This window comes from Dufourea novaeangliae, unplaced genomic scaffold (genome assembly GCF_001272555.1).
Source record: "Dufourea novaeangliae isolate 0120121106 unplaced genomic scaffold, ASM127255v1 scaffold248, whole genome shotgun sequence".
Lineage (NCBI taxonomy): Eukaryota > Metazoa > Arthropoda > Insecta > Hymenoptera > Halictidae > Dufourea > Dufourea novaeangliae.
The window spans coordinates 246,847-307,794 of record NW_015374156.1 but is presented as its reverse complement, the minus strand read 5'-3'; the positions used below and the strand labels follow the sequence as shown (position 1 = coordinate 307,794).

General features: G+C 31.8%; 2 protein-coding genes across 4 annotated transcripts; both read left to right on the top strand.

Moving 5' to 3' along the window:
- Positions 1–413: 413 nt before the first annotated feature.
- LOC107191932 (phospholipase B1, membrane-associated-like) lies at positions 414–13,673 on the top strand. Of its 3 annotated transcripts, none has more exons than XM_015581081.1 (7): positions 414–577; positions 4,523–4,618; positions 8,421–8,632; positions 9,304–9,480; positions 10,718–11,016; positions 11,369–11,547; positions 13,365–13,673. In XM_015581081.1, the coding sequence occupies exons 1-7, from the start codon at positions 448–450 to the stop codon at positions 13,517–13,519; spliced, it is 1,248 nt and encodes a 415-aa protein (XP_015436567.1). In that variant the 5' UTR covers positions 414–447; the 3' UTR covers positions 13,520–13,673. The 3 variants fall into 3 exon arrangements, with proteins under 3 accessions (XP_015436567.1, XP_015436568.1, XP_015436569.1); XM_015581083.1 differs by lacking the exon at positions 414–577 and adding an exon at positions 652–702; XM_015581082.1 differs by lacking the exon at positions 4,523–4,618.
- An 8,991-nt stretch (positions 13,674–22,664) lies between these two features.
- LOC107191943 (phospholipase B1, membrane-associated-like) lies at positions 22,665–41,657 on the top strand. The gene is made up of 8 exons (XM_015581095.1): positions 22,665–22,784; positions 32,765–32,874; positions 35,504–35,708; positions 36,981–37,157; positions 37,547–37,706; positions 38,346–38,505; positions 38,803–38,954; positions 41,479–41,657. The coding sequence occupies exons 1-8, from the start codon at positions 22,680–22,682 to the stop codon at positions 41,655–41,657; spliced, it is 1,248 nt and encodes a 415-aa protein (XP_015436581.1). The 5' UTR covers positions 22,665–22,679.
- Positions 41,658–60,948: the final 19,291 nt, after the last annotated feature.

The following is a 60,948-nucleotide window of genomic DNA, read 5'->3' as shown; positions in this document are numbered from 1 at the left end:
TAAGAGAACCTGTACAGACACCAACAGGCTAACCAGGCTCGTAAGTATACGATGACGAGGGGCGTGGACAAAAAAAAAAGAAAAAAGCAACGAGGTAATTGCTTCGTCATTTCCACGATCCAACTTTGTGAAATATATTAGTAACTCCTGGCTTTTTCCCAATCACGGGCGACGTTTAACGAGTGTCCTTCGTAGCGATCATTGAAACTCAGAACCGGCTATGGATACAATCAAGGTCGCCGATGATACGTGCACGCAGCAGCCGTCCCGACAGTTTCGTATTGTATTTCACGTGTATGTATTCCGATCTCGGATCACAGGCGAATCACCGAAAGGCAGCCACGCACAGAGCCATCTCAGAATTGTACAGTGCCGCGAGCGGGAAAGCTCGCGAATATTGTCTGCCGCTCTGCGCGTAACCAGTCCGCCGCACGCGACGCGCTTGACATGAGGAAGCTAACGCTCCTCTTGATCCTGCAGTTCTGCTCCCTCTTGGCAGCTCAACGAACGGAATTGGACAATCCGTTGAACCTGGAGCTTTATCGGCAATTCCGCAACTTCATTTTCCGTACTGTCGGTATGTGCTTAGAGTGACTTTGGATCATCTTTTTCTTTTTCTCACGATATTTTGTGCACGGTGAACAGGGAGGGTTTGTGTTCGTCGCTATGGCACGTGTATAGTTTCGCTTTGAATGATAGAGGGTAAGCGCACCTAATACCGCCTAACTGAATTCAAATCGTTCTCGAATGAAGAATAAATGATATTTTTATGTCTGATTAGTGTTGGATAAAAAGTTTAAAAATTGTTTGTGTTTTATCCACGGTAGCTTTGAACTGTTAGAATCTATAGATTTTCATTCGCGATTGGAAGGACAGAGGGCAGGGTAGAATTAGGGTTTTGAAAGAGTGAACGTAATATTTGCCTACATGAAACGTGTTCATTAATTTATGAATTTATGAGCTTTTAAAGTTATACTTACAGTGACTGCCGAACGTTGCCGGCCAAATTGTATTTTAAAGGTCTCCTTTTAAAAATATATGATACGAATAAACTCTAGGTGTACTTATAGTCAGGATACGTTGCTTCTTCAGATTTGGCGATATTAAAAATTTCTTTTCATAAAAAAAATCTGTTCTCCTGCTTCTGACAAATACGGGTCTGGCAGAAGTTATGACAAAGATATGGTGAAATTATAGTTTAGACAGACAATTTTGACAGGCACTGTGTATGTGTATTTATTAGTTTTAACCGTCTGAATGTTTTGAAGACTTTTAATCAAACTTTTTTAAACGGGATTGGGTTTAAAATATTTCTTTATTATACAAATAAAGAACTACAATTGCAAAGTGTTTATATTATTACATATTAGTTTTTGAGACGATCACGTTTACATGCTGGACAAAGAAAGTTTAGCACTGCAGCTTTGCAAATTTCGTGTCGCAATCTGGAGGAAATATTACACTGACAGGTAGGCAGTATTGAATACACGCTGACCAAGACACAGGAAAATTGTTTCAGTGAATGCAAATGTTGCAACCGAGTAAATTGCTGAAGCATAGCATTTATTGGATACTCTCAGTGAATATTCATGCTTTCGTAGAAGTTTGAGATTTGCTTTTCCACAATGAAACGTAAAAACATCACGGTTCAATAAATTTATACACTGTCAAGACCTCTCACATAGTGCACGTTGCTCATACAACGTTGCAACCATAGTATGTCTTCTTACACATACTTGGTCACTAGTGTAGTTCATTACCAACAAAAGTACTCGATTTTTTTACAAGGATTACGAGTGATAGTATTAAATGCAGTTACTTTGCAGTCTGGGAAACTTGAATAAGATTGTACTGAAGTGGAAAATTTGAATGCAATTGACTGAATTCATCGACAGATATCTAGCTTCGTGGATGTAGTAGCTACAGAGTGTATTTATATAAAAGCACTCGGGGTATGGTTTCATTTTTAAGTGGGAAAAATGAATGATATTAATTTCGTTCAACTGTATCGTGTAAAAACTGAATGAAAGGTACGTTCTTCTGATAATACTCTGTGTATGTTTTTGATTTCTGTGTTAAAATCATGAAAATTGAATTGAACCATACGAAAAAGTATTACTGAATGACGCGTAGCTGGTTTGTATAAATATAAAGTTTGACTAAAACTTTGGTCAGATAATGTTACCATGTGTATATTTTTATATTGAGTATTAAAAATAGGAAGATTAAGCGATTTTGTAGTAACTATAATAGAAATGGAAGGTTCAATGAAATTAAAACAATTACATAAATGGTAAATGTTAATGACAGATTGTTATCAATTTTATAAAAGCTATTTAATTAGTATAGCTCTTTACTAATTTTTTCTAATTTCATAATTATCCAATGATAATCCGTATACTGATATTGCAATATATTTTTAATTTTCAATAAAATCTTGTTAAAAATGACATACTTTCCTAAACAGTGAGAATATACAGGGTGCAAATAAATTGTTGACACTCATAGGGTAGTTTCTACATGTCAATCTTAAACCAAAATCAGGAACGACGAAACTGTGTTCGAGGCTTCGTTTCCAAGTTATTAATTGTTGCAGGTTCGGGCGAAAGATGCGTAAACATCTGACGCGACGAGTTATTCTACACGAGAGTCACATTCTTTAACCGTTTCATAATTTAGTTTCATTCATTTCGTTTTATTTCATTCATAAATTCAAGTAGATTATAAATCAATCCCATTTATTAGCTGGAAACCGATTGTTTTAAGTAGTATAACCCATCGCGCCAAACATATTTGCCGTATTTTCAACAATTAATAACTTGAAAACGAAGCTTCAAACATAATTCCGTCATTCTTGAGTTTCATGTTAGTTTGGCACGTAGAAGCCACCCTGTGAAAATGTCTAACATTTTTATGAACGCATTGTAGATGTTGTTATACATATTACATATATAAATTAAATACCTAAAATAAGAATGTAAAACGCCATTTTTGTTTCGAATCAATTCATCTAAGCTCCTATTCTACTTCCAGTTTAATTACACTGTCCAATAAATTTTAACCTTAGTTCTGTTTTGTAATATCCACTGGATGGTTCTTGTAGAATTTATCGTCCTAAACACAATCCGCAAACAGAATTGCTCTATCACCCTCAGTTTTGGAAAAACACAAATTGCTGTAATGACGCACGATTTCAGGAAAAACTGACATATTACGTGAAAACTAAAAACGCTACAATGTTCAGAATCTTAAAAGATAGAGGAGAGTTTCTTGATTATATCAGTGTATACAGTTATTATTGTGTCATTTTGAATGGTTGCAAACTGATGTCAAATTTTAACAGATTTTGCAACTTTCCTTAACACCTTCCTCAGCAGAAATGTCTGCTCTATCGCTTGCTATGATTAGATTTTCTCCTAGATCCTTAGTGCTTAAAATAAATGGAGGAATATCATTAAAAATTGGTGCGTTTTCAGTGTCCTTTTCACTTTGAATATTATTTAAACATATTTAGATATCTTTAATATAATAAGAATTTAAACCATTTTATTCGGAAGAGTCCAGCGAATTATTTCATGCCAAAAGAAACTAAATAACTATTACTGTAAAGGCACCACACAGATCTAAAGTTGGAAGTTTGTATTTTTTTTTAAATTAATTTTTCCAAAAGCTGGACGTACTGGAAAGAAACGATTTGCAAATTCGTATTCAGCTCATAAGGATCTATCAGAAATGCCTATTGAAAATTGCAATACTTTTTATGTGTTGAACAGTATAATCATTCTTAATTACTCAATTGCAATTCTAATCGGAAACTGAGTTGTCGCAAAAAGTGACGTCCTTAATTGCAGGTCATACATGAGTTCTGATAGTTATCCTTTAACCTTCAGTCAACACGATATAAGTAACTACATGGACGGTCATCGTAACTACATGAATTTTTAAATATGCACCGATTTAATCTGTAAAGTTAATATAGTATGATTATAGTTCAAACATTGATTTATAAATTATAATTATAGTAAGTCGTTAGAACTTGTCATGTAACACTTTTAAAAGTGACAATATAAATTATTATAATAATTCTTTTGTTACTGTATATTATCAACACAATAAACAATATTATTTTCCACGTAGTAATTTTTATACTGCCTTATATGTAATTATATAGAGTTAATTTAACAATTATGAGTCATTTTATTACGTAGTATTTCCGATATAGCACATGGAAATTAGAACTAAGGGGGTAGTTTTATCCTTTTAATTTGGATTTTTATAAACGCGACATAAATGTGAAAAACAATCGTCGGTATAACTATTAACAATATCTAATAAAATTGGTGTGTGTTAAAGCGTAAATATATACAAGCAGTACAATTAAATTAAAATTAATTTAAATAAATTCTACACTTATTTATACCGTCTATACTTACTCCATATACTTATTAAATTATTGCATAATTTATAAATATCGAAGTGCTAAATAATTGAATAATTAATACAATGTAATTGCACGTGACAGGTAACAGAGATGGAAACAGAAGAATTGATAGTGAACCCCCTTCAAATATCCAAGCTGAAATTCCGCCAAGTGTTCCGTTCCCCTGCAACGTAACAGGTAATTGAAGTTCCAAAATAAGATCACCCCGTTTTATACGCAACGAAGGGGAATGTAAAATCGAATATATTCATTGTATTTTAGACTCTTGTTTATATCATACACTGTTTGAGCTAAAAGGAATTGAAAAAAAAAATTCGCCTTTTTTATTGAAGATATATCAAATATCATGGCAGTACAGACAACAAGTAATGCATTATTTATTTCTCCTTTTAATTTTTAAATATTTAATAAACAAATAATTGCCTTTTTAAAAATGTTTCGTCAGTTCACGTGTAAATTGTTACATGAATGTAAATAATTTAGTCGAAACGCGTTGATTGATACAAAGAAACGATAATAACTGAGAAGACAGACATAAATGACAATAAGAATATTAAATGAATACACGTAATGAACATTATGTAAAGCTCAACATTAAGTCATAAAACGTATATATAAATGTATACCTAATGAGAAAGATGACAAATGACAATACATTCTAACAGACAATAGCAGAAAAGCATTAATATTGAAAGGGTAGAGTTTTCTTAGTTTTCAATATTTTAAGTTTTTGATAGTAAATAAGTATAATTAATTTTAATTGCTTCATTTTCACACTACGTCTTCATTAATTACACATACATATGTATTATGATTTGAATATATTTAGTGTCATGATTATGTCACTTTCGGCGAAGATCAGCTGTACAAAAATGGTATTTGTCAGTTAATATAATGTAATTACTACATACATTACCGTTAATATGTGTTAGGATATCTGCTCTGTATGAAGAAAATATAACGTTTCATAAAAATTCTACAATTTGTACCACTTCTCTTACTTTATATTAACACGATTGCTGTATATCGAGCTTTAAGACCTAAACAATATGTATTTAAAACCTTCAGCAATTTCGTAATAATTTATTACATTTACTTTCTATTCGATATGTGTCCTAACATTTATAAACAAAAGTATATGTGTGAGAATATGTATTTGAAATCTTTTCTTATCTGCACCTTACAGGGTAATTTTAACAACTGGGCCAAACTATGCCTCTGCTCAAAGTGAAGTAAGAAAAAAATCATATAACAAAATTTCGCATTGTTTAACAAGCTGTGGTATCCTATGGCACAAAGTTTCTGGCATATGTATTGGTGCACTTACAATATGCAATTGCACTTTTTTTTTAAATGAAACAACTTGCTTTTCATAAATTGATTCCTCGAGTCATTCAGCGAGTAAATGATGTAAAGCGAGGTCATTGAAAATACAATTTTTTACTAAATTAAAAAACACCATTTAATTAGTATAGTTCTTTACTAGTTGTTTATAATTTCATAATTATGCAATGATGATCTGTATACCGATATTGCAATATATTTGTAATTTTTAACAAAATCTTTCTCGACAGATTAGATTTGTAAAAGTTGAAATTCGAATTAACTAATCGAAAATTAGATCATTCGATGAATTCCGGGTTCCTAATGAAATTTCGTCTGTTTATGAAATAAACACTGGTAATATAAATGTTACTATGGATATTCTATAAATTAAAGCTGCTTAAAATAAGAGCATAAGAAGCTGTTTGTATTTCGAAATAATTCATCTAAGCTCTTATCCTACTTCCATTTTAATTAATTTCTCGTTACTTGATTGATAGGGTACGATCATCATTGCTGACCTGTCAATTGTTATTCTAAATGGAAACTGGTTTATCGCAAGAAGTGATTTGCCGTCATACTTGATGAATATCTTTAAAATTCTATCATATTTGTTTAAATATGTAACAATATTACATACAATATAATACTTTAGCCAGTCGTTGCAACTATGTGGATTTTTAAATTAAGCATTGGTTTGATTTCTGAAGTAAATATAACTATAATATTGTTATAATTGTTTGTCAGGTGTTTAATTTTTTTTGAAAATTCACAGCAGGGTACAAATGTTTCACCATTACATTCTAAACATTGTTTTATAAACATTTCTTCACATTTACCATTACATTATTCAGTTGTTCTGTACTCACATTTAAACAATGACCATGTTAACGTTGAATCATCGCATTGCTATCGTGATGCAGTCACGAAAATACTGTCAGCAAGGTGGAGCACCGACTCATAAAATTCAGATTGTAATAAGACGCTTAACCGAAACATATGGAAAAAACAGGTTTGTCACCCACAGTCTAAAAACCTTGACCACGTTCGCCCGATTTAAACGCTATTGATTTTTTTCGTATGGGATTTTACAAAAAATATTATAAAGTGGCAAATTTTTGCTTCAAGTAATTATGACTGAAACGATAACTAACTGTAATATTTAAAAATTATTAACAATTGCTAAAAATTGTGAACATTGTTGAAACTGGTTGAAAATGGTTGGAAATTTTTGGAAATTATTTTTAAAGTGTTAGAATTATTAAAATGTAATGGAAAATATCAAGAAACGTTTAAAACACCGTTGAGAATATAGTGATGAAAAATTTAAGTGCTTGCTGTAAATTTTCGAGAAAAATTAAGTACCTGGTAAAGTATTGTGCTTTGCATGATTATAACTTACATCATTTATTCGCAGAGTGACTCGAGGAATTAATTTATGCAAAAAATAACCGTTTTAGTTAATATTGGATGAACGTAATTCCCGAATAAGGTACAAAACTTACATTTTCAGAGATTATTCGAAAAAGAGCAGAAACAAGATTATTTTATGTCTAAATAGTAAGAGAGAAATAAAGTGAAGACCTCATTAATATTTATCGTAGTTTTTATGGGATAGTGCTTTGTACGTTCGTATGTGATGTAAATACTAAAATTCATGGTTTTTTGAGTACATTAGAAACGTAACAGAATTCTAATGCAGTACACAACCTTGAATTAAACGTAACTTCGACAGTCGGTATTGTTTTGAATTTCCGGTAAAGATTATTATTTCGAAATGGTCCTTCTACAAACAAATAGAAGCTTAAAACTCTTACAAAAAACCTTTATGTTTTCATAGTAATAATATAATTGTGTTATTATTCAATATAATATTTATTATATCGAGTTGATGGAAAACTAATATCGGTTTTGCAATTTAGACAAATTATTTAAAACTGTATTATAGTCTATTTTAAAGACTTGTATGATATCCCGATACATTTGACATCGTTTCTGGCAATAATTTTGCCCAACAAATTATCAATGGACAATGACATTCGTCACGGAAATCAGGATCAGCACAATGAACCTATCTAAACTAGCACTACAATCATTGCAGACACGTTACTGATATGCTGAATAAAATTATTTGGATTCATTACACTATTTTTTTTTGTCATATCAGTATTCCCATCCACAATCTTCCATCGATTCACGAGAATAATTCCAATTGAATTAATGTCTGTGCTTAACCCTCCGTAAACGACGCCGGAGTCACGTCATGGGCTCGCGGGAGCGATACGCACACAGCGATGGAGCTGTCCGTGTAATTCGGGAACTGGTCGACGTGTGACATTGCATGAATCGTTTTCGGCTCACTTTATTTCCTTTTTTACTCGCTGTCCTTCCTTTCAGTCGACATTACTTCTACAGTGTCGATAAGGGCTTCGAGCTCGAGCCACCGTGACTTTGTATTAGTAACCTATCGATATGAGTAAAAAATGATCCGGCCACGGACGTCCCGCGAATCCAGTACTCGGAGGGTTAAATAAATGTCACGTGTTGTATAGATAACTTTCTGTTCTCATGAATATACTATTCAAAACCGACATCAGTTTTCCACGAGTCCAATAAGAAACCTTGTCATATCCAAGTATAAAGATTGTACAATTAGGTGGTAGATCTTCACGAGTACCAACTTCGGTTCATCGTTTGAGGCCAGGAGATATAGACGTGATCGCAGGGATGGGCGACTCTTTGACAGCGGGCTATGGAATGTTCGCGAATAGTGTCTTTGAGCTGATCCTCGAGAATCGGGGTGCCTCAGCAAGTTCCGGTGGCCAAGGAACTTGGCGAACATATGTGACACTTCCGAATATACTAAAAGTATGTTTCTGACTTTTAGTATTGACTAGAAATACAAGAAACCCGCGTCGAACATAGTAACAGTTAAGATGGTATTCTAGTCTAGAATGGCATATTTTAGGGTTTCTTAGGCACTTTTTAAAAAAAAAACGTAAGACTTTTTGGTATTGACTTTTTTTACACACATATTTATTTATGTTTGAAGAATATGCATGATCTTTATTATGTGAAAATAATCAAAATTCACTGAATTATAAATCATTTAGTACGATCGCTTAAAAAAGGGTCCTACTAGCTAACACGATTCCGGCTATTCTGCTCATTTGATACGAAAAAACCAAAAAGATTAGTACGAGTGTAGCTATGGCATGAATCAGTAAGAAAAAAAATATTGAAAATTCTCTACAAAACACTTTTTAGTGCAGGAGAAGCTTTTTTAATGTTCTTTTCAGAAGTTTTCCTTTTAAGAAAAAAATATAAAAGATTTTCCGATATTCTATCACTGTGCCAAGTTTTACCAAAACAGATTCACTTATGTTTTCCTTTTCTGCGTGAGATTTACTTTATGTTATATATTTATTTAGTACGATTTACTTGGTACAGCTTGATTACCGATTTTGAGACACTGTGTATTATTTAACTGTGTTCAATTATAAAACAAGATTATTTATAACGTACTTTCGTTTATATAGGAATACAATCCGAATTTGATAGGCTACGCACAAGGAACCTCCTATACTAGTCATTCAGCTTCGCAGCTAAATGTTGCTGAAATTGGCGCAATGTCCCGAGATATGCCTTACATGGCTCACTATCTAATCGACAGAATGAAAAAGGATCCAAGAATTGATATGAAAAACCATTGGAAGGTTCGTATGCTAAATAATAGTGGCCTATACAAGATTTGGAATCGATATAAAATTTCTATATTACGGTTACCAAAAGATTCATAGAAATGAAGATGTCTTTGGGATCAAATTTGTGATTCATTGTATTTGTTAGTATATAAAACAAATTAAAATAATTAGCATTTTTTAAATGGTTAGTGTTAATATATATTCTCAAGTAAATAATAATACAAAGAGTTCCTTTAATTCCTTGTAATAACTAACTTTATCTATTAATATAGTCCTATTACTGACAACAAGTAAGTAACCAACAATTGAAATTAACGCACTTCTTAATCATTCTATAATTGTCCTACACAAATGATTGGTATAAACACACACTCATATGTGTACGGAAGAAATCAAAAAGTGTACGATTTCTAATACAAAAGCTTGTGCAATTTTGTTCACAGTAAATAAACGTTCTTTTAATTAATTCTATTTAATACCCACATATTCTGCACAATTATACATTTGTATTTAATAGAACAAATAAAAAATATTACACTTAAAATATTAAACTTTAATAATCTAAATTAGCTTAAAAAAAGTAAAATAACGTATCGGTTGTAAAACTATTTCGGAGAACATATATTAAAAAAAATATATAAATAGAAATGTCATTTACATAGAAAAACAACATGGTTTAGAAAAATCAAATCTCGAACTGATCAGCCAAACCCCAGAGAAATATAATCTTAGCACGCGCTTTTGAGCAATTTTTTAATTGGCCTGGTATTTCGAAAATTGTCGTATTTAGGACTTTGACTCCAGCATGTCTAATTTTTATTTTCGTCATTATAATTTGGTCCTTTCTATCAAGTGATAAGGTCAGTCTTATTTTGAAGACACCATTTCCAATGACTCTGAATTATAGTTCAGAAATGTAAGGTAACTTTTAAATAGTTTGCATTGTATAATTAAATCACAAACACGTTTAGCATTATGTACCTTAATGTGCTATCTCACAAGTCTATCGTTGATATTCTACACAATTTCGTCAAGGTTAAGTCTATTATATCGTTGTCCGATCAGGTGCCATTTTATCTCTTAAAAATTCTTCCTTTTATTGCTTGAATGAAATTTTTAAAGGTTTCCTCTACAATTTAATAAGCTATTATAATATGTCACATGATAATAATGCCTCGATCTGTTCTGCGCATAGTGCGAGTTGCAAAAATAATTTCACTCGAAATAATAAATTCTGTATTCTTTACAGTTGGTTTCCCTGATGATTGGCTGTAACGACATTTGTAGCAATGTATGTTCTGTTCCTTCGCCGTGGTCCATTGTGGAAGAGCACAAAGCTGATATCATTAAAACACTCGAAATCCTAAGGGACAATCTGCCACGAACACTCGTTATCCTCATTTTACCTCCGCACTTAAGTGCCCTCGTTAATGCACAACAAGGAAGGGACTCGCTCAGGTGCTACTTATTCACCACAACTGCATGTCCCTGTCTGATTGCTCTGCAACATCGGCCCCTGAGACAGCTGTATTACGAAATTAATAGAAGGTTTGTAAAATTTATCAAAAATAATTACTGCATGTAGAGTGTTTTTTACTTATATTAACTCCTCCCAATGAGGAGTGTTGTTTTCAAAATTACTTAAAAAAACTATTACAGTAAAGACTGTTTCGAAGATATTCGAAAAGATCGATTTAAATGACTCACCGTATAACATATATACATGTCATAGAATTAGTGGTAGAACCGAAATTGTGGTAATTTTACACGAAAAAGTAACTCGAAAATACACAACAAAATTTTTATGGTTACTTTGTAAATCATTTAGATGCGCCATATATTGCCTCCATTAATAAAGGAACTGTTTATTCACCATGTTACATTAATTTCACGTTTACAGATGGCAGAAACTGGAGGAAGAGGTTGCAGACTACCCAGAATTCCATAGAGATGATTTCACAGTCGTAACTCTGCCTGCCCTTACGCGAGTAACCATACCATTGCTTGAGGACGGATACGCTGACTTGTCGTACCTTTCCTACGATTGTTTTCATGTATCTCAGAAGACAAATGCTCTATGTAAGTTTAATTAACTTAACTAACCTACGCAGTAACCAAAGAAACCGTGATATTAGGTTTTTAGGCATAAAATGACAGATGTACTATCTTATCTATCTGGTGTTGTATAAAATAAGTTTTGATAAACACCATAAGTTTACAATACAAAAAAATACAATTTTTAAAACCGTATTACGAAATTGAACGTGATTTTTCGAAGAGATTTATAATTATTATGCTTTTTGGTGAACGAGTTCTTTACTAAAAAATGTTCCTTGTCGGAAGTTTATTATTAGACGAAGTTTAATTACAAGTATATATAGGATTATATGAAGTTTAATTACAAATTTCGCTAGAAATTTCCATGTTTCAATGTGTGTAAGACAATTAGTTGAATTTTATAATAGATTTATTCTCTGTTTTTAATTCATTACTAATTACTATATAACATTCCATCAATTTCTAAAACAGCAGAGAACAAATTTAACTTGCATATAGCAGTTATAATTTTCAGCAATAATTTTGAGCAAATAATTTTCGTTTGTAAAGATATTGTGGAACACACATTACAGTAAACTCGATCATTTTATGCGCAAGAATTTAGTAACGTGTTACATTTATATTTGAAATGATCATTGAAAATCATTCAAATCATACAAATGGCGTACTTGCATTTTGCAAGTGCACTCTTGCATACACCGTTGTGAAAACGAACATAAAATTGTTGTTAAATAATACTAAATTCTGCACCACAATTGTTTTTTAACTTCACTTGGGACGAAGCCCGATAATTGTTTCTATAATTTTTACAGACCTAATTATTTTTACGTATTATTATTCTAACTGTTAAAATACAAATTTTGTAACGGTTTTAATCTTCTAATATGTAGTACAAATATTTTTGTTTGCTGCACGCGAGTACACAAACTATGAACTAAATTTGACTTATTTGAATTATTTTTACGTATTATTATTCTAACTGTTAAAATACAAATTTTGTAACGGTTTTAATCTTCTAATATGTAGTACAAATATTTTTGTTTGCTGCACGCGAGTACACAAACTATGAACTAAATTTGACTTATTTCTGTGTACCTACTATTATAATTGTACTTTACTATGAGGACCTTCAATCGACTAAAATGAGGTTGCGATATAACAAGTAAACAAATTATGACCATAGTTGTGTTCTTATCTATTTCCGTGATTGGTGCAACACTTCCGTCACTTTCGACGTAAATAATGACACATTTCTAGTTCTAATTCCTTAGAATACACAGGGACGTGTTATGAAGGACTCATTCTTTTTACCTTTTCCTACAGCGTGTCGAGATGAAATGTGCATTCGACAACTTGGCTTCATCAAACTTTCAAAATCTCAAATTCTAAAAAATATAGTAAAAAAAGTAGTAGATATTTTTAATCAACAGATAATTTTTAATACATTTCAATGCATCAAAACGTTTGTACAGACACAATAATAAACATAATGTGGAAATTTGTTTTATCAAAGAACAGCAACATTCACTGCAAATGCACACATAACTCAATTATCATTAACAATGATGCATAAAAACCAATGCTAATTATTTTGACGAAACTGGTAAAATGAATCATAAAAAACATACATACAAGCCAATGTTAATCGTTTTGGTAAAATTGTTAAAGTTGATTGTAAATATTTTTCTCGGTTTGAATTTTTCTCTCAAATGCAGCAGTTTAACCTGGTACATATTATTATGTATAATCGCTATAAACACATTTCACAATATTTGGATACATTCAACGTACTATTTAGTTCATAATATGTTCATTGGTTTGAATTTATTTGTTGCAAGATGGAAATTCTTTATGGAACAACTTGGTAGAACCGTACGGCAATAAGACTGATCATTGGGTATCAATAACGGAAAAATTTCTATGTCCTACTCCAGAAAAACCATTCCTGATGACGCGTGAAAATTCACGAAGGAACAGCGAGGTTTCACCATAAGGCTAGTTTTTGTTTAGATGTAAGATTTGGGTGCCAGAAACATTTGTGCAATATTTAATAGTTACAAAAAATATGTGTACGCACAATGTTTTCAACTGTGTTGTCACGCTGGATAATTTTTGCAGAAATTCGATTACTTCGCCTAAATATTTATACAGGGTGTCTCAGCTAAATTGATCACCTCGAATAATGACTTAACTGTAGACTTTATGAAAATTTCGAGGCGTGGAACTTAAATGACATCGAGGGCCACATCTTATAAGATACGTGCTTATTTTGTGGGAGGATGCATTCAGAGATTTCAAGGTCACCTTGATGTTTTCTTTAACAGAATGAACTATTTTTCGTATCATAGAACGATAGGGTATCAAATTTTGAGTAAAAATGTGTTTACCTTCATACGTCATAAAACTAATAGTTAACGAGATATTTACAATATAATCACTGTATTGGAGTTGAGGGGCATCAGTTCGAACACCTATACCTTTCAGATAGTAAGTACGTATTAAACATCATTTTGTAAATATCTCGTTAACTATTAAGTTTAGGACGTATGAAGGTCAATACATTTTTACTCGGAATTTGATATTCTATCGATCTATGGTACAAAACATAGGTCATTCCGTAAAAAAAAATCAAGATGACCTTGAAATCTCTGAATGCCTGCACCCACAAAAAAAGCACGTATCTTATAAGATGTGCCCCTTGATGCCATTTAAATTCCATGCCTCAAAATTTTCATAAAGTGTACCGTTAAATCATTATTCGAGGTGATCAATTTCGCTGAGACACCCTGTATATTTGAATGCACATCTATTAGACGAAGATACATAATAATACTTTAATTTATACATTATTTACGTGTGAGGAATTGGTATTACAACTTTCACACAAGCAAAAAACGTTTGGTTCAATTCCGCATGACTGTGTTCTTAATTAAGAAAGTGTCTTCATATTTTAACTTTATTTTCAGTAACAGAATGACCGCCATTGTTACGAAAATTACAAGCTACTGTAGTATAGTAAAATCGGAGTGCCATCTTAGGAAAGAATAATATTTACGCTTAATATTTATTTGTAATTAGTAAGGATTGAGTACTTAGTAATCAGTATTTAATGTAACACTGATTAAGCAAATTTTCCTACATTGTACAGTTGAAAGAAAAAAATAAAGTATAGGTCTTCCAATAAATAATTTATTGTTTGTTTCGATAAACTAATGACATAATATAAATTCAAGATGTCGTGCCACTACTTCTTTTCTTCGAAATCGCATAAGCTGTTGAATAATGATAACGAATATTAGTGAAACAGCACATGCTTTCGATTTCCTTGAAAATAAACATTGAATTGAATAAAACAAATAATATATTAGGTACTCATTGATACATCTAATAGATTAGTAAGAAGTAACTTTAAAATAAGGGTAACTATGATAAGATAAAAACTATGAACAAATTTCGATTTAACATTTTTTCGTACACCATGTTTAAAACAATCAAAGACTACAAATAAAAGTGATTTACAGATAACAATAACCATAACCCATTATCACTATCAAAGAGAGCTCGCAATAAAGTTCAATGTGTCTGAAACTTGTATCAGTGAAACAATTTACCGATATCTAATTAGAGAAAAGACGCAACAATTCTCTGATTACCGCAATATTAAATTATTATAAATACTAAGTACAACATACCATTCGTCGTCAGTATAAATGAAAACATTCCACTTTTCGAAATGCACGTCGATATAGATTGTATTAACAATTTAATACAACATAGTTGTCGTAGTATATAATTTTCTAACTGTATCAAGTTATACAACCTTATGTACATTCCGTTAATTGAATCTTGGGTATTAGTATCAATAAATGTGTTTATTGTTGTATGCACTTCATCGCTATTTTGAAAATGCTTGTTCTACAAAAAGTTTGATATGAATAAAATTATATGGTAGCTGCGGGAAAAAAGGTGCAGATTATATGAGAGATTTGTTATAAAGTTCATATATCATTTCTCTATGAAGTGGGAAAGTACAAATGTTGATATCTTTAGTAAGTATTATTAATTATGCACTGGCAATGCAACATCGAAATATGTATATGAAAATTGAGACCACCGCGTGGAGGCTAGATCGATAGAATACACTTTGTGTCGATATTGGTCTTCTTTGTCGAACGATAAAAAGTTTGCTGTCAATTTACAGTTGAGAAAAAGCTGCACGAACTTTTTTCGGCGCCTAATAATATTCTGATTAATAATCAGTTGATAGCAGTAATATCTCGCTTTTATTTCATTTTTATTGTTACCTTTCAAAAAGAGTTAGTTTAATGATTTTAACTGAGTAATAACAATATAATTATATAATTCAATTATTTACTGTTACTAGATTGAATTTTGTTCAAAAACTTTCATGGCTATTACTGTATTTGTATTTTTATTACTATTTCACCGACTATCATTTGGTACAATCAACTTCGTACGTTGTAAGAATATTTTGTTCAAATGGTCACAAACGTTACGAAGCGTTAATCATAACTCACGTACAAAATTTTTGAAAGAGGTTACTGATCTGATGGTTTTGTCCGCTCAAACAGGTTTGTTACATAATAAAAGAAAACTTCACACTAATTTCAAGTGAAAGATTTCAAAGTCGGTATTAAATATCCCATTTTCTTAATAAAGCTATCGATGTTTCCATTAATCTACCATACAGTATTGTGTATTTGGTATTATTGGTATTCTTAGTCAATTTTTTTATTGCAACTTTATTCAAGACCATTAAATGTTTGTTATAGATTCCAAACTGTTAAACCGTTAGAAATGATTTGTTTCAATTTAAATATAAGTTTTACACCGGTGATTGCATTTCTACTGTAATGTTCAGGTAATCCAAAAGAGATTCAAAAAAGAATAATTTGCGATGTGATATTGACATAGTTCACAAATATGAAGGTAAAGAGGTGCAAAATAATTCATCCGTAATCACCAGTTGTGTGTGATACGTTAAAACATACACGTTTCGAAAGTGAGATAGACATTTGTAAATGCATATGTACCGATTTCACTTTTTATAGTAGCTACGTAATAAACTGGAGAACAAAAAATGACATAATACGAAGGTCCAAGCTTGCCAATTAAAGCCAGTTTCGAGAAGCAACGAATGAACGATTTGAAGCATCAAATATTTATTTCGTAACAAACCAACGTTTATTCGATAATATTATTTAATTTAGCGTTATTTGAGTAGAGAAAACTGAATTTTTATATGGAAACGGTTGAAGGTTCTTCCAAGGGATGAACCGTTTTAGAACTAAGCCATTCAATTTCGTGTGAAAGTGAATTGTATTGTTTTTCTAAAACGTACAAATTTATTTTTAATCCAACATAATATTAAAAACCATTTAAAGAATTTTTTATTTTCAACGAAATTCTTAACAACTTCTTCCGTCATTGGAAAAATCTCTGTAACAAACGATTAAACTGAAAAATCAATTGAAAGATTTTCATTTTTGAGTAAAGAAACTTTGGGGTGTTCCAAATTATATGGGTAGTAATATCAAAAGTTGAATTTCTATTCTAATCTTATTGCCATGAAGAAATCGTTATATTTTACAGATGAATAAATATCCAGCATCTATCAAAGGAATTTGTTTCGTGCAAAATGTAAGTTTTCCATATATTTGTTTTATTTTTATAGTTAGTTCCATTAAAATTTTTTATATTAGTTCAATAAAAAAAATGATCAAAGAATTATTATTCCTTTAGAAATATTTATTGAAACATTTAACGTATCTCAGTATAATTATGAATACTTTATATTTAGTCTGGTTAAGTATATTTAATTTCATGAAATAATTTATTAAAAAATTTACACATCACAACTTACTTTACATTTTGGTTCCTGTTAGATAATTGTAGGATGCGTTATAAATTGTATTATCAAGACCAATATAAAATTGATCTAAGAAATGCTATTTTTCTATAGGAATTTTCACAAATGTACAAATAGTGTTTAGAGTTAAACTTTAACCACTTTATAGAAACGGTAAAGAGTGATGAAAATCTTAATTGGTACCCGATAAATATTCTGATCTAGCTGTTAATGATATTCACTTGAACGTCGTACTTTTCCGTTCAGAAAATTGATACCTGCATTCTCATAATCATAGTACGAGACAAGTCGACAATTATACCCTTGTGTTGACAATGTGAGCGACAAATTGAAATAAGAATCGAAGGTGATCACGTTTCACGAACGATTGACACAGTCTGAATTAAAAGATAATAGACGACAAATATTTAAATGTCTATAACATTTTCCTCGATATTTGGTAATACCCACAAAAATTGCTGAAAAATCATTATTGAAATATACAGGTTGATTCTGGCAACTGGGCCAGGCTTTAGCTCTGTTGCAAGTAAAGTTAGAAAAAAGTACATAGTCAGTGAAAATTTTTGTGAAATTACCAAAATGCAACTGCACTTTTTTTTAAAATGGAACACTAGAATTTTTTTTATAAATTGATTCCTTGTGTCATTCTGCGTATTTTGTTGAGATTATCCGAAGTAATAACTGTTGGTTTTCGTCCCCTTCCTTGTCTATCTTCACATCCACCAGTTTCCTTGTATCGTTTGATAGCGTCGTGCACGATTCTAGGTGGCATTTTGAGCAGTTTCGATATGGCTTTTGCGGTATGTCCCTTTTTGTACAAATTCATAGCCGAGATACGAGCTTCTTTCACCATTTTTGAATTGTATAATGTCACAAAATTTCATAGAGGACAGCACTAGGATATAAATATAACATTCATTATAAACGAAAAATAATAAAAACAGGACAAACACCTGAGCAACAAAAATTGTGGGTATTTTATTGTCACCCTGTATTATAATCTGAAGATAAGTAAATATATATCCTTAATTCAATTTCAACTTAGGCCCAATTTAATTCAAGGAATAGTAATGCAATAATTTGTTGAACAGTGAACATGTGATCATAATACATAAGGACAATGCATTTTAAGAATGTGGGCTAACGACACATTCTAACAATTATTAAGGAAAGGAGTACCCTACGCTTGACTCAAGCCCATGGATCTAGATACAGGAATATACATACCTATGTAGTAAAAAATAAAGGTTGAAGAAGTACATGTTAATAATTACATTTCATTAAATTGTGATCTGTTCTTCCTTTATAAATTGCATTCTGCCAATTGTTGTGCTAATACTTCATCTGATTGCGAAACTAAACACGCTAAAGTGTGATATATTTTCGACCCACTTTCACAATGTTTTCGTATATGCAAAACATCTTTTTGGCTATAAGTTGGCACACTCACTTCACAGGTCAACGTCTTCTGTGCAAAAAAACGATGTATTTCCTAGTACCGTAATATTTCGTGCCTCTCACTGCTCGTATCGAAATTCGGTCGATTTACGAAATTTCGAAAATGTCATAGGGTTACCGTTTCTCAATATCGTTCGTCGTCATTTATGAAAATCGACTTAATGATATTAATCACTAATAGGTACATATCAGTAGACAAAAAACATATCAACGGTTTTTTTTTAAAGTTGCATAAGTTCACTTTCTTTTACTTCAAAATATGTAAGGTTTCGTATTTTGCGCTACTTAAAAATAATGTTAAACGGTAACAAAATTGTTTGAGGCTTTTAAGATTCTTGACATGTTTAATTTTATTATGTGACCATTTTTATAAATATTCTAAGGTAAAACCGTATTTTTATTAACTGCAAACGAAATTATACCACTTTCACAAATAATAAATTGTCAACAACGTGTCTCATAAAAAATGAAATTAATATTTCAATTAAAGTAGGTATACTTGTTTGAAATCTAATTTTAAAATATCAATAATAATAATTATAATAAAAACAATCAATGTGTATCGTTGAATGTAAAAATATATTCATTTAGTATAGATTTTTGAAAATTTTATTACAATATGTTTAATAAGAGGACACTCTGAAAAAATGAATATACACTCGTAAAAATACATAATATCAATAAGTATTATCTATATTTTATTAACTTTGTTTCGTAGAAAGTATTAAATAAATTGAGTCATTGTTACAAATGGATTTATATCAGTTTAAAAGAACCATTTATCCAAGTACATTTAACAGCCACATTTATTTCGACTAATTCGTGAAAATATTGTACTGTATTGTACTTATTACTGTAACTTATTTTCTTCAAAATTATACTTACACCACTTCAAAAAAAAAAAACGGTTTATACATTGGAAACTTGGTGCAAGAACATGGAAAAGATAATTAACTTTAATGATTTTATAAAATAGTTATATCTATAAAACAGTTTATTCAAAACCAGATCATTTGCTTTGTAAAATAACTTCACGTCTGATTATTTGATGATCACCTTCGATCACATAGAACAATTGTTTTCTTTGAACAATAATGACACTAGAATAATTTTATTTAAATTATATCTAGTTGTATTGTAATTGCGAATAATGAGCTATTTTGTAATCAACACTTTGGTTAGCGTTTCATTGTCTATTATTGAAGAGTGATTAAATACGGTGCACGGGTTTTGAGGCCATTGTAACACGTAAGATTATTAGCGCCACTGTAAGAACAATAGTTCGGCTTGGCCACTCTTACTCACGTACGATGTCTTTGTCACCGTAGAAGAATACGAAAGAACGCAGGTGTTCCGTTCAGGAAAGAAAAGTAGAGGGGCTCTCGATGGACAAGCGTAAGTCTTTCCTCAGCTCTCTTCATTCATGTCCTGTGCCATTCTCTGTGAATATCAGAGAATCACCGATCAGAAGTTGAACAAGTGTCTTCTGTGTGATTAGTGCTATTTTACTGACTTATAACAATTAAGTAAGAACGCAGAGTGGTGTGATGGTGTACCGGTTAATGTTTTAATGATGAAAGTGAATAGAAATTGCCAGTGATATGGTTGACATTTCTACTACATTGCCAGCTGCACTTGCAACGAATATGTTAGAAAGTTGTGTCAAAAATAAGAATAATAACTAACAATGAGTTTTAGTAATGCATAAATAATGATAAATAATAACGAACAGAATTATTTTTATTATTGTCGTAGCACACCAAGAGTAACAATATTAATAACAATGGCATTATAGAAGGAAGTGGTAATGATCTTGCAATAATAATTTTTTAATATTCTCTGGAGAAAATAACTATAATAAAGAGAAGGAGAGTAATGAAAATTTAAAAACCAAAATTTTGTCTTAAATCAGGAAGAATAATATAGGGGACGATAAATTATTATTCAGTTATCATCTTCTATATTAACATTCTTAACTTTCATTATTGTATCAAGATAATAACACTAGGAAGGAGAAACAGAAAAAGAAAAACAATTCAAAAAATACTATGAAACAATTAAAGGAATTGTAATAAGAGAAGGAAGAAATTAGTGAACATTTTGCAATAATATTAATAAAGAAGATAATATCTTTAGTAAGTTTCCAGGATAATAAGTAAATGATGGTATAAATTAACATGTAGTGTGATTAACAGTGGCCCCAATTTTTCGATTAAAAAGGTAATATCAGAACGACCAGAAACTGACACAGATTTCTACTTTTTGAAACGTGATGTAAGATTTATAGTGAAATTCGTTTAGGATATTAGTGGTCAAAAATAAAAAAATTACATTAACTGTTAATTGACATTGATACAACTTATAAATATGAGACCGTAAAGGGTTTTATTTATCAAACACTTTTTGCAAAAGTACGAAGCTTATAAAAAATGAACTTACACCAGAATTAAAATTTATTTTTAATTGCTTTTATTCAACCCGTATTTCTTTATTTTAAAGAGAAAAAATACTCCAGTTTCCCCATTATATAAAACGTCATTTACAAGAATTTTTAATCATGCTATGAACTAGTAATAAGTATTGTGAAAGTTTTTATAATGTTATGGGTCATACTGAATCCGATAACTGACCTACCAATACTTGAATTACATGTTATGTAAATCACGTACAAGGTGATCTTTTATTTTCGGCACCAAGGAAACAATTCAAAAATAGTTATGTAACGTTAACAGTTACGTACTAAAAATAACTAAATAGTAAATTATTTTGACCTATGTTTTCAGTACGAATCATGGAACATAAAGTCAAAAGTCATGGCATTTCTATTGAGTTTTACAGCACGTTTAATCTTCACAAAATGTAGGATTAATTATGAAGAAGTAAGATTAAAAACAACAATTTAAAGACAAATCGGATCTCTTTTCTACATGTGTTGGTCTCATATTTTTGGAAGCTAGTAACCTGCTATTGTTTCGAAAGTGCTCATTAATAATTGTACTGTTAACGTTATAATTTTCTTTACGTTTATTCAAACAAGTACGAGAATTGCATTGTTTTTTCTTAAGTAGATAATTTGTAGTAATATTTGATTAACTGATTGTGATTGATTCGTTAAAAAATTTCAATTCCACCAGTTCTGTCACGCTTCTTCCTTCTCAATTGATAACTGAAAATCCATATAGTAGGTATGAAACACTAGTCTAACTAATTTTCAGTATCTGATGGGTTCGTTGATAATTATATCCCGTGACTTGGATTAACTTTGAATCATATCGAGCTGTAATTTATTGGACTCGTTTCCAAAAATTACATCGATAAAAATACATAGTTTCGTAAAAATTAAGTTCGAATTATATGATTTATATCCAAAAACAAATTTAAAAAGTGTAAATTAACATCCATATTTTTATTCAGTTATACACGCCAAAGAAGTATAATCGCCGTTCGAAACTTACTTTTGAACAGTGTAAATTTTTCTGTGAATTTCGTAACTTTTGTTTGACATTTATTTCGCATACACTTGCGTGTACACGAACAGATAAGTTGAGTGATCTGGTGAATCGAAAGGATCCGGGACACTCGTGAAAAAAGCTCACGTTCGAACTTTTCGAAGCGCGAGGACATCGATACGAAAGAAGAGGAGAAAGTTTTCTTCGCTGATGTATGTATATCCCGAGGAATAATAAATCTTTAAGGAGCATGAGAAAAAAGGCTGGTTAACGACCGAAAAAAGTTTTACGGAAGTGAAGTTTTTCGATCGTGAGGCTCTTGAACCCATTTGACGCGGAAGAGGTTTCGGAGAACTATGGGGATGAAAGAGGCGCATTTCTTGCTGATAGCGGTTTTATCATCATCAGCTGTGACAAGTAGTTTCACTGACTTGCTACGGAACGTGTTTCATTCGGGAAGGGTGAGTCTTTTGGGTAAGGATTACTATAATTTTTGAAGAATTTGCATTTGTTAACCCTCAGACACCACACTAGCATAACAGCATAACAGTTTCCTTCCATTACGATAAAAAAGTATTTCTCACTTTTCCAATTATTACCATTGAACATCTGAAGAAATGTTACCCTAAAGAATATGTTATGAATTCAATTTGATTTTAGATTCTTTCAAGTTCTTAGTCATAGAAAATTCAAAATCCGAATTCATTCTAGTGTGATGTTTACGTATGCTGAGGTGGGGTGCAGTCTGAGGGTTAAATCGACTTCGAAGTTCTAACCCTCTGTTAGGTCGCGCAATGCTCGCACTTAATCGCCGAACCGTTACACGATCCTTAGAAGTGAAACCAAAAATAAAGCACACTTTGATTGGTTTTTAATGACTGTATTTACAATATTGTGTGTTTGTGTGCGTGTATGTGTGATGTTCACCGGGTGAATTTTACTTTGAGTCTGCTATTTACAAAAGTTCGGGCGCGCTTCTGACGTCGCACTTCACCCTCGTTGGCGATATGCTTTGTCAACTTTGTCAAGAACGTTTCCGAAAAACACGAATTCCTATTGGTTGAACTCTGAAGGAGTAGGGATATACCTCGGATTTCCCGAGGTTCGTGGTGGAGGAAAAGGTTCCTTCGGGAAAAAACGTACGCCTGCAAATAATTAAAATCACGTGGCCAAGTTTGGCTTGACTGCGCCGAGGTTGCGGGAATCACCCAACGGTAGAAGTTTATGGCGATATTGTTCTTCCCCTCGGTGGTACAACGCGACTGGGATCGGCTGGTGACCAAATGTTGGAACCTTCGTCTATTGTATATGGGTCGAAAAGATTAAAAGAGTACGCTATTGAAATGAAACGGACAAGAAATAAACGCGTACATTATTACGGAAGATTGAATAGCTAAATTGGAGTTTTGTTATAAAATAATAGCTGCTGCTATGAAGCAATTTACCTGTACGACGGAACACCCTCTTTACTACGGCATATTCTTTGTAAGGAGGCTTACAGTTACTCATAGAATTATGCGCCCATTCCATTCGTGTGGTACATTTTACATATTTGTTAAAGTTGAAATTTACCACTATAATTTATAATATGTGTAGACGTTGATTAAAATATATTTAGTTTTGGAAAGCATTCACTTGAGACATTATACACAGTTTATTTAAAGCAGTTTCGGTGTTTGTGGAAAGGACAGAAAAACCACTTAATCTTGTTTATAACAAATATTGACTTGATATTGAATACTTTTGTGTACGTGTTTTTATTACATCCTTAACAATACTTTCTACACAGTATGATAAGGAAAGGGTGTAAGACTTTAAGGACTTGTAGTACTCACCAAGAAGAGTAAAAAATGTCTAATCAACATAAACAAATTAGGAAGACTTTTCAGTTGATCTTCAGTGGAAACAATTTTTCCTACAGAATTAAATTGAATATGTTTGACAACATGTTTTTCATATGGAGCTCTGTTTACGAGAAAATTGAGTATAAAATTTCATCTTGATCAGCATATGAGTGACTAATGTGTCTGCCTTTTACTCGACATTTCTACTTAATGTTAGAATAAACGCAGTCGGTCGTGCAATGTGATATGTGTTCCATCATGTTTGAAACACAATATTTATAAACATAAAGAAGATAACTATTAGAAAATAAATAGACGTATAAATCAAAATAGATTTCCTCGAAAACAAAACACCAGAAAATATAATGTATTCTACATTTTCAATTTGTTTTGGTATGCAGAATTACCTTCTCCTCAGTTGTATAGCTTACTACGGGATATAATTGTAGTACGAAACTTTTGTTAAAGAACAATTACTAAATAATAATAATTTATTTATAATCTGCAATAGTTAATAATATGCTTTTATGGAGGAATATCGCTAAATAGAGAGTATTAGGCTTTCGATTATGAGGTTGAAAGATATTGCCATTGAAATAAACAAACAATTTCATAATTAAAAGAAAGTAAAACAATACATACAGTGGCGAACAAAAGTATTGGCACAGGAGGTATTTCTATACATAATGTTAAATAAATATGAAATGAACGCAATGTCTTGTTTAATCCTTTTTTCAAATATAAGTCTGGAGTCCGAAGTTCAAATATATTACAAGTCATAAAAGTTAAATAGACCTATAACAAAGAAAAAAAATAAAAATCATATCATGGCTCGTTTGCAGCGGAACAGAAGTATTGGCACACATAAAAATTTCATGTCTCTAGGGAATTTTGAAATAAATATTTCGAATGTTTGTACGACTGTCATGCCCGCGAATGTTCCACGATTCAGTTTGATGTTCATTTATCATAAATTGTTGCCAGTATTGTTGTAAAAACAAAAACGCACAAAAATGGGTCGCAAATCGCAGGAGACAACAATTTCTGAAAGGAAAATAATATTGAATTTATCAAAAGAAGGAAAGTCTTACTCAGCTATTGCAAAAATAGTAAATAGAAGTCGTTTTACGATAAGAAGTGTCGTTAAACGATTTTCTAACACGGAAAATTTAAGAAATTCTGATAGAAGTGGCCGGCTACAAACATTGACCGTTAGAGAGAAGAGAAAAATTATTAACACAATAAAGAAGAATCCTACTACTACCTCTTCAGAAGTAGCAGCACAATTAGAAAATGAAAATAATGTAAAAGTTCATCCGATAACTATCCGTAGAACTCTTAGAGCTGCCGGATATAATTCAAGAATCGCAAGAAAGAAACCGCTCATTAGTAAGACGAACAGAATAAAACGATTAGAATATTCAAAAATGTATGTAAATAAAGATTTAAACTTTTGGGACAAAATTTTATTTTCGGATGAAAACAAATTTAATATTTATCAATCGGATGGGCAAGTTAAAGCATGGCGGCAGTGTAACACAGAATTAAATGAAAGGCACACCAGTAAAACGGTCAAACATGGGGGTGGCGGTGTGCTAGTATGTGGATGCATGAGCTCTTCTGGCCTAGGAGAGCTTGTGTTTATTGATACTATAATGGATAAATATGTTTATTTAAACATTTTAAAACAGAATCTTAAGAAAAGCGTGAATAAATTATATCTCGGAAACGACTATTACATCCAACAAAATCATGACTCTAAGCACACCGCCTATATTGTTCGACAATGGATAGTTTTCAGCACACCTCATAAGTTACCCACTCCACCACAGTCACTGGATTTAACTCCTATCGAGCATATTTGGAACGAATTAGCTCGAAGTTTAAAAAAACCCCATATTGTGAATAAACAACAGTTCAAACAAGCAATTTTAGAAGAATGACATAAAATAGGCCCAGAGATAACGAAAAAATTAGTGAATTCAATGCCTAATCGATTAAAAGAAGTTATTAGAAGAAAAGGTTTAAATACCAAATATTAGATCTTACAATATAATAAATTATATTAAAAAAACGTAGGTGTGCCAATACTTTTGTTCCGCTGAAAACGAGCCACGATGTGGTTTTTTATTTTTTTTCTTTGTTACAGGTCTATTTAACTTTTATGACTTGTAATATATTTGAACTTCGGACTCCAGACTTATATTTGAAAAAAGAATTAAACAAGAAACTGCGTTCTTTTCATATTTATTTAACATTATGTATAGAAATACCTCCTGTGCCAATACTTTTGTTCGCCACTGTATGTGCACTGTGCCCAATAAGTCTTGAAAACACAACCTGAATAATACCTTTGATTATAACTTAAAAAATTACTGATCCACAAAGCAATACATTATTTAACAATATAACTTAAAAGTTATAATTTAAGAGATTCATTGATGAATTTTTTAAACCTTTTTTTCTTCGGTATTATTATCAATAAAGCTATTTTTAAAAACTCTATTAAGTATAATACAACTACTTTCAGAACAATTTATGGTGCAGGCAATGTTGAAATTATTGCAACTTTTACAGTACAACTATATTGTATATAGATGTATAAGGAGATTATTAACGCATTTCGTATTATTAACATAAGAAATTTCGAGCAAAGAAACACAGTTTGTTGATTGTATTTAATTCTAAATTTAATTAGATCATTAATCGATCCCGTGTATCAACTGGGTATCGACTGTTGTAAGTAGTATAACCCACCGCACCAGACATATTTCACGTGTATTTTGCTTGTATTTTTAACAATTAATAACTTATAAACGAAGCATCGAACGCAATTTCGTCATTCTTAAGTTTCGTCTTACAAGGGACATCACTCAAGTGTAACACGTCGATTTTAATTCCGTGTGGCACAGAGATAGTATTTTGAAAAATATTGGATACGTATTTTTGTGTAGCTGCTGTCATTTACATCCAGTGGATGAAAACAGCTCTCAGTCGTGGGCGAGAAATACATTTTCCTTAATATAACTATTCGATTTGGAGAAGATTTTTGTTAACAAAAATTCTGAGTTTCTAAATTATAACAGTAACTGCACAAGTAATTTTTCAAAATACCAATTTGTTTAAAGAATAATTTTTTTGTTTTCATGTTTCGAAAAACTACTTTAGCAGTTATTTGTATTATTAAAAGACACACAATTTTTGTAAGCAAATATTTTTTTTAAGTCGAACAGTTTGCGAGATATTAAGAAACATGTATTTTTCAACCACAACTTTAAGGGCTGTTTTCACCTACTAGTTACGATTGTCAGCAACTACAAAAAATTACTTGTCAGATATTTTTCGAAGTACTATCTCTGTACCAAACGGCAATTAAAATTGAGTGTTACGTTTGAGTGTCCTTGTTAGTTTGGCGTGTAGAATCCACCCTGTGAATGTGCCTCACATTTTTATTAACACCCTGTATACAGCAGTCTATACATTACTTATAGGTTAATCTAGAAAGTCAATCAAAAAGTTTCAATCTAGTAAAATATATGGTTCAAGCTTCTTCTGAAATTACTACCGATGAAATTAGTAATTATTTCGAACCATCGGCGATAGGTAATTAAATTCGTTAATACCTAATAATAACATACTAGTAAAGATAACTAAATTTTTTAATTTTTCAAAAAAGTTTCTTTCTGTTATGCAGCTTTCAATTATGATCACTATAGTTTCCGTTTACATTTTTGGTTATGAATGTTCCGACGCAAGTGAAAGTTAATGCACCGACGAATCGAATTCATCATCGTCAGCTAATTTGGTAACCCGGCTGACGAATAGAAAAGTTGCCCGTAGAGATCGTTGGTGAAAAAAAAATGGTTTAGCATGCGAGGAATGAAACTATGCGAAGAACTGAACGTGATTCGACAGTTGATTCCGGTGCCGTTAACCGAATGGTTTATAATTCCTTAACCTTTAAATCTTCCATTGAGAAAACCGTTTCTTTTTCTAATGAATCATTAATGTTTGCCAGGTATTACTGTTGCATTAACAAACAAATTTAATAAATCTGCGGGATAAAGTTAACTTACAATTAGTAAGATAATATCTATTCCGATGATTTGAGTAAATATTAAATTTCTTTTCAAGGACATAATTCATTCAAATCAGCTTCTACTCTTCTTTTGATGATACAAAAATCCTTTCGATAGTAATTAATTCGATAATAGTACAGATGACGATATCTGGGTCCACCTGAACATGGGTTCAGTGGTGTGGACCACTTTCACCTACATAAACATTTCTATATCTAGTTTTGTTACTGGAATCTTATTCTGTAGGGAACGATGGGAGAAATAGGGACGCAGGGTAATCCTGCAAATATTGATATTCACTCACTCCCCCCCCCCCCCTTGCCCATGCCATGTTTTCTCGATTGTTTTGACCATATTTAGTGCCGAAAAAACAGTAATGACGGAAAATCATGTATAGACAATGCGTGGAACAAATCAATATCACTGTGTTCAGAATTACCCCCCTTTTGTATCCCCCCATCATGCCTTAGTGTTGTAAACGCCGTATGAGATACCAATGGATTGGTTGTATCTTAATGATACAATATATATTAGTAGTTTATACTTAAAACACATGTTACAACAATCAATTAACTTGTGCAGAAATTCGTTGGAAATAGCGAGCTGTGGGAATTTGAACTGTTTTACGTGTAAGGGCGGTGCGGGTAAGGTAGCGAACAGGGTAAAACAATGAATGTCATTATGTTGTTTTCGGGTTACATACTGAGTTTGTTTCTTGTGTCATTTGTGCGTATAAATTGATGATGTATTTTAAGACTGTAAAATAGAGATTAGATAAAGCAACAGAGCATTAATCTGTCATTTTCAACAAGTAGCTTATAAAAAGTTGACATCTGAGTTAGCGAATAGAAGTGTAATTAAAGTAAAGTTTAGCTAGTAAGTAAATTTCGACGTTTACAAAAGTACAGATTGGAGTATCACATATCAGTTTAAGATTAATTTGATGTTTAAATTTTATTAGAGTTAACTAGGTTCGTGGTGTTAATTAATATAACATTCTGTGTATGTATATTTTGTCGAATTCGCAACACACATAAACCACACGCTACACTATAAGCTTAAAAGATTGTGAGATCATTCGCAATCAACGAGAGTGTAAGAAATTTTATTAATATTCATTCTTAAGAAACATCTTTCCTTTGTTCACACACAATGTGGAACGTTTAGATACATATGGAAATGCACGTTGGAAGTCTGTTTTTGAAATATCATTCAGGAGGTCATGAAAAAGAATTGCACAAATATTCTCTGTTTTGACAGCATCAATTTTCGCGTAATTCATTAAACAACTGTTGAACGTGATAAGCTTTATAGTACTGTTTCGATCGATCTAATTGATAATAAGACGGAACGTGACACGTTAACGTAACATTACTGTCCGTGTTATGTCAAACCGGAAGGACGACTAGACGGTCGAAAGGAAAAGTGCTTTGCATACCGAACAATTGGAGAAAGGCCAGAACTTTTCTTTTCGTTTGACTGTCGACACGAAAAAATGGCTGACCTCGGTCTGACTTCGATCAAACGGTTGCCCCATTTTGACAGACGCGCATCGATAGTCTGGGTTAACTATGTAATAGCAAAACACCGAAAAAATTTAATCTCGAATTTTTGTATTCTTCCTTGTACATGACTTGAAAAGACCAGATGCATTTGAAGAAAATTTAATGGGACGTAATCCTTTGCTTAAATACTTTAAAAAAAAATTATATGAACGGTCAATTTGGCAGGCTAAACACACAGTTAGGACGAGATATAAATTATCTAACATAAAAAATCAAGGTAACATCACAATTACTGAATTCTTTCAAATGCATTGACATTTATACAACAAAAATAGCCAGGGCACATACCATCATTATAAACTTGCACAAAATAAATGATTTCTTAGTAACATTTCATTTAATTTGACTCCTTCAAATAATGCCATAGAATTCAATAGATAATGAAGTTCAATTTGATCTTATAACACTGAAAATCGTATCAAAAACACCGGAAATACTTCTTTCTACAATGAAACAATTTATATGTATGGAAGTCTGGTAGTCACCGTATAAATAATATTTTCTGGAGTTATTCGAAGAATTAGTTTTAGAAAGTAATAGAATCAATATAATAAGACAAACAATTATTAAAAATAAAAATATTATTTAGAAAAAAAATTCATTTGTTTCACAGAAGGAGTTAATATAAAATTATTTGAAACCTATATGTAATCTAGTAAAATAATTTATCATTAGACTAATCAATTTCAAATATTTACATAAAAATTTCAAAAAATCCAAAATACTTCGAGAAAAACGTATAGAGCCAAGGAAAAGCCTATGCAGTATTTGAATAAAATTTTAATATGAAAAATCGTATTTCTTCTAAAATGAAAACTCTGAAGTAGACAGTAAATATCACCATCATAAGTCCAAACAAATACCGATCCTATTATTTTTAGTTTGTAGTTGTACGCAGTTGAATATTGTAACCTTTTAATCGTCAGCCGTATTGTATAGTTCGGATTTTACAGGAGCAATAGTAGACAGATAATTCGTATACAATTAACCATGGTTATGCATCGTGCAAAGAGAAACAAAAACTTTCATTGAATGCAATTTAAACAATTTTTTTAATGCATGACTCAGTATCATTTCTATGTATCCGCAATGATTCGGTAAATATTAATATATTAAATATAATATTTTACATTAAATTGACAACGATGTTACAAAGAAAATAAAATAAACACTTACAATACCATGGAATGAAGTACGTAAGGTACCTTCGTCAAATACTATATCATCTGTCTTAAAAGTAAACTGTTTTAAAAGGTGTGCGAATCCTTTTTTTACCCACTGTATATAGTTTCAAGAAAACCTTGTACGTGTGATATAAGAAATCGAAACTAACAACAAAATTTATAATTCGATGTAATCTGAAATCCTACTGGTGATGTTAATATTATTTCGAAGCGAATATTTGTTGCATGGTTGCGTGAGTACACTATTTATTTATTTATACCTGATGGCATTTAAGCCAGGGCATCATAGAATGTAAATGAAAGAAAGCAAAAGCGACGACGCGACGTGCGTCGTGTGCTAAAATCGTGTTCATCGGCGTTCGATAAAGGATGAAATCGTGACGAAACACGCTGGTGTACCGGACGTGGTATCGCCGATACCGGAAAAAGACAGGCTTTGAAAGTTTCATGATTTTCAAGAAGAACCTTAAATCTCCGCAATACAAAATAATGTTGTGTAGGAAAATGTTACTTTAACACTAAACCTACCAAACTTTGTTTTTTCTTTACTTTATGATTACTGAAACATAATGGTGCATTCAACGAAATTTATGTGTACCTATATTATAAAAAATCCATATATATTATATTATACAAATCCAAACACATTTGAATATATTTTTAACAAAATAATGAACTACATACACAGAAAAAATAAAAGTAATACTCTTTTTTTGCACAATAATTTATTGTATGTTTGCCCTTACTTAAAAGAATCCTATAGGACTGGGAAATGAATAAGGATGTGTCACCTATACATACTTTGGAAACGAGAGAAGAGCAACGTATTTTTCTAAGCTTTCTGTATTTTGTGCTAAAGTACACGTAAACAAAATTCTTTGATTTCGAATTAAAACTATTCTTAACTCCGTTTAAATGCTGATTTTAATGATATTGAAATCAATTTATTATTAGATAGCTGCTGCAATCATAAATACAAATTATAAAGTCACTTGCTTCTCTATAAATATAAAATAGCAACCAGTTATAAATTTTAAAATGACATAGAACTGCGTCAACCGCAACTGATTATAGATTTTAAAATGACGTAAAACCACGTCCTGGTGGTAAGTGATTACATATTTTAAGGTAATTCTATAAAACTACGTCGACGGCTGCGAAAGTATTATTTTGTTATAGATATATAGATTAAACTAGATTTTTGTGAAACTTAGTAAAGGCGTTTTTTGCTATTTTAAAAAATAATAATACTTTTAATAATAAACTGCACATAATGTCTCAGTTGAATGCATCTTAAAGAATATTAATCAATGTTTATACTAATATAAATTATAATTGTTAATTTTAACTGTAATATTAATTAAATCTTTCAAATATACTGTATGTATGGAGAGGGCAGATGCTTCTATGCATAGCTGTATATGACTGGCTAAAGTAATAATTTCTGAGATGTATGAATAATTGTTTAAGTTGACAGTTAGTACACTAATAATGAAAATAATAGCGCTGTACAAGTTACACGGTTCACCCTGTATAAGAATATTAATTGTTACACCTATAGTAGATACTAGTGTATATACATAGATAGAATAAAAATCCACAGTAGTATATTCTACGCTCGTAGACATATAATAAGCGTTACTAACTGATTATCAAATGTATTAAATAATTATTTATAAAGCATAACACAATTTTCAATTTACTTAAACAAAGATTTATTTATAATCTAGGTCGTTTATAAATGATAAAACGAGGTATTATTATTTTAGGATGAGATTGACACAAAGGGGATCAATTATCCAATAATGTACAGTGGAATAAGGAATCAACCACAAGTTCCAGATCATTTTCCATTCCCTTGCAACGTAACATTCGGAAGGTATGTGAGAATTTAAATAATATATTGCTGCCATTGTAAATTTTCTTGAAATTCTTTGAATTTCTTTGAAAAGTACATGACGTGTACTTTTCAAAGAAATTAGGGACTGAGAAAATGATTACTTAACCCGACCTTAATTTTATTCCAATTACATCATATTTGTATTCCATGAAAGTCCCTAATGTTGTATTAAAACAGTGATCGATTTGGTGTAAAATGGTGCGTTTATAAAAATCAGACCTTAATTTTTTTTAACCTTGACTTTCTACTGGGTTTTCGGACAATTTTCGTAACAATATACGAGGGATATTTAATAAAGATTGGTACTAATGCTGTCAATAATTTATTACGAAATTTTACACATTCAAACTTTTGTTTCCTTCAAAATACTTCCCAACCGGTGCAATGCACTTATCCCATCTCCGTTGTCATTCCTGGACGACGTGCAAAAAACCATCCTTTGACAATCGCTTCCGAATCGCCTCTGAAGCTTTCACGGTCTGAATTTCATTGTCAAATCAGCGTCCTTTAACCCGTGCCCTATGATTTTCTTGATGTCTGCAGTTTCATGAATTACTTTATCGTCGACAGTTTCCCAGAAACAAAAGGAATTCTTGCACTTATCCTTATTCTACATTTACTCTACACGTCAAATATTAATATCATCAAACTAGTATTTCTCTTTAACTCCAAGAAAACGAATAATATTTATGTTTGTTGAATCCATTTTGATATCGCCGCTACGAGTCTGCTTGAATGTTATAAGGCAAGGGGTTAAGGTCCTTTTTGGCCGTCGAGTGAAGAAAGAAATCGCAAGGGGCCAGGTCAGGGCTGTAAAGCGGGTGAGATTCCGTGAAGATGCCATTTTTGGTAAGAAACTCGGTTACTTGTCTTGAGAGACATAAGGCCTGGCGTTGTACTGATGGAGCTTCCACTTTCCAACAAGTTCCCTTCTTTTTTTTCGGTGTGTGGTCCTTCATTAACTGACCCCGAACGTTTTTATAATACTCGGCGGTGACTGTAGTATGTCTGAGTGTACACCATCCCCTTGTAATCGAAGAAGGTGATGACCATGGCCTTAATCACAGTGAAAGCTTTAGAGGTGATTCTAAAGCGATTGTCAAAGGATGTCTTTTTACACGTCTTCCAAGAGTAGCAACGGAGATGGAATTCGGAGAGTAGAGGTTGGATAAAGCAACATTAATCTGTCATTTTCAGTAAATAACTTATAAAAAGTTGACAACTGAGCTAGCGAATAGAAGTGTAATAAAAGTTCAGTTTACCTGGTATGGAAATTTCGGTGTTTACAAAAGTGCAGATTGGAATATCAAATATCAGTTTAAGATCAATTTGATGTTTAAATTTTATTAGAGTTAACTACTTTCGTGGTGTAAATTAATATAATATTCTGTGTACGTATATTTTCTCGAATTCGTAATACACATAAACCACACCCTACACTATAAGCTTAAAAGATTGTGAGATCATTCGCAATGCGTTGCATTCGACAAGTGCATTGCATTGACTGGGGAGTATTTTGAAGGAGACACATGATTGAATGTGTAAACTTTGATAATAAATTATTGACAACATTATGTCATGTTCTTTATTGAACATTCCTCGTACATTACTTTTATTGCATTGACACTTATCCTACCTGTGTTATTGAGTTGACACCCCATATCTAACATGCGTCTACCTTCTACCATTCATGAATTCCTACTCAAGCGTATGTTTATTATGAGGCAAGATCGTACTGCAGCATGTGCTTCAATTACGGAAATAGAAAATGCACATTAATAAGACATTAAGAGTCTGCATTATTGCTTCAGTACAAATTAAAAATGTGAACATCCTGAACTCAGATAGACAAAACAATACATTGTCGAGATGATTAAATTTTTCATTTTTCCTTCTTCTGTAAGAATATGAGAAAAAGTACGTCGTTTCGTTTAAAAAAAAAGCGACGACCTGAAAGTCACATGACAAAATGACCTCGAGAACAAATTTTTTTCCATCATTACATATGCCGATATGCAGTTTTAAATCGTGTAACTTCGACCTATTTTTCATAAGATCATAAATAACGGAGATATCTCGATGATCCCATTTAAATGGTCTACCCTGTATTACTCGACAAAGTTTCTCGTGCTTTTTCAACACAAATATACAGGATGTATATAAAAATATCTTCTCCATGAGAAATATTTTTTACGTAATTTAAATGATTTCATGAGACGAATCGGATGGCGTGCTGTATGTTATAGTAAACATTGTCATGCATTTATCCATCTATAATAGTACGACCTTGAAATGACCTTGAACTCTAAAAATTTTAAACTTATACAAAATGTACTTTAAAAATTTTAAACTCACTTATATAATTTTTCCCCCATCTGGTTCGTCTCTTGAAACCATTGAAATTACGTAAAAAACATTTCTCGTATGATAACAGATAGAGAAGATATTTTGGTGGTTTGTTTTAAGCGGAACACCCTGTGTAGACGAATAAATAATGATGTTATATCTATCTTGTGTTTCATCTCTGATCCAAGTCCGTGCTACAAGTTCAATAGTTCAATGTTATAGTTTCCAAAACAAATTGAACGATACTGATTTTTGTTTTCAGATCTCTGTCTGCCCCTGAGAGCGTGCATCAGTTGAGACCTGGCGACATAGATGTTGTCGGCGGTCTAGGCGATTCGTTGGTCGCCGGAAGCGGAGCTTTAGAAGAATTCGCAATTGGAACATTCATAGAAGCTCGCGGAGTTAGCTGGTGTGTAGGTGGTCAAGGTGATTGGAGACGGTTCTTAACCGTTCCTAATCTACTGAAGGTACTAAGTGTATTAAACGTGTGGCCTTCGTCGAATCAACTTAAGCGAAATAATATGACTTAACGACCGTAACATGCTCGTCTTACCGTTCGACATTAATTATTTCCTTGTTAGACGAACTCGTTTCTAAACTTTAATTCACAGAGTACCATTTTTTTAACTCTAGAACTACGGAAGGGGAACGTATTTCTATGTATATCACGTTGGTAAAAGGGACAGTGTATTGAAAATACGCAAATCGGTAAATTGACTAATTTCTTCGATTATATATTACGGTAAAACTGGAGAAGAATCTCATAAAATACACTGTTATGACATTTTAATTATTTTTATAAGAGTTTACGAACCAGTCATTCTGACTGCTTTGGTAGTTTTAGTGTTAAGAGGATCTCTTTGTGGGATCAAATATAGGTGATATTTGTGACTTTGTTTCTGAAAAGTCAAAATATCCGTTAAGCTGTAACCTTCAATTGACTCATACATTTTTTGGCTTCGGTAATTATGTGTAAAAATTTAATAGTAACCCTCCGTGACCCCCGTTACTTTTATTGCTTCCGTTATGCCACTGGGTCTTTTATGTCCAGACCTATTATTTTTATCTTATAGGCTTCCAAATATCTGCAACCAATCAGGGATACTTTCCTGAGTTCAATAATTTTAAAAATTGAATGTTAAAAGGTTTTTTTAATAACAGTCCTTTCGTTTCGGAGATACTTGAGCGCGCTTGTGCCATAAAAGACCTAAGGGGGTCACGGAGGGTTAAAAAAGATATAAACTGATGAGTAAGTCTTGATTTTTTTCATGACTGTCACAACAATAACACTCCTGAAGGATTGTGCATGTCAAGTTTAGTGTCGCTTATAATCCATAAACTTGTTTTTGTAACCCACGCAATGATCATTCGTAACAAATGGCTTCGTAACAAATTTTAGCTCATTTCTATCTTTAGTTCGTTTTTCCAAAGTAATATTTTATAATTTTGGCATTTAAAAAATGGTACATTTTTGTATATAAAATTTCATGTCAGTAGATCAATTACTTTATGGGATATTGTAGCCATCGCGAAACAATTCGAGGTGCATGTTACAGCTCATAAGTTTTTTTACCATGAAACTTTTTTTTAAAAAAAAAACAAATACCCGTACTAATCTCATTATTAATATCTTTTTTACGATATTTACGTGACTTATAAAATGCTAATTAGGTACTTTTACTTCTATTTCAAGAACCTACAGAATCATTTAAAACTATTATTTTGGATTGTTGCAACAGGTATTCAATCCCAACTTAACCGGGTATTCGACGGGTACAGGAGAATTTATTTCTACGAAGGCGAAACTAAATATCGCCTTTCCAGTCGCAGCTACAGAAGACGCATTGCAGCAGGCTCGAATTCTCGTCCAACGGATCAAAAGCGATCCTAAAGTCGACGTTAAACGACAATGGAAGGTATCCTGAATTAAACATATTTAGATTTTAACAAATGTTAGCTTAATTCTGTACAAGCTGTCGTGTACAAAAGCTTGTAGTAATAAAAATGGATTAAAAACGTGTTGCCACATTCAATTAAAAATCAAGATCAGATTTCATGGATTATTAGTATTTAATGAATTATTATATATTATTTATATGTAAAAACTTATTTTGCAATATTTGAATAGAAATCAGAACAGACTTAATGTTTATTTAATTAATTTAAAATCTGGAACCTATCGTATGTACAAGAAAAAATATAGCTTTTCACTGTATCGTACTTACTTTGGCGACTATTACTAATTTACTAATTCACGTATGTTCGTCGAAGAATAAATTGAGCAAAATATTTTTACATTTTTCAGCTCATCACTATCTTTTTCGGTGCGAACGACATATGCTCTGCGCAGTGCTACAGTCCTGCAAAGTTTTCACCGGTTCGTTACGCTCTTCATATACGAAGGGCATTGGACTTTTTAAAAATCGCTCTACCTCGTACACTAGTTAACCTTGTGCCAGTTATAGGTAATTAATTAAAGAGTGTCACAATTTTTTCACAATTTAACTCCTTGCGATCGACTTAAGCAAATTTTTAATATCGATTAATTCATAACAATAAACGAGCTTCTTTCTAGTTAGAACTTGTAATTTTATTTTATTTACTAACTATGAAATTCGTATACAAGAACTAAAATCAATTAATAAAATATGTTCATTATTGTTCTAATACGGAACCACGGGGGTCGGTTATAAGTTTTCAAATTTCATTACACTTCTTTCGTCGTTTTATACACTTCATATTATGTTGAATTTATTCTTGTGAATTAAAATTTGAAAAATATCAATTTTCAATACGAAATTATACTTTCTTTGTTTGGAAACTACTTCAGTATCAAAAATGTTATATGATTTTATTGTTACGGAATCTATCTTTAACACAAATGAACAATATACTTTATGTGCTTGTAAACATATTTATAATTCATAGTGTAAAATAGTTTTTATAACATTCTTCAGTATACGTGACAGAGTATAAACACAGTATGCAGAACACGAATTATAAAATAAACATTTAAAAAATTGTAAAACATCTGAGTAAATAAGATTATTTATAAAAGTACATATAGTGATGAAACATATGAAGTATCGTTATTTTTTGTTCAGATGTTACAGTCTCCATAAGAGTGCCTCGAAGCGCCATGTGCAACATTTTGCATCCCCTCTACTGTGCTTGCATGCACAAGGGCAGTCAGCCGAGCAATACAGCCTCCAAAATGTCGCATCTTTATCAACAAGCAGTGGAAAGCCTGATACATTCAGGAAGGTATGATACGTGTTAAATGATTCATCCATTTGCCCAAGTGATTAAATCCACAAAAATAGAAAAATAGAAAATATAAAAAGTTAAGCACCAATCAAGTGCTTTGGCATTCAAATTTGAAAAAAATTCAAAAAATGAAGTTAATCACTTCGGCCTGTGACCTGCTGAAATTACAGTAAATGCAAAACTTCTTTTGCGAACCATGAACACAGAAATATGATATACATATAAGAATTTCATTTGAAATAGTTAATAGTCTCATTTTTAATTACGAGAGAAAACATGGTATCAATATTTCAGATACGACAAATCGGCAGATTTTACAGTGGTCCTGCAACCATTTATTAAATTGTTTAATGCTCCAAACGCGGATCCAAATAGAGCATCGCCAATCGACCCCAACTTGGTCACATACGATTGCTTTCACTTTAGCCAAAAGGGCCACGCATTGGGTAAGAAAATAATTAACAATAATAATAATATAAATTATACATCCGAATACTATCTATATTTAACCGTATATGTAGCGTCTTTTTAACCAAATTGCATACATTTATTTTGTATGGAATATTTACAATTGTTTGTAGATTTTACATATTTTTACCGTACACAAATGTACAAAATCAAATAATTTACAAATTTCAGTGAAGACTGATAATATTTATACTTCATTTTTTTTAAATAAATAGACACCTTAAATAATGATATCAACTTTTACCTTCTGTTTAATACGAAACATGAAATCAGCATTTTGCATAAATATCCGCCATCTATTTATCATTAGTAAATTAACGAGAAATACAGATAATTTGCTTGTCGTTTCGTAATAAAACTAGATAAAATTAAAAGGGTCTGTAATAGAGCAATCATTCTACACACGTCACCTGACATTTGTTCGTCAAACAAAATGTGCGATAAAAACTGATGAACAATTTCATTTCGCATGTTGTACGTAGACAGGAAATGTTATGCGGAAAAATAACAATACAAAATTATCAGTCGACATCCAGCATCTTATTAACCTTTGATTAGTCACGTGCCTTACAATCACATGATCAGCCACGTGGGATTTGTCACACTATACATGAAAAACGTCTATAAGCTATATTATTATTATTGTGGACGTCTGTTATAATCGATATATACAGTTATGTTTCCTAAATTAAAAATAAAACGTAATATATTATTTTCATTTTTAAATTCTGAAAACAAGACTTAACATAAAATAGTACTTTCTAATTAACGAAAATTAGAATCATCTCAATGCTTATAACTTAACAACATAAACTCAATTATGCGAAAGCACAAAATTCGCACGATGGAAACAATATTCGGAACGTTTAAAGATGGCTGGGGTCTATTAAACCCCACGTGCAGAGATGAAAGTTTAAAGTAGTATTTGATGAAATATATATGAGGTGACTGTTGAAGAATCTACTGTTAATGGGCGGCAGATTCAACCTGTCTTACATGAAACAATTGATTTATTCACTCAAACATGCAAACATGCTGTCAGTAATGTTTTTATTGCTTATTCCGTTGATCATTGTTTTTTCGAAGACAAAGTTGTGGCAGAAAGATGGCGATTTGGTGGACAGAATCATAGCTTAAAATTAGATTGTATAGATAAAAATAATTGGTTGTGAAGTCCACAAAACGGTAATTATAAATATCAATATTTAAAAATATTTCTTCAAAAAAATGAACATAGGTACTCAGGACTCGGGTATGTCTGAGGTATGATGAGTTCAAGATCAATGATTTTTTGTAGGATATATGTGAGTGATTTGTCGCAAAAATAAAAATGAAAAATAATATCACACTACTTATTCCTATATCAGTTTTATGCACTTCTTATACATCGATGCATCTGAAAAATGCAATTACACTTTTTTTAGTTCCATTTGTAACAATGACTCAATTTATTTGACAGTTTCTGCAAAGCAAAATGAATAAACTATGATTAATAGTTATTAATATTGTTTATCGTTACGATTGTACTTTCATTTCCTTCAGATTGTTCTTCTATTAAAATATGTATAATAAAATTCTCAAAAATGTATATCGAATGAATATATTTGTACATTCAATAACATGTTTTTATTATAATTATTATTTTGTATATTTTAGAATTACATTTCAGACAAGTATACTTGAATTGAACTATAAATTTGATTTCGGTATTGGTCACGTGTCTTGTCACTTTATTATTTTTGAAAGTAATGTAAGTCCATTCACGGTTAACAAAAACACTGTTTTATTAGGAGAGTATTTATAAGAATGGTCATATAATAAAATTAAACGTGTCCAGATATTAAAAGAACGAAACAAGCTTATTAGTGTTTAATATTATTTTTAAAGAGGGTAAATTGCGAAATCTAAAATTGCTCCAAGTAAATAAAAGTGGCCCTATACCACTTTTTAAAAAACGGCTCAATTATCAGGGTAAGAATAACAGACGAGGCCATGCAGCTATCTTTGTATAAGATTTTTATACATACGTGTACAATGGGCTGCATATCGTCAGGCGTTAAAACTGCATTCTATCAGAAACAAGGTCCCACTTCGCGTGAGTGGTCTGTATTTAACATATCCTGAATCTGTGCTGCGAGTTTTATGCATTTACATAAGATATGTATGTGTAAAGCATGAAATAATAATTTTAATACTGAATAATGTTTTGTATTTTATTATTAATTTGTTACACATTAAAGAGGAAAGGCATGTCTATTTAATTTCGTATCTGTGGATCATTATATGTATATGTACTTAGATTTGTATAGAACATGAATTTTCCTGGACATTCGCAATGTATTAATATACAAAAAAAACTGTAATACGAATGTATATGGATTTACTGAACAATGTTAGTTCCTTGAATTATTATATAACTTTTATTTAGTGTTTCTTATAAAATCAATCATTATTAATTGATGAGATGTTATTCTGTGATTTTACTTTTTCAAATTTTTTTAGGGGCGAATCTTTTATGGAACAATATGCTTGAACCAGTTGGAAACAAAACGAACCACGGACTGCCTGAAATATTCGAAACAGTTCTGTGTCCGAACGAGGAAGCGCCATATATATTTACAAACGTCAATTCAAGGTACTTCCACATGACTGGAAGACAAGATGGCATTATGCCTAGATAACGCACAGAAGGTGCACTGATGTCGATACTTTTATTTGTGATAATTATCGATACGATGAAAAGGAAAAATTCCTTAAACCAGTAAAATACTAATAGTTGCATTACCGTCAGGCAGATACGTATATCGAAACAATATTATAGTATAATACTTATTATTATATTGTAAAGAAAACAATATTATATCAGGTTGACACAAAAACAATTTCCATTTGCCTTTTTTAAACTTATTTCGAGTTATGAACCTTCGAACTAAATTTAGTGATTATTATTAATCTTCAAAGTTATACGACTATTACGTATTACTTTAATAATTAACTTTAAGAATTAATTTAATTATTACTTGTAAGTATTAATATAGTAAATTGCCATTGTCTTTGGAAGAAATTATTTATATTTCATTGTTAACGCAATATTATAAATAGGTATAGACTGTTACGTAAAAAATGTTCCAAAAGTATTGCATATTAGGGTGGAACGACAAAATTAGTATTGTGTGTGTGTTTCCTAATAGTGAAACCAACTTGCCTTTAACTTTCCAGATTAAGTCTGCAACAGCTAGTTTCTGTAAACAAAATTTCGAAGTATCTTTAAAGTTTTAATTTTTTATTTTTTTAAACATATTTTTAATGTTTTGTATTTTTAATTTTTAATACTCTTTAGGTCAAAAATGATGTTTCCTTTTGTATTTTTAGTTAAAATTCAGTTAATATAAGGAGACAACTAAAATTTTGTAAAGAATACGTAAGTTATTGATTTTTACAATATACATAAATGAGAAAATAAAGAAATCGTGTGATATGATAATTTTCGTTAGTGTACTCCCAAATCCCTTTCATTTATAATTTTCTATACGTAATAAGAGAAATTATCTGGTTCAAATAAAAAATAAATTACTATAGATTAATCAAAAATCACGATAAACTCATAAAATCAATAAAAATAATAATTGAGTGGCTTGCGGGCAGCTCAAAAAATTTGTTAATCGAGTTCAGATTTTAACAGCTTCAATATCATTATAAATGGCAACCATTTCTCACTATTATGTAGACGTCATGAATAATAACAAAAAACCTTGCCCCTATATTTCGTCCCACCCTATTGTATATGTATAATGAATTGTGTACTTTATTATTATCAGCATTATTGCATTGCGTTCCATGGCAAATAATGAATCATACTTATTCAAACGAAGTATCACAACTTCTATAATTATCGAATTTTTGTAATTATAGAATTGTATTATTAAGAATTAAAAGTAGAATCTATTTGCGCATAAAATATACCGTGTGTTTTAGCCCGTGAAATTTAACGAAGTTGTGACAAATGTCTGAATTTTATGCAGGTATGGAAACTCTCAAAATAATGAAACATTCGGTGAAAGGAAGAAATGTCGAGGATGTATGTACTTTCAAGTACATTTCCTGACGTTTGTAGGATGTGACCTTAAATCTCATGACCAGCAATCAAGGTCTGAGCACCCGTAACCTCCAATCAGTCGTATTCTTTGCTGTAAAAAAAATGTAAAAAATTTGAATAATGAGTGAGAGTTTAACTGAAGGTCTGTGTAAGGTACAGTCGTGGACGTTGAAAGTCACACAGTCCAATTAAATGTATTATACAAAGTATTACAATTATTGCCTCTTGTTAAATGGCAAATAATTTTGTGTTTATATATACGATGTCGTTGAAAATATAATGTTTAGTTCAGTTATTATATATTATATATTAAAGAAGTGTTAGAATATTGATGGAAATACTATTATCATTCAATAATTCAAACAATTTGAAATGATTTTGTTAAGTCTGTATTTATATTACTTTAACGGGAATGTTACAAAAAAAAAACAATTTTAGTGATTTTTCAATGTTTTACTTGAATTTGAATTTTTGAAATAAAAAATCATTTTCTTCTAATTTCATTAATACCTACAATAAATTCTTGTGCTGTGTTGTATAAAGTACAGGACTTTATTTCATTAACAATTTAAAGTTAGTTTGTGTGTACTTAAGACCGATACTCCTTATGTTATTGGAGAATGATTTAACTATTAAAAGACAATACTACTTTTATTAATACTTCACTAAATTGTCATTCCAATTATGAGATATTTAATTACGAATTATTTTATATTAATATAAGTTATTAATTACGAAGATTACTCTTTAAAGGTTACAATATAATATCGAAACTTTTTTGTATTTAAAAAGTAATTTCAATAATCTCAATTCAAATTTTAACTCTTATTAAGGACTTACTATTTAGAAATCGAAGTTACTGAAATTTCGATAAAACAAAAATCGCTCTTTCGTACTTTAAGGAATCTTCGTAATATTTGAAAGTACATGACAGTTTTTTCTACAAGGGTTACTTATTGATCCACTATAGTATGCAACGTACAAAGACGACTCAAGCGACTCTACGCACCAGTTGACCTTCTAGAAGAGCATCGCGTTGATAATGTACAACTTATCGATTATATAACTGCTACCATTACAAAGGAAGTATTACACACTCTCTCAATGATTTCGTGAAACGAAACTGAAATATTCATGTACAAAACACAGTGTCTTTATACTGATACAGAACGACTGTCCTTGATGTCCTTTTTAATAAAAGGTAATAAGATTAATTGTTCAAATAATTTCACTTTATTAATTACGAAAGTTCTAATGTACAGGTGAATCGGTATTCATGACGTGTATAATAACTAGAAATTAATAACACATCTGATTCCTTTATTAAAGGACTCGTTGCTGCCTGAAAATTTGTCTCTAAACGTATGAAATCGACTAAATTGTTCTACAAACATATTTTGCTTATTATACATATTAATTACTGGTATGCGAAGGGATATTCAGTCCACAAGCTGCGTCTGCTTTGGATTTGGTAATACCCTGTTACGTTCGATGACTTTCCCCGTGACCTCTTAACCTTTAACCTCTTAATTTAAAGATAAGTTCGCTGCTGTCGGGGTCGTACAGCATGGCCCGATTTTCCAGGACATCCAGTTCCGAGATTGGAAGCGTTCGTGTCCCCCACTACTTTTGAAGCCTCTTTTTTGGATATAAAAATGGACACACAAGCTTGAATATCGGGTTCATTCTCACATAAAAGTCGTACAAGCAATACTCAGTATTAGTCCTAGTCGAGAATTACCCTAAGCATACAGTAGGTACATCAAATTACTCTTAGCCATTACAAACTATCAGAAACCCCCGTATTTCTCAGTACGTCAAAACCAAGTAACCTGGACTTAGCTTCCACTGTACACTTTACACTAACCATTTGTAAAATCGTCTCTTACGTAATACAGTATACATATGTTATTAAGTTAGAGTTGTTCATTTCGACTCCGTTTAATGTCTATGTAAATTCCCAGCCTGAAGCGAACCCAGAACGGTGCACTTTTACCGCTCGAACTGTATCGAATTATAAAGTTACGAGGCATATTAATATTTCTAGTGGTTCTTTCGAGTTCAGCTGTAGATTCATCCACGAGTTCCAACCACCTAGCAGTTTCTTGCAGTTTAGTTATAGGTTCTTCCGTGACAACCTGCTTCCATGATAACCAGTTGTATACAAGTTTCGACAAAATTGCCAACAATTAATAACAAAAGTTATCTAAAAAACCACAGCCATTTGTTTCCTCATTGGACTTGGGTTTTGCAGGAAACGTCAGTTGACAAAATGGTAAAGCAAATTGGCAGAAAGTCTTGCAACATAACCTATGTCAAATTGAGGGCCAAACCGAAACAAGGTTTGCGCAAACCAATTTGCTGCATATGTTGTTGCCAATGTGCGCGCAAGGTGTTTATACCAAATATTGCATAAAACATGTAGCCATAACTTTGTAACAGGCATTGGACAAAATTTCGCTTTGCAGGTTTGCCTGACTGGGTTCCTTAATGGCTCCCTACACTACGTTAAGTGTAGGTTCATCCACGTGACCCCCTACAGTTGAGTCGTAGGTTCATCCACGTCACCCACCTTCCAGTGGCTCCCTAGAGCTTAGCTGTAGGTTCGTCCGTCACTAATAAATTCTAAAACAAAGGCCACTCGTCGGTTTCACAGCCGCTCAGCCCTGGACTCGTAACTACCCCTACTTTAATCATTTATGCTTCCGGTCGTGTGTGCTACGCTGCTTCTTATCGAGTATGAGCGAGATCAATAATGTTAATTTGCACTCTTTATAATTAACCTTTCTTTTTACTTAAATCTAATCAGGAAACGTCTAAATGTATGCGACTATAATTTGTTCTGGCTTCAACGTTAATTCCATTAGAAGATTAACAGTTAAAATAATTTTATCAATCGTTAATTGAAACTTTTATTATTGTACAGCACTTGTTCAGTTAAATTATACGATGGTATACAGTACTTCCATTAATTTTTGCATTACATGAACTTTCTACACTTGTTTCAAATTTTCAATATTTTATTATGTGGGGTTAAAAGTAGTCTATGTTGTTTTAATGTATGAAGGTGATCTATGGTAAACATTCTTTACCGTTCCTATAACAGTGTTCGTATTATCTTTTAACTTTTATAGTATTTTCCTTTGCTTGATGTTCATTCGCTAGACTTTATTCATATTTGTAAGCATTTAATGAATTCTATCCATGTATACAAAATTTCAGTAAAATCATAATAAAACATATCTATAGCACCTGCGACTCCATAGAACTCGATGATTTAATATTCTCTTCGAATAAGTCATTTACATGTTTATTTTAAAATAATAAAACCCCTAGTAAAGAACACATATTGCCTTTATAAATCACCACATTCACCGTAAAACTGTATATATACACTGCCGCCTCGTAAGTATTTTTCCATTTCACATTAGATTTACTTTACTAAAAAAATGTGCCGTATTTAAAAAAAAAAAAAACTAATTTCCTTTGCAATAAGGACCATAAAGCAAGTAAAAACATGACTGTTTAATGAGCAAATGACATTTCATTAAAATGTGCAATTTTGCAAGGAATTTTCAATGAATTTTCATTGCACGCTAGAAGGACGTATTTCGGCATACTTATCCTTATTAACACGTTCCCATGTCCAGTGGGCCACTGGTGGCCCAGGACAAACTTCTCACAGTTCACCTCCTCATGTGACGTACATTGTACGTTACACACTTTCGTTCGTAAAATTGATATTTATACGCTTGTAAACTGCGTATGACGTGCACTATAAAAGTTTATGCATACTGTATATTCGGATGTGGGCCATCGATGGCACACGTGACATGAGCGGAAAGTCACACAAAAAAGCTTGGGTACGTGTTGAATAAAAATGCATATTGGTGGACTACTTAAAAATTCAATAATAAATATAAGAATTTGACATTTATCCCGAATCGCTAAATATGGTAGTTTATTTCGGGCCCAATTGATAGGAATGTGCATACCTCCGAATATAAAAGCCCATAAAAAGAGCTGCCACAGTTAATTTTTGCATGAATATCCGCATTCTATCTATAGCTTCATTAGGTATTTTTATAGGAACATTCATCACATCAGGTGACTTCAAGTTATTCATAAGCCACGCGTGATAGTTGATATATTGGCGTACGGAGATTTCGGAAATAGAAACGACTGAAAAAACGTGATACACGTGTACAGTTGTTTGAATTGAAAAAAGAACTATGATACATTGATGTGGGAGATGTTGATAATAGAAAATTATGGTAATCAATGCACCCATCTATTTATATATTAATATAATGTATAAACATGTGCCCAAAAATGCTTCATTGAAAAATTATAAGCGTTCACGCTCGATAGAACTGTATTACTATTAAAAATAACTTCAGTTGGAAAAAAACAACATTGACAAATTGAATCATAACTGTACCCTAAGTATTTTAAGAAATTTCCGTTTGAAATCATTAATCACGGTTGACCCAGGAATGTTATGAGTTATGAGATGCTGACCATGAATATTGATTTATGTAACTTTTAAACGCGCAAACGGTTTTGCCGAATATATGTATAAACGTTGATGGCGGCCTCTCGTCCGGCGATACCCTCTTTGAATGATATACCGAATAATTTGCAAAAGGTTGCTTCCAGTTTCTAACCGCATTCTACAGTTTAAAAATAAACAAAAATATAAATCCTAAATTCAGATGTTCTTGTACTATCAATGCTTTCGTTTGGGAATCCTAAAAGCACATACACTTAATTCTGTTTTTGCACGAATGTTCTTTACACGATTATGATTTAACGCGATCTAGAAAAGATGTAATTCCCATTCTGCCCAATTTGTTTGGATCTAACATGGCCCGCTGAATTTAACTGTTTAGCCTTATAACGGCGAGTGTGAAAGTAGAATGTGTATGGAGTTAATCTAAGGATGAATGTGGCGATTTCATAACATGTGTTTTAGAATTTATATATTTATAAATGTGAAGATAAAGGCAAAATTTGAAAATTCAGACGTTATGGGGTTAAAAATCGTCACTTAATTTGAATTCCAAGTAAAAATATTTCTATTTATTTTTCTAGAAAATTACTCTCAGTTAAAAATAAACCTTAATTGATTTATCGTATTATTCTTACTGATTTTTATGACATGAAGCAATGCTCAATGTTTTCATATGCACAGTGTCTTTCCTTAAACAGATTTTTCGGAAAATATCTATCTTGTTAAAACGGAATTAACGGTACACAATTTTGTGAAATGAATTTTAGCACATCATTTGATTGAACGGCATCAAAATTGCAGCAAAATAAACTCGAACTGTCTATTTGGGGATATAAACATCACGAGGAATTTTCATTTGATTCAATTGGAAATTTGTACATATATTCAAATAATAGTTTCTCTTAAAAGCACATTGAAATCAACTAATAAATTGGTAAGTATGTAGAACAATTTTGTATTAATAAATCAAATGACGCGGTCACATTTTTGAGTAGTCAAGGGTTCAAACACATAATATTATTTAAATTAAAAAAAAGGTAAGCTAACTTACAAGATTTTTAGTGTTTGTTAAACAAAATTGTTTTCAATTTTCTTCGTCCTGATCTGTGTTAAAAATTGCGAAAATGTTGATTAATAGAAGGGTATGCAGATTATTTAAATTATTAAAGTTGTTCGAATTTCATTGAAGTTCTAACTTTGAATATCTATAATAATATTTGTCTATATTAACGTTCAAAGAACGATGCTTAGGATAACTCATATGAAATTTAGCAAATGTATTCGAATTATATATAATGTCATTGAAATTCTCACTCCTTCATATGTACTAGAATATTTCTTTCTATACTAATTACAGAAAACAATGTTTTACATAAAATTTTATTGACAGTACAATATATTTTCAAAATTTCTTGAAATTCTGATCATATTATTGAAATTTTAAAAATCTCATTCATTCGACTTTAAATATTTCAACGATTGCCGTGAAGCTCGAGACGTTTTATTCTGACCATTTTGTCTAATCCTTCTAAACTTTTTCTAACTTCCACAGATATTATCGAAATGCAAATACTGTTGCACACGATAACAGTAAAGTATTTGTGACATGAAAGAATCAATGATGTGAATCTGGAGCAATGTAAAAAAATTAGGTCACTACCAGTTAAGAGTCTGGCCACCTTTCACTTTTTAACCCTTGTGTCAATAACCGGGTACCCTAATTACCGATTTCCAACTTGCGTTTAAAACTCTTTTATGTTCCTGTTGAAGTGTCGGAAAACCGTATTGGATCCTTGTTCTTTGGATAATTTCACATCGATTTACATTTACAAACTAAAAATATACGCAAAACGTTTAAGGCTGAACATTTCACACGTACTTATACGCTTGTTCAACAACGGGGTACCCATTTAACGACAGCTATAGTTCAGTGGACTACAGCCCGATTGCCCATCACTGATACCCCATCACTTTCTATACACTCACGCCATTTCTCGCACATTTGGCGAATCCCCTATGGAAAAAATAATGGCGACTTTGAGTTAATAATTAATTGTGGGGGTCACGAATTAATTTGTACACCTAATATAATGTATGAATTTACTGTGCCATACTCAATTCTATTTTATCTAACCCAAATTTTATTTAATGACATAGCGAGAAAGAATGCAGAAATGAAACGAGATTAATATTGAACTGAAAATCGTATGTACACTACACTTGACACAAAATTAATGAGTCTGAGCAAACCCTACACCAACCATATACACGACCATCTGACGATACGTTCCAAGGTTAATTAATGTTGACCTTAACATTACGGGTAACATTATATCAACTAATGTCAAGGTTAATAGTACCAAATGCTGGATTTCTACCAAGCATTTACAAATATACAGGGTGATACTGGGTAACAGGACCAAGAATATCCTTCACCGTTTAAAGTTTTAAAGTATTGTACTACTGGCGAAAAAGTTCGGACCGACAAGAGACGTGTTAAGAATTCCACACCACACATTAAGGCTGTATCTTAAGTGATTGTACTTCTAAGATATGGACCTTTTGTGGACCCGTCGTACTCATTACGCCGATTAAACATTTCATTATACATAAGTAAATGTACATACATCAGTAAATACAATAATGGCGTGATGATTCAGCGCTAACATAGCAATTGAGTAGAAAGTAAAATATCTTGTGAAGTATTGTGTTTTCAATGACCTCACCTTATATCTTTTATACGCAGAATAATACGAGAAATCAATTTATGCGCATAAAGTCGTAGTGTCCCATTAAAAAGAAAACGTGCAATTGCCTTTTGCAAGTGCACCGATGCACTTGTGAAAATAATCATACAGTCGAATTATAGAGCTTGTTGAACAGTGCAAAATTTTACTCCACAATTTTATTTTAACTTCACTTGGAACAGAACTATAGCCTGCCTCAGTAGTCAGAATCACCCTCCTGTATATTGATGGCTCACTATCAGTCTAGACAAGTAGACCAGAATCTGCACAGTCATTATGGAAATTCAGGTTACCGTATTTATGGCATGAGTATCACAACAGTAGAAAAATCGCTATCCAACAGATTTTTTAAATTATTTACGATGGGCCAAGCAATAGACACATTAATCTCATTGACTCGAAAAATATAAATTTCTATACTTTAGAGACAAAATTCAAGTGAAAAAGAAAAGATAATGTTTACGTGGATTTCGTCACATGTAGACATCGTTAGCAACGAAAAAAACGTAGAGAGCAGTAAAAGAAGCGTCCACCTTGCCAGTAACAGAAGGAACCACCAAAATTTCCTTCACTGATCTCCCAGAACATTATGAAGATAAACTTTAACATATACGAAACACTGAATGAAAAAACTCTGCAACACCACATGATTTGGAAATGAATAGAAAGCACGAATAATGAAATTTTCTAAATTTTTGAAAGACTGAAGACTGCATTAGACTCTAACTTTGCATGGTATATTTATCTTAACTCATCGGTGGTTAATAAAAACTGCACTAAATTAATGTGACCATTTGCAAACGACAAAGTGGTAGTCTTTAATCGATCAATTTTTGCCCATTACACAAATTGTTAAGATATGACTTGGGGTTACAGTTGTATAGAAAAAATGCTTTAGAAAGAAAGTTTACTGAATATTGCAAACCACTTCAAACTTCTACACTACAGTATTTTATGTACCTTATCTCGTGCGTGACAATTTAATGAGATACCAATGACGGGAAACGTCTGACGTAAAAATTAACTGTTCGTAACTGTACGGTATAAAATCTACCAGTCAATTTATGCAAAGTAGTGTTCTTCCTATGCAATCGACAGCAAATATTGTGCGTCTTCCACACCGATCCGGAAAAACGCACTCAAGCGTAAATAATTTTTCTTTACATACACGAAAGTCAATCTATAATTTCGTATCCTTGAAATGTGAGATCTCAGAATTTTGTTTCTAATTTTAGCGACATCTCTGTATCGATGTACGATGAACACGCGAGTTTCATATTCGTCGCGGAAGTCCTATTATGGGTACGCCAATCATTAGCATAAATTTCGAACGGTAACTACGTACGGTCACACGCATGCGAAATGTTAAAAACTGAAAGTTAGAGTTCTCATCAACAGTAGAAATATTTAAATAATGATGACTTTCGTCTTCAGTTGTGTCTTTCATATTTTACATTTAAAAAAAGTTTGATTGTCTGAATACAGCTTTCAATTGAAATATAATTGACTTTTGTTCTTTTAAGATGATAGTAATATTATTCATATTTAGATAAAACAAGAAGTACAGAATATTTATCCACTCTATTAATAGTAGGTATATTATTAGTAACTTCCGAATAATTATTTCACTTTTTAGAAATGATATCTTTGTAATGTTAAAACCAACGTTATATTTAACTTCGACGGAAAAAACAGTAGAAATTTATTTCCTTTTCTTCAGTCGCATCAAGATATAACTAACTTCCATTCAATTGCGATTGATTTGTTTAACATTCCTTATTTGTCATTCTCGGCAACAAATAGAAATTAATATTCTATTAAAGGAAAAAGAATAAATGTTCATGGAATTTTAATTTTCTAATAATACGCTATTATTTCCTCTGCATTGAAAACGATATTTGACTTTTATTTACGGATATAGTAAACTACTGCTGCAAATAATCTTTGCAAACTTTCTTCGAAACTACATAAATAATTTTTATCACGTGGACATTAGGGAGAAAAGGAAGACACCCAAATAAGTTCTAAATAAATACATTTAATTTTAAGCAAGCTTGGTGGTACAAAATGAATAAATTAATGATTACGTTCGTCGAGAGATATTATAGCGAGTACATGTTTACAAGATTACAAACTTGATGCGTAATACTGATTTTTTGACTAGTAACATAACGTTTGCAGTGTATATAGCACGATAACATACAATGTACGACAATTGAATTACATCTCACTGAATTATACATTCTTAATACAAAGCAAGCAACTTCGTACATTTCAAGTTTAAACTGATATGGCACGCTGTGTCGTTTAATATGTTAATAATGAATATTTTGTTCAGCATACAACTAACAAATGAAAAAAAAAGCAAACCTAAAGTACATGCAAGTGAAATCTACGGTAAGTCGAAAGATCTTTAACGCTATTACATACATTTCTATCTATGTCACAAATAAGATACAATATTTTTAAATATTTTTAAATACGATTTTGGATTAAGAATTTTTGAAATTTAATGTTTACTTGTTTACATTCCTCCGAAAAAATAACTTATTTCGAAACTCGCAAAGAATAAATAACAAATTCAGAGTTTCTATCGTTAGTAGGTCCTTCGAAATATACATATGTAAATGAAAGTGTGTGATCTCATATTTCGCAATTGAATATTGAGCCTTCTTAGGTATGTATTAGGTCTGAATTGAACATCGCTTAAAATTTAGTTAGATGTGCGTTAGATTTCTGTATTTTCTTCGACATACATATAAATAACAAATTTATCAGAAACTAACCACACTTAGGTCTAATTTATGTTTCAATTATGTTTCTTTCATAATACAAGCGATTCCTAATATTTTTCTGCATCAAAATGGTCTAAAATATGTTTATCTCTTTTAAAATATACATAAATCGCAAATTTCTCATCGATTGAAAGGAGACTTATGCATGTTTCTTCATAAAATAGTAAATTATGCCTAATATTGATTTTACAGTAAACTCGTGTTTCGTGATTCGAGTCTAGCGCCATTTGTGTCGGTGATTACGAAAGTGACACTATATGATATATTTTTCATAAATTGTGAGATAAAGTTTCTTCGAATATTAAGATAATGTTTAGAATATTTCGCTTTAGATGGCCAATTTCGACCCTGATGTATCGAATGGTTCGATAATCCAAGAATAACATCCTCCGCAGAAAATCGTGGTCCATCCTTCGACTATCTGGCCGATTAAAGACCAATAATCGTTCTTCTCAGCGGACAAGCATCCTTGTCACTTCATAATTTCTCGAATCGACTTCCCCTCGATCCAATCACCTTACTTTCCGTTGCCATTAGCAAACTGGATCGACGGGTCGACTTTAGTTCCTTGTGTCACGGAAGACTGACATCTCCGTTTTCCTCCATTGTCGTTGCACAGTTAGACGGAGTAAGAAGAAGAAGAAAGCTGTTCCTTACTTCCGTGGTTCACTTTCTGCCCCACTGAAGAACGCGGTGCCCATGGGAGAATCTGTTCAGAGACCCGTAGCTGCTTTTGGAGCTATTACTATTAGCGCTCGAGACACTCTCCGACCTTCTGATGGACCTTTTCGTTGGATCGAGAAATTTGTCCAACATCTGACGGATGGTACTGTGTTTCCTGTTGAACGGATTGGTGTACATCTTGGCTTTCTTCGTCTGTTCAGTGATCGATACCTCTTGACGTTGATCAGAGACTTTTTTTTCTGCTATGTTTTTCTCGAAAGAAAATGATCCGGTTCAATCTTAGATCAAAGTTCTCAACAAGATAAAATGATGAATAGACAGTATTTATGGTATACTGTCGGAAATTGGCTGGATATTGGTTGTATCCTTGCCAAAAGGTACTTAAAAGTTCTGTACCGTATTTAGGATTTATTTCCAGAAAATGATCTCGTAGAACCGTTGATATCAAAGCTCTTCGCCAAGAGATAAGTGACAGTATGTATTGTTTACTGTCCACAAAGTTGACTGAAGCTTCCAATGTTGTTCAACGACACTGTTTATCACTTTGTTTCTTATTTTCACTAAGAAAGTTAGTTGCGTTAGCACTGTACGAGCGTTTGGAGGGACTTGAACTGATTGAATCACTAGTGTTGTGAACCAAGTCCGCCCGTGGAATGATTTGACGCGTTGAACAGTGGGTTTATATATGGTAGACGTTCGGTGACCTTCGTTTGAGCTCGGATAACATCGTCTGACGACTCGAAGCGTGGAAATAATTAGTATCGCAGGTGCATTGGTGCAAGTGCAGTTGGTTGGCGAAAGTCAAGGGTGATGGATTCCTATCCGTGTACTACTACACATAGAAAATTATCATTTTTCAACCCCTCTATTTGTATCTTCGAATGCTATACTGTATATAAAATTGTATAAAATAAGCTATTCCACTTGCGATCATTATTCACCAGAATTGGGGTAATAAATCGATGTATTTGTAGGGCAATTCTGATCTCAATGAACATGTGAATTCCAATAATCACATACAAAATAATGTAATGTTAATTGTTCATTTTTTAATACTCATCTTAACAAAACAGATATACATAATTGCATTGTTTGTTTGACAGAAGCATGAGTTTTTTTCATAAACCATTTTCCTGATTATATGAACCACGTGTTTATTGTCGTAATATGTTTATTATTGAATAATAACATTATAATTGAAATAATAACAACTCATTTTCTTTCATCTGTTATTGATAGCAAAGTACAATATTTAAGATATTGTGTACTTTTCATATTTCCAGTGCCTGTATTTATAAAAATGATTTTGAATACCTTCTACAATACTACATAATTATTTATACTTTTTATCTACAATAATGTGACAAACTTTTTTATTTTCGTTTTTCTTCAGCAGATCGATTTTCCTTTTCATATCATACTTTTGTTATATCCTTCACTTACTTTCGATTTTATAACCCTAATTATTGTAACAATTTGGCTCATTCTTAACAAAAGAAAAGTTTAACATACAGTTAATACGAATTCAATTCACTAATTAATTTAAGATTTTATTCTGCACCTTCTGGTTTCTCTAAATTCTTTAACCTTTTTTAACTGCATTTGCAGTTAATTTAACAATTTATCACTTTACATTTGTTTATAAAATTCCGATACTAGATCAACATTACAAGACAAATATACACTACTACTGAAAAGTTTGGGATTATTTACTGGACAGATAGTTAACTTTTGAATAAGAAATATACAAATAGTTAAATGACCTTCTCAGCGAAAATTCATCGTTCTAATATTTTATCCTGTATTAATATTAATAAAAAATCAATAGAAAATTCATCAACAAACCACATTACTTTTTTTCGAAGTTACAAAAATTGTTACTATTTTATTAAATTAGATTCTATGCTCTTCCATATCGTAACTTTTCATAACGTATAATTGAAATTGAGTTAAATACAAGGACTGCAGACACAATTTTATACGTCTCAGTTATTATTTCATTTAACAATATACCACTTATTATATTTGTATATATTATATTTTGTAATATTATTAACCTGATGGCAGATGGTACGGTGTTTCATTTGCAATTGATTACTCTATATGAGTACAAACATTGCACTGCGTTATATATTTTTTTTTAAGTTGTGAACGTCATAAGTGATCGAATGATAAACTTTTGGGCGATAGTGTACATCTGGTGCCTGTTCATTGTGAAAGAAGAAAAAAGTGAAAAATACTGCACGATCGATCGAGGTCAGTCGCCTGATCAGGAGCAGACCACATCACTTTTCGTTCGCAAAGCCAGTAACATCGACGAGAAAAAAAACGAGATGGTTCAAGTGGAAGAAAGAGAAAAAACCCAAGATTAAGTGATTGTTTCGATCGCTTCGCGGAAATCCCACGACTAGAATTATACGGACAGTTTTAAAGGTGGCAGAAATAGATGCATATCCAATAAGATGTATGGGAACTTACTTGTTGGTATTGCAAATTCATTGGGAACAGAAAAACATTGTGGACGAGTTGTAGACCGTGAGATTCCGAGGACTGTTAGCGTGTAAATGCAATAGTAAACAAAAATTTAATAACGCCTGTACACGCAGCCACGTAAGCCAAGTAATCGGGGAAACCCCTTCCGGTTCGGCCTTCATCTCTCGACGTACGGTTTCTTCCCGTGAACGACCTTAAGAGTGCGTCAGCAACGCAAAAACACGAATTTTTATGAACAAATAAGACTTTTATGGTCGCGGCAGGAACCCCGCTTTTTCTGAAAACCATGCGATTCACCACATTATTACAGATATAGGATGAACCATTAACTGTCAGTATTCAGACATTTCAAATGATATATTATCTTTAATTACCGAATTGATATTCATTTAAAAATATAGGATATACTAAACAATATTGGCTTTTATTTGTAAACGTGAAATATCTAAAATTTCTAACATTGTAATAATATTCATGATATACACTACATAAAGGAATATTGTCAAGGTTATTCTCTTCGATGCATGCATTTTTTGGAAGCTTTAGAGTTTAGCTGAATCAAAATATTATTTGAGATCATCGAATATGTCGACACTTCCTTGTGTGGAAGAAAATACGCGGAAAATAGTTTTTAAAAAATACACCTCAAATATGAGGAACAAGATTCTTATTATATAAAAAGGTTTCAACTCAACATCGTTAAATTTTTAAAAGAATCTCCGTTTCTTGTTCTTTTTAAATGATATTTAACAGGAAATGTTTGTAGCGATCTGAATTGTTTTTAGTAAGTTTTTAGGTCCTTATACTCCTCCATGTGACTGGTTGTCATATCCTTCAGAAAATTCAATATTTTTGTCAAACCGTTTTAGAAGGAACTACAAAAATGATTAAAAGCAATACCTAATTACGATTACAGGCAGTAATTCTGTTAACTGCTGATTAACTGAAGTTTCGCCAAAGTCCACTAATTTATTCCAAATTTAAAATTATTTAGAATTATAATGGTATTATAAATATGATTAAGTACATGTATGTCATTTCCTGAACGCAATTTGAACACTATTGCTCTTGTTTGTCGTGAATTACTTCCCATAATACCTCTTACAATATTACAGTCGCTCGCATTTGCTGACCTTCCTCCTGAGTCATTTTCTAATGAAGACTCATCTGCCTTCAAATTCACGAACCAACGTTGAACTGTCCTAATATTTACATAACCTTCTTGGAATGCTAAATTTATATTTTCAAGAACTTTTGCGGCACTTGTCCCAAGTTCAAACTCATACAAAAAAATCACGAATCTTCCGATTAGTCATGACTGCTGACAATGAGGTTTTATTTTAATATTTCTGTTGTACGTCTTGTTGGTATTCAAAACACGTGTATTACAATGATCTGTAATCCTTCGTCTTTCATATGGTTAAAAACAATGGAAAAACGGACAAAATTTACCGAATATTATTGGCCGGGCAAATTCGAAGTTGAGAAAAACATTTCGTATACACCAACCTAATACTTTCTACTTATACTTCATTTATACGAGTATACACCTTATATCTGTATTATTTCTTCTCCAGATCGAAATCTCTAGACACTTCTCCGTTATACTGCAGAAAATAATCTCCTGAATGCTCCTTAATGCAATTAGACGTCCAATTGGACATGCTTCAGGCTTTATCAAAAGAATTAATCTCGGTTCGTTAATGTCACAATGTGCGACAGCTTATAAAAAAGAAGATTATAATAATATCATCCCACTGGTCATGTGACGTTCATGGGAAGCACTCGCGGCTATACCCCAGCACCTTCAGGTATTTGACGTCAGCAACCGTTTCTCACAGTGGACCCCTGGTAAACACATGCCAAAGACATTTTTCTACGCATCATTAACCGAAGATTCTCTGAAACGTAAGGTAAGGGTAGTAAGGTGTTCTTTTGCTCGCGTAAGTACAGACATCGAAGCGACTGACAGTTAAAGGAAACGTGGCAATTTTCTTCGTGCACATGGACGAGCAAAAAACTAGTATGGAAATTCGAATTCAAAGATGAATACACGATTGGCCGGCTGATCGTCCGCAGCATAAGACGAACGACCTGCGTCACTGTTAACAATGTTCTGCGTCTGAGGATCTTTTTACACGTCGCCGATACGTCACAGATTTCTTCTTTGCGTAGTCCGGAAAATAGAAAAAACTTGTTTGCACCCGCCTTGATCGTACTGCGTGTTCGAATGGCAACTATGTTTCCTAGAATCGAAGGTTAGATAACGTTGATAGCCAATGTTTTTGTGGTCATCGCATGAAAATTAGTTCGTGCGTATTATTGGGGCCAATCAAATTGTGAATTTCGAGAAAATAAAATTGCAACATAATTGTTGTTGAAATTTTACATGTGCGATCATGGGAGTATGTATAATGCAATGAAAGAAAATATGATAGACTCTAGGCAATATTTCATATGAAACTATGAAATTGTAAATATATTATTAAAGTTATAAAAATTGCATACTTTGGAAGTGAATCATGGAGTAATTAGAATATCGTATTTAAATTTATAAAAGATTAAAAATATAATCCCCTGATGAGTACCGAATTTCTAGCAATCACTATCTGTCTTTTTATGCAGGCTACTGCTCAACAATTCAATGTCGTTTTTTTCGATGAGAACTTGGATTTTTATTTTAAAAAGCATATGATATATAATAACAAAAATACTTCTTTTTAGTTTGAAATTTTACTTCGTTTTAGTTTTTACTGTACCTTTCGCCAAGAGTTTGCTAAATATTAAAATAGCTTTACATTACTTTGTTTCATAAAACAATTTGTTTTTAAATCACTCATTATTTATTTTTAATCAAATTAACATCTGCTTTATTTAACGATCCCTGTAATAATTCTGCAAGTAGTTTCTAACAATTTCATGGTAAACACATATCATGATTTTCATAAACATAAACTTGAATATTGAATAGATAATAAAAAATGTTACAACTCATAAAAAGTCTTGCAATTTTGTAATAAATATAACTGTTTAAAATAGTATAGAATTTAAATGATTATGAAACACAGATTACCATTTCTTTTACAAATAATATTTTTTGAGTACATCTTTAAACGATTTATAAAAACACACCTTCAAAAGACTACAAATTTAGAACCACTACATATTCAGACAATCATTAGCAGTTTCATAATTAAGGATAGTACAGTAATTCCTCAATGAATGCGACACGTACAACGGCGTTATTCCCACTATTAGGGGGTCCTCCTCCGGAATCAATCAAAACAGAGTAAACAGAAGCTAAACAGAGGCTCGGTTTCATACGAAAAACAAAATAAGGGGCTGACAACCTTTCCGTCTTGCCACGAATACTCCGAAGCGAACCCGAGTTCGTTGCACTCATCGTGACATTACTGTATACCATCAGAGCTAACAAGAAAAAAAAAAACTATCATTTCCCGAATGAAAATTGGACATAATATAAAAATCACCCATTCCTAATTACTCTGAAACAATCGTCCTCCAATTTTGTGACAAATGTAAGGTACAGATAACTGTCAACCACTGAATTATATACTGCAGTAAATATTCGGCATTACGACAACGAAAGCTACAACTTACAAGTGTACTTCTCCAACCATTAAAAAATACGTCAACTGTTCCAACTCCTCAAAGAGACAATACCACTTACAGATATAACATAACTGAACATTGTCGTCGCTAATAACCTTTGGTAGTCGATACGACGTAAAAGAATAAAAGAAAAAAAAATATGTTAAGAGAATTTGATTTGTTCTAGCTTGAAATAATGTTATTATTTCTAAATTATTTTCAAGGTCTAAATGACAAAGTGTATTATATCCCCTTATATCTATCCTTCAAACAACTGACACCCAAGTCCACCTTGATCTCCTCGAAGCAAGACGATTACCTTCATAACGATTCCGAATGCATTTATGCGTCGCAAATAAATTACATTCTTTTATGAACTCGTGTACAGAGCAAGTCCTTATTACGATGACCCACTTACCCAGAGAAACTGAAATTGTAACTACAAGCGCTGTTTCAAATCTGCAAACTTTCTTCCTGTCCGGGACACTTAGAATTCGGGAGAAAGCTGTGCACACAAAACCTTTTGAACGAAAGTTCTACGGAATACCATGCATATGTCTGTAAATTTCTCAACATCTGATAACGTATCTATCACATTAACAGAAAAAGAAATTAAAAGAGAAATGTACAATGACGTAAACGGGAAGAGGAAGCAAAATACAGAACGAACAAACAAAATTCAAGGCAACGAAAGGAAAAGTATTTCTGGTTCGTATGAATAGATGAAAATTAGTAGATATTGCTTGTATGAATAGATAAAAATTGTAGGTATCTAGCGTATTATAGTAATAAATGAAACCATTAGTAAAATTAAGAAGCATCAATTTTTTTCAACGGAATTTTTCTGTTTATTCCTTATATTATTACAAATCGTTTCTATGCACTGGTATTATTAAATTAAATCTGATTCTTACATAATTTAAAAGTTATGATCAACACAGTAATAAAAAATATTATTGGCGTTTAATATCACGGCACTCTTAACTTTTGAAAAATTGAATTCTTATTAATAGATTCAAATTTATATAATTC

What these genes read in the sequence shown, in the direction of transcription:
- LOC107191932 (XM_015581081.1), top strand. Translation starts at nt 448, where the DNA reads ATGAGGAAGCTAACGCTCCTCTTGATCCTGCAGTTCTGCTCCCTCTTG. An exon ending in GTTCCCCTGCAACGTAACAG is followed by an intron (nt 4,619 to 8,420) that starts GTAATTGAAGTT and finishes TTGTACAATTAG; the next exon opens with GTGGTAGATCTTCACGAGTA. An exon ending in TATTACGAAATTAATAGAAG is followed by an intron (nt 11,017 to 11,368) that starts GTTTGTAAAATT and finishes TCACGTTTACAG; the next exon opens with ATGGCAGAAACTGGAGGAAG.
- LOC107191943 (XM_015581095.1), top strand. Translation starts at nt 22,680, where the DNA reads ATGGGGATGAAAGAGGCGCATTTCTTGCTGATAGCGGTTTTATCATCA. An exon ending in ACGTGTTTCATTCGGGAAGG is followed by an intron (nt 22,785 to 32,764) that starts GTGAGTCTTTTG and finishes TTATTATTTTAG; the next exon opens with GATGAGATTGACACAAAGGG. An exon ending in CCGTTCCTAATCTACTGAAG is followed by an intron (nt 35,709 to 36,980) that starts GTACTAAGTGTA and finishes TTGTTGCAACAG; the next exon opens with GTATTCAATCCCAACTTAAC.